General features: G+C 46.0%; 2 protein-coding genes across 2 annotated transcripts; one reads left to right on the top strand and one right to left on the bottom strand.

Moving 5' to 3' along the window:
- Window positions 1-3,097: 3,097 nt before the first annotated feature.
- Window positions 3,098-32,601, bottom strand: LOC137096900 (uncharacterized). Its single transcript, XM_067467216.1, has 5 exons — window positions 32,513-32,601; window positions 30,769-31,057; window positions 10,259-10,353; window positions 8,956-9,244; window positions 3,098-3,495 (listed from the first exon to the last, which is right to left on the bottom strand). Exons 1-5 carry the CDS (start codon window positions 32,589-32,591, stop codon window positions 3,333-3,335), a joined length of 915 nt encoding a protein of 304 aa, XP_067323317.1. The 5' UTR covers window positions 32,592-32,601; the 3' UTR covers window positions 3,098-3,332.
- Window positions 32,602-49,630: 17,029 nt separating this feature from the next.
- On the top strand, window positions 49,631-59,468 carry LOC137096778 (fucolectin-like). The gene is made up of 3 exons (XM_067466999.1): window positions 49,631-49,721; window positions 56,384-56,678; window positions 59,217-59,468. Exons 1-3 carry the CDS (start codon window positions 49,631-49,633, stop codon window positions 59,377-59,379), a joined length of 549 nt encoding a protein of 182 aa, XP_067323100.1. The 3' UTR covers window positions 59,380-59,468.
- Window positions 59,469-63,718: the final 4,250 nt, after the last annotated feature.

Here is a 63,718-nt window from a genome sequence, read left to right as displayed (position 1 = left end):
TACAGCGATCCAAAGAGGACATGTTTGGAAAACTATAACTCATGATCTATCCCACCACGACATTCTATTCCCTCTGAAATCACTTCTCCCAGTTCTTTTAATACCCTTGGATGTCTCACACTTGGCCCTGAGGACTTGAATTCGTTTAGATTAGCCAGATATCCCTGACCTGCCCCTTAACCTACATTGTGCTGTGTTTCCCCAACTGTATTATCTGCTCTGTACTTCCGAAATTGAGCACAGCTGACTTGTTTTAGAGAAGACAGAGGTAATGAAAGTGTTGAGTAGTTCTGCCTTTTTGTCATGTATCATGTTCTGCAGTTGATGGTGGTTGGCGGTGGTAGGCCTAGCAGTTGGTGATGGAAGGGTTAATGTAAGTCTTAGTTCAAAAGGGTTGAGTAATCTGTAAGTAAGAGTTCATGGGTGAAAGCAATTAAGGGTGGAGGTATGCAAGAGATGGGTTGCAGCTGGGTGTTTCTGGATATAATGAGCTAACCTTGGAGACTGATTTTTGGGAGAAAAGTATTTGTTTTATTTTGGTGGTAGATGCTGCTGGTTTTCCCCCAGGTTTGTGGATTTTCAGTATCCTGACCTGTCTCCTGAACCTTTGGAATCCTGAAACCATGAATCTCTAGACTGGCTTTTGACTACGGTGTAGACTCTTGATCCCTGGACTTTGCTTATTGAACTCTTGGTGTTTGACCACAGGACTTGACCTCTTGACTACGGTGTTATCTTGAACCTGCAACAGTGTTTGCTGACCGTTTTGTTTTATATTGTGTGGATAAATGCTACCTTTATGTTTTATGTTTTGGACTATTAAAACAGCCAGCAAGTAAGTGCTATTTTAATTAAACTGTTTGATAAAACTGGGAGTTTGGTTCATTTCTACCTAAATCAGGCAGAGCCCTAACAACGTGACAGAATACTTTTCTCTCGCACGGAACCAATCTCACCCAGTTCTGCTTGTGTTTGTTTTGGGAGACTTGCAAGACAAAATGTTTTGGAAGTGTAATCCAGATGATGAGATGCAGGAAAAACTGCAAAGTGTACTTGATGCTTTGAATAAAAATAGAAGCTAGGCTGGAAAAGCTCCAAGACTCCAACAAGAATCAAGAAGTAGAAAAACCAGCAGCACCCACCACTAAAATATGACAATACTTTTCTCCCGAAGATCATTTCCAAGGCTCGCTCCTTATATCCAGAAACACCCAGCTGCAACCTTTCTCTTGCATCCCTCCACCCTTAATTGCTTTCACTCATGAACTCTTACTTACAGATTACTCAACCCTTTAGAATGAATACTTACATTAACCCTTCCATCACCAAGCACCATCAGCTGCAGAACACATAATATTAACCTTTGGAGAGAAGATGGTATTCGTCTTTTCTCTCCCTCCTGTCAGCATTTTGCTGTGTCTTCTATGGGCACAACCTCTCTAGCAAGTCTATGTTCATACTGCACTTGGGCTTTTCTGACTTTTCCATAAACATGCCAGCTATTTGTTTGAATTCTCCTTTGGTGATTTCTCCCCTTTTACCATTTCATGTACCTATCCCTTTTAAATCTTAATTCCAGAATGGATCACTTTCGCTTTGCAATGATTTACCAGGATCCCTTTCTTGCTAAAGGCCACTGGGTCTGGTCCAAAGCACAAACAAAGTGCTGTTTTAATTACATTTGTTTGGTTCACCTCTGCCGGAATAACGGCAGAGCCCTGGCATCGTGACACATTTCTCTGTCCCCTGTCTGCATGTTCCCTTTCCCCTGGGTGCAGCGGCCCTGCCATTTGCTTTTGTTTTCTCAATGGAAATAAGGAAAAAAGGTCCTTTCGTTGTTTTTAACTTTTCTGGCAAGACTGGTCTCATTCCGTCCTTTGGCTTTTCGAACTTTCTCCCTGTACATGTTGGCTATTCATTTACATTGCTCTTGGTGATTTCTCCTTTTCCTATTTCCTATTGATGTCCCTTTTAAACCATAGCTCTAGAATGAACCCCTTTCCTTCTACGATGAATTCACTAGCATCCAACCCTTGCCAAAGACTGCCGGATCTGGCCCTTACTACAAAATCTGTCCTTGCTCCCTGTTGAGACTCAGCGTTTGTCTCATGCACCTACTACTAGTAGTAGAAGGAAACGTGGTTTAGAGGATGATGAAGCTCAGCAACAGCTGAAAAGGATTAGAGACTTGTTCTTAGAGACTACGGATGAGGAGGATTTTGAGGGTTTTACTCGCGAGGAAATGGAGCTGGAAGATTACAGAGGTGTAAAGAGAGTAGCCAGCAGCTCAAATAGTGATGTGGGATCTGTTGCTAAACGCCTGAGAGATGTAGCTGATTGTGGGGAGTTTGACAGCGAAGAGGAAGAGCTGGACTGGACTAAAGTTCAGGAAGTAATGGATGTGATTAATGCTCCCATGTCTAGCGATGAATTCCAGGGTTTTAATGCTAATTGGGTTTCAGATAATACTTTGCAGGATGGAGCCCGAAGTACTGACTGGCAACAATGGCGCAGCCGGGATTCACCTGTGGAATTAGACGCAGCTGAAAGTAACTCCAGCGATTCTGATGAGATTTAAGCAGCAGTTTGGGGACAGACTGATCGCAGAGTTCAAAGTGTCGCGTTACTGTGTGCCTTGTGTTTAACTCCTGCCCTGAGCTCTTGTTGCAGCTTCGTGTTTCCTGATCGTGTGAACAACCCTGCCGGAACCAGACTCGTGAGTCTTCCTTGCCTTGACCCTCGGACTGCCTGACAACGCCCCTGCTTATCCCTGGAAACTTCGTTGGACCGCTCTTCATGCGGATTGCTGTTTGCTGTTTTGTTTGCCTTTGAAACGAACTAAGTTTTACTGCTGAATCCAAGCTGCCTGCTTTTGTTTAGACTGACTTTCCTTTTGCCAACAAAGACTGACTGAGACCAGTTTGTTTACATTCCTGCTGACCGCAAGCCTTCTTTGTTTACAACTCTGACTTGGAGAGTCTCCTTTTGTTTTGTTAATAGACATTAAACACCTTCCTTTAACTCTTACATTGCCGTTTGCTTTGCTGGTCTGCCTGGGTCTTGACACTCCCACAAACAAACCAGAGAGGCAAACATCTCTTGCTCAAGAAGGGCCTTTATTGGCGAGGTCTCATTGATAGTATCTGCAATCCCGTGTTGAATCCCCTCCATAGAATCATTGAGTTGGAAGAGACCTCATGGGCCATCCAGTCCAACCCCATTCTGCCAAGAAGCAGGAAAATCGCATTCAAATCACCCCCGACAGATGGCCATCCAGTCTCTGCTTAAGAGCCGAAACTGCGAGGCTTGGGGGGATATGTGTACCCCTTCGCTCAGCGGCACACATCCTCCACTTTCATCCCATAGACCTCCACTTCGCACAACGTCAGGAATTCCTGACGGCCAGGGATGTGGGCGCTCACGTAACGCCCCTTGAGCCCTTTGCACTGGAAGATGATGAGGGATCCACTGCTGGTGTCTTTGATGACCCCGCATCTGCAAGAGAGGAAAGTAGGTCAGCCCCAGGAAGGGAGTTGGAGGGCGGAATGGTGTTGAAGTGGGATGAAGGCATCCCTTCACCTGCTCAATACAGTTCTGGACAGACGCCTCTCGTGGGGCAGATTCTGCCCTCAAAGGCTTTGGTGTGACTCGCAGAGACTCCAAGCCTAAGCCTTAGAGCAGGGAGGTCACAATTGTGGGAATCTATAAAAAGACACCATGATGTAATGGGTTGACTGGAAAGACATGCGTCGGCAGCTGATTGGCTGAGTATGCCAGGAGCCAGAATTCTGATTAGCTACTGTCTCTAGCTTGCTGTCGAGAGAAACAGTTTTAACTGCCACTTTCATCTTGGAGAGTGAAGAGAGCGCTGACTGGAAACAGCCAGGAAGGAAACGGGTGCCAACTCTCTGAAGCCTGATCATATTTAAGCCATGAAGCATATATTAAAGACTGTTTACCACTGTTGCTGAACCAAAATATACACTGCAGTATAATAATGTGTCACTCAGATTGGTCTAAGCCGGTCTGAGTCCCTCTACGGAGGTGAGAAAAATGGGATATAAACATTTTAAATAAATAAATAAATTTAAAAGGACTATTTATTCCCTCTGATCTCTGTAAGAATTCAGAGAGACTATTATATATATTGTTGCTCTGTTTGACCTATTGAACTGAAGCAAAGTTACTGTTACACCAATCTGAGTGACACATTATTATACTGCAGGGTATATTTTGGTTCAGATACAGTGGTAAAGCTTCTATTTATTTATATCTACAACCTCCAACAATAATCAGCTCTACAGCAGAGTAGCCATTGGAACCTGCAATTCCCTCATCCAAATGTTTTACCCTGATGCGTTTCCCTTCTCTATGCACCAAAGTTACCAAACTCACCTGTGACAAAGGGGGAACCACCTATAGATCGAGTCCGGATGCTGAAAGAGCTGGTCTCAGTTGGAGACACAGCCTGGAGAGGTGGTTGGACTCATATTGGAGGAATAGGGAACAGGGATGACATTTGAAGGGGCATTGGATCTTCATTCACAGCGGTTGGAATCCCGGGTGTGACGATGTGTAACTTTTATTCTTATGGTTATGTGTTGTTTAAACAGTAGTTAATAAATGGTAAGTATGTAGGATTATATTTTGTTAGAGATGGTGGCTGGTTTGGCTCGAGCTGAGTTGCCATAGCAACGGGGGCGGGGCCAACTGTCACTTCACGGGGCAGCTGTTTGAAAGTGGCAGTCTGTAAGCCGGTGAGCTACAGGGAAGACTGATTTCTCTAGTGGGAGAATCAGAGAAGAGTCTGTGACTATTAGAGTTGCAGAAAGGACTGAAATCTCTAGGTGGGGATTCAGGGAACTAGTCTGTGACCAAAGAGTTACAGGAGAAGGTAGTTGATCCTGTGGTGTGTGGAAAACCATTTAGGAATACTATAGTTAGAGAACTATAGGGAAGACTGGTTCTTTAATATTAAGAATCAGGATTTGGCTGGGAGCCAATTCTGTTAAATAAGCCTTTTAGCTTATTTGTTTTATTAGGACAGTTGTCCAGGAAAGATACATCTGCTTACAGAAACCTCTTAAATTTGGAACCTAAAGTTACTCATGAAACCTTACTAATGTAACCAATCAAGATTTGTGCCTCTTGTGAAGAAACAATTGAATATATTATACTCCTGTTAAATAAATTTGTTACTGTTCTCCTCAAGCCTTGCCTGATACAGTTTCTCCTAAGTCAAACAGCCTGCATAAGAAGTAAAACCAAACCAAGGACAGTAAACGCTACGCTATCAAATAAGTAAATCCTTCTTTGTAAAACAGCTCCTAAGTTGATGCTGAGAATTACTGGGCTTCCTCACAGATTAGGTGGCAGTAATTTTATGCTCCTTTACACCGGGCTCCAAGTGAAGTTAAAATTTGACATTTTAGATGGAGAAGGAAATGGGAAAGAAGAAGGGCCTCAGTTCTCTCCTCTGCTCCTCTTCCTTTCTTAGCCTCTATCATCTCTTTCTCATCTGGTGGCCAAACCACCGATTGTGCACTGTTTGCTTGTCATGGAGAAACATGGCTATGCTGCTCTTCCTTTTCCTTTGCCTCTGGGTTGCCTCTCATCCCCTCCTCCTGATTAGCTACTGTCTCTAGCTTGCTGCTGAGAGAAACGATTTTAACTGCCACTTTCATCTTGGAGAGTGAAGAGAGCGCTGACTGGAAACAGCCAGGAAGGAAACGGCTGCCAAATCTCTGAAGCCCGATCATTTCTAAGGCATGAAGCATATCTTAAGGACTGTTTAAAAGAACTATTTATTCCTTCTGATGGGAAAAACCACCAACTCTCTACTCTCATTGTGCAGGAGAAACGTAGCTTCATGAAATTGTTGTGGGGTCTCTATAGGGAAGCTAAGTTTCTCCCTACTTATGAGGGAAATGAATGGCTGGGAGCTGTAGTCCGGAAGAGAGTGAGGATATGCTATTGTGTGTTTTGTTTGTGGGGGAGGGGGGAAGTTGTTTTTGCGCATGTGCTGTACTGTCTTTTTGCTTTTTTGGCTTTTTAAGTCTCTTCTGTTGTGTTTTTCAGTGTTTTTATGAGTGATGGTCACTCGTTGGCCTGATCGGTGTCTTGTGTCCAAAATTTGGTGTCAATTCGTCCAGTGGTTTTTGAGTTATGTTAATCTCACAAACAAACATTGCATTTTTATTTATATAGACTGGCTGTCCCCTGCCATGTGTTGCTGTGACACAGTCTGTGTATGTGTTTTGTGCATGTATATATGTGCATATGCGTATTTGTGTATATGTGTATTTGTGTATATATGTGGTTATGCGCATGCGTTGTAATGTAATTTTTTATTTTTGGTCTTTTTAAGTCTTTTCTGCTGTGTTTTTCAGTGTTTTTATGAGTAATGGTCACTTGTTGGTCTGAGAAGTGTATTGTGTCCAAATTTGGTGTCGGTTCGTCCAGTGGTTTTTGAGTTCTGTTAATCCCACAAATAAACATTGCATTTACACACACACACACACACACACACACACACACACTAGCCCTTCCCTGCCACACGTTGTTGTGGCCCAGTCTAGTGATCTGGAAAATAAAATAATGAGAAAGTGTTGGTTTCTTATATATATTATTGTATTTCTTGTTGTTTCTTTGTCAGTGTTGATGTGGAGATTTTTTGCCTACTCTGGAACAGGCGACATAAAATTGTCCTTCTTTAGGGGTCCCGTTCAAATCAAGGATACTATATCTCTCAGTGTGTGAATTCTATCTATCTATCTATCTATCTATCTATCTATCTATCTATCTATCTATCTATCTATCTATCTATCTATCTATCTATCTATATCTATGGCTGGATGGCTCTCTGTCAGGAGGGCTTTGATTACGTTTTCTTGCCCTGGTGAAGGGAGCTGGACTAGATGGCATTAAGTATTTTCCGTTGGTCATGGGGGTTCTATGTGGGAAGTTTGCCCCAATTCTATCATTGGTGGGGTTCAGAATGCTCTTTGATTGTAGGTGAACTATAAATCATAGTAACTACAACTCCCAAACGTCAAGGTCTATTTCCCCCCAAACTCCATCTGTGTTCACATTTGGGCATATGGAATATCCGTGCCAAGTTTGGTCCAGATCCATCATTGTTTGAGTCCAAGGTGCTCTCTGGATGTAGAATCATAGAATCCTAGAATCAAAGAGTTGGAAGAGACCTCATGGTGGGCCATCATCCAGTCCAACCCCATTCTGCCAAGAAGCAGGAATATTGCATTCAAATCACTCCTGACAGATGGCCATCCAGCCTCTGCTTAAAAGCTTCCAAAGAAGGAGCCTCCACCACACTCCGGGGCAGAGAGTTCCACTGCTGAACGGTTCTTACAGTCAGGAAGTTCTTCCTCATGTTCAGATGGAATCTCCTCTGTTGAAGTTTGAAGCCATTGTTCCGTATCCTAGTGTCCAAGGAAGCAGAAAACGAGCTTGCTCCCTCCTCCCTATGGTGCGGTTTGGAGGGACCATGGAAAATGGGATATGCAGTACCTTCATGCGATTCACCTCCCATACCCCACTGCGACCCCTACAAATGACGGACCTGGACCAAACTTGGCACACAGACCCCCATGATCCACTATATGGTGCGGTTTGGGGGGAACCATGGAAAATGGGATATGCAGTACCTTCATGCGATTCACCTCCCATACCCCACTGCGACCTTTACAAATGACGGACCTGGACCAAACTTGGCACACAGACCCCCATGACCCACTATATGGTGCGGTTTGGGGGAGAATGGACCGCGGATAATGGGATATGCAGTACCTTCATATGATTCACCTCCCATACCCCACTGCGACCCCTACAAATGACGGACCTGGACCAAACTTGGCACACAGACCCCCATGACCCACTATATCCCCATGGCCCTCTATATGGTGCTGTTTGAGGGAGGATGGACCATGGACAATGGGATATGCAGTACCTTCATGCGATTCACCTCCCATACCCCACTGCGACCCCTACAAATGACGGACCTGGACCAAACTTGGCACACAGACCCCCATGACCCACTATATGGTGCGGTTTGGGGGAGAATGGACCGCGGATAATGGGATATGCAGTACCTTCATATGATTCACCTCCCATACCCCACTGCAACCCCTACAAATGACGGACCTGGACCAAACTTGGCACACAGACCCCCATGATCCACTATATGGTGCGGTTTGGGGGGACCATGGAAAATGGGATATGCAGTACCTTCATGCGATTCACCTCCCATACCCCACTGCGACCCCTACAAATGACGGACCTGGACCAAACTTGGCACACAGACCCCCATGACCCACTATATGGTGCGGTTTGGGGGAGAATGGACCGCGGATAATGGGATATGCAGTACCTTCATATGATTCACCTCCCATACCCCACTGCGACCCCTACAAATGACGGACCTGGACCAAACTTGGCACACAGACTCCCCATGACCCACTATATCCCCATGGCCCTCTATATGGTGCTGTTTGAGGGAGGATGGACCATGGACAATGGGATATGCAGTACCTTGATGCGATTCACCTCCCATACCCCATGTAGGTTTTTTTGGGCTAAATGGCCAGGTTCTAGAGGCATTCTCTCCTTACGTTTCGCCTGCATCTATGGCAAGCATCCAGAAAGATTACCAAACTTCTTAAAACAAACAATGCCTTTCTCAAGTAACTCGGGCATCACCGGGTCCCCAAGCTAGTAGATAGATAGATAGATAGATAGATAGATAGATAGATAGATAGACAGATAGATAGACATATAGAGAGAGAGATAGATAGAGATATAGACAGGTATATATATATATATATATATATATATATATATATACACACACAGAGAGAGAGAGAGAGAGAGAGACTCTTGTTCTTAGCTTCTGCTTGCATACAACACAATGGGTAAAGTAGAAAAATGGGCACTCACAGAGGGTTGAATTTGCCATTTCCATCCAAAGAGTTTCCCACTCGGAGCTCGAGGCCGTTGATTCTCGAGCTGCAGCAGTCCTCCCGGGTCTTCACCACCAAGGAAATGATCGCGTACTCCACCCCCAGATCCACATACCACCAGGGATCCATGTCATATGTTGTGTGGGTGCAGGAGCGGTACTTCATCAGGTCCCCTTGGCAGTTCCCATCCACAGCTTTCTCTTCGCCGAAATCTGGTCCGAAGATAGAGGACTGTGCGGCTGGGCGACCTTTGGCCAAATTGGAAACTGGGGAGACACAAGGATGGAAGGTCAAGGCAAGGTGACATCACTGGTCATGTTATACAGCCCTCCAAGCCATTTCTACATGGCCAAAATAAACTGGATCCCCATCAAACACTCCAAGGAGTCCACATGAGGCAGGGATGGATTCACAGCAGAACCAGACGATCCTAGAATCTTGCAAGAGACCCTCAGGGCCATCTAGTTCAACCTCCTTCTGCCAAAAGATGTGATCCAAGCCCTCTCAAAAGATGGCCATTCAGTCTCTATTTCAAAACCTCTGGAGAAGGAAACCAAAAGAGGAGATGACCAGAAACCTCCAGAAGGAGATGAACATGTGACCATCTTAGACCAGGGATAGGTCTAAGATAATGCTGTGGGCCACCAAAGTCGCTTTCTGAGATCCCCAAGTGCTTGCCTCAAATGCCTTCAGAAAGTAATAGATTTTGAAAATTTAAGAACAAAGGCTCGCTGCGTGGAAGTAGACACAACCTAAAGGAGAATGTTGCCAAAACCCAGAACCCTGGAAGCTTTAGGTGATCAGCAATGAAGTCTACAATAACCTTTTCCTCAGTTTCAGGAAGCCTCACATGCACATCTCAGGGAATGTCCCAACATTTAGTTTAAGAAAAGATATAATCCCCTCACAATGCCCCAACTCCAGTATGCTGATGACAACGTCGTCTGTGCACATTCAGAAGAAGATCTATGAGCCACTCTAAACACCTTCGCAGAAGCATATGAAAAGGTTGGCCCATCATTGAACGTTGAGAAAACCAAGGTTCTCTTCCATCAGGCATCAGCCAATCCCTCTCCAATGCCAGAGATACAGTTTAATGCTGTAACATTAGAAAATGTTGACCATTTCCGCTCCCTTGGTAGCCACCTCTCCACAAAAGTCAACATCCCCTGTTAGCTTTGCACCACTACCTGTACACAGTGGCTCTACAAGTTCCTTGTTTCGCCTATCCGGTCAAGACCATTTTCCTTGCTGCCCGTCTCCCTTCCTGATGTTCTTACCAATGCCATCCAATCCTGCTGTGCAAGCGCTGGCTTCTCCATGCCCAATTAGGGTGGCCAAGGTGGCCAGCAGACCCATCCAGAGCTGCAACATCCTGCCAAAGAGAAGCGGAGTTGATAATCATAGGGGTCAATAGGAGATCTCAGAGCTTCCCCTAAGTCTGGGCATGGGCAAACTTGGGCCATCCTCCAGGTGTTTTGGACTCCAACTCCCAAAATTCGTAACAGCCTACCGGCTGTTACGAATTGTTGGAGTTGGAGTCCAAAACACTTGGAGGAGGGCCCAAGTTTGTCCATGCCTGATCTAGACTAACTCTTAACTCAGTGGAGAATCCCAAGTCAAAGCATTCCCATCCCCAGCCAGGCAAAAAAGGCACCAAATGGGCAGAGTGGACCCTGGCACACACTAAAGAGGGCCTGAACAACTTCTAAAAGTACTAGCACAGGTGCTTTATGGTGCAGAAATCTGAGGTTCAGATACCAACCTTTGCAAAACCCTGGAAATTCTGCAGAACAAGTTCCTACGGAAGCTTTATTCTCTTCCAGCGGGAACTCCTGCTGCGCTTCTGTGCACCGAATCTGGATGGCCATCAGTAAAATCAAGAATAGATTGTACCCAATTAAGGTACTTCAACAAAATTGCTACTCTTCAGGGCGACCGGTTTCCTGTGTTGTGCTACAAGGAAATGAGTGGCCATGGACGATGGAGATCTGGCCTGGAGGACCTCTTACTCAGCTACGATCTTCCTGAACTGAATTCTGCCCTGGACATGACCAAGAGCCTGGCACATACAAAGGAGAGGCTGAACAACTTCAAAAAGGCACCAAATGGTCACCTTAGCCCCTGGCACATACTAAGGAGACCCTAAACAACTTCAAAAAGGCACCAAATGGTCACCTTAGCCCCTGGCACATACTAAGGAGACCCTAAAGAACTTCAAAAAGGCACCAAATGGTCATCTTAGCCCCTGGCACATACTAAGGCGACCCTAAACAACTTCAAAAAGGCACCAAATGGGCACCTTAGCCCCTGGCACATACTAAGGAGACCCTAAACAACATCAAAAAAGCACCAAATGGTCACCTTAGCCCCTGGCACATACTAAGGAGACCCTAAACAACTTCAAAAAGGCACCAAATGGTCACCTTGGACCCTGGCACATACTAAGGAGACCCTAAAAAACTTCAAAAAGGCACCAAATGGGCACCTTAGCCCCTGGCACATACTAAGGAGACCCTAAACAACTTCAAAAAGGCACCAAATGGTCACCTTGGGCCCTGGCACATACTAAGGAGACCCTAAAAAACTTCAAAAAGGCACAAAATGGTCACCTCAGCCCCTGGCACATACTAAGGAGACCCTGAACAACTTCAAAAAGGCACCAAATGGTCACCTTGGGCCCTGGCACATACTAAGGAGACCCTAAACAACTTCAAAAAGGCACCAAATGGTCACCTTAGCCCCTGGCACATACTAAGGAGACCCTAATCAACTTCTAAAAAAACCCCAAATGGGCAGAGTGGACCCTGGCACACACTAAAGAGGTCCTGAACAACGTCTAAAAGTACTAGCACAGGTGCTTTATGGTGCAGAAATCTGGGGTTCAGATACCAACCTTTGCAAAACCCTGGAAATTCTGCAGAACAAGTTCCTACGGAAGCTTTATTCCCTTCCAGCAGGAACTCCTGCTGCGCTTCTGTGCACCGAATCTGGATGGCCATCAGTAAAATCAAGAATACATTGTACCCAATTAAGATAATTCAACCAAATTGCTACTTTTCAGGGCGACCGGTTTCCTGTGTTGTGCTACAAGGAAATGAGTGGCCATGGACGATGGAGATCTGGCCTGGAGGACCTCTTACTCAGCTACAATCTTCCTGAACTGAATTCTGCCCTGAACATGACCAAGAACCTGGCACATACTAAGGAGACCCTAAACAACATCAAAAAGGCACCAAATGGGCACCTTAGCCCCTGGCACATACTAAGGAGACCCTAAACAACATCAAAAAGGCACCAAATGGGCACCTTAGCCCCTGGCACATACTAAGGAGACCCCAAAAAACTTCAAAAAGGCACCAAATGGTAACCTTAGCCCCTGGCACATACTAAGGAGACCCTAAACAACTTCAAAAAGGCACAAAATGGTCATCTTACCACATGGCACATACTAAGGAGACCCTAAACAACATCAAAAAGGCACCAAATGGGCACCTTAGCCCCTGGCACATACTAAGGAGACCCCAAAAAACTTCAAAAAGGCACCAAATGGGCACCTTAGCCCCTGGCACATACTAAGGAGACCCCAAAAACTTCAAAAAGGCACCAAATGGGCACCTTAGCCCCTGGCACATACTAAGGACACCCTAAAAAACTTCAAAAAGGCACCAAATGGTCACCGTAGCCCCTGGCACATACTAAGGAGACCCTAAAAAACTTCAAAAAGTCACCAAATGGTAACCTTAGCCCCTGGCACATACTAAGGAAACTCTAAAAAACTTCAAAAAGGCACAAAATGGGCACCTTAGCCACTGGCACATACTAAGGAGACCCTAAAAAACTTCAAAAGGGCACAAAATGGGCACCTTAGCCACTGGCACATACTAAGGAGACCTTAAAAAACTTCAAAAGGGCACAAAATGGGCACCTGGCACATACTAAGGAGACCGTAAACAACTTCTTAAAAAAAACCCAAATGGGCAGAGTGGACCCTGGCACACACTAAAGAGGGACTGAGCAACTTCTAAAAGTACTAGCACAGGTGCTTTATGGTGCAGAAATCTGGGGTTCAGATACCAACCTTTGCAAAACCCTGGAAATTCTGCAGAACAAGTTCCTACGGAAGCTTTATTCCCTTCCAGCCGGAACTCCTGCTGCGCTTCTGTGCACCGAATCTGGATGGCCATCAGTAAAATCAAGAATACATTGTACCCAATTAAGATAATTCAACCAAATTGCTACTTTTCAGGGCGACCGGTTTCCTGTGTTGTGCTACAAGGAAATGAGTGGCCATGGACGATGGAGATCTGGCCTGGAGGACCTCTTACTCAGCTACAATCTTCCTGAACTGAATTCTGCCCTGAACATGACCAAGAACCTGGCACATACTAAGGAGACCCTAAACAACATCAAAAAGGCACCAAATGGGCACCTTAGCCCCTGGCACATACTAAGGAGACCCTAAACAACATCAAAAAGGCACCAAATGGGCACCTTAGCCCCTGGCACATACTAAGGAGACCCCAAAAAACTTCAAAAAGGCACCAAATGGTAACCTTAGCCCCTGGCACATACTAAGGAGACCCTAAACAACTTCAAAAAGGCACAAAATGGTCATCTTACCACATGGCACATACTAAGGAGACCCTAAACAACATCAAAAAGGCACCAAATGGGCACCTTAGCCCCTGGCACATACTAAGGAGACCCCAAAAAACTTCAAAAAGGCACCAAATGGGCACCTTAGCCCCTGGCACATACTAAGGAGACCCCAAAAACTTCAAAAAGGCACCAAATGGGCACCTTAGCCCCTGGCACATACTAAGGACACCCTAAAAAACTTCAAAAAGGCACCAAATGGTCACCGTAGCCCCTGGCACATACTAAGGAGACCCTAAAAAACTTCAAAAAGTCACCAAATGGTAACCTTAGCCCCTGGCACATACTAAGGAAACTCTAAAAAACTTCAAAAAGGCACAAAATGGGCACCTTAGCCACTGGCACATACTAAGGAGACCCTAAAAAACTTCAAAAGGGCACAAAATGGGCACCTTAGCCACTGGCACATACTAAGGAGACCTTAAAAAACTTCAAAAGGGCACAAAATGGGCACCTGGCACATACTAAGGAGACCGTAAACAACTTCTTAAAAAAAACCCAAATGGGCAGAGTGGACCCTGGCACACACTAAAGAGGGACTGAGCAACTTCTAAAAGTACTAGCACAGGTGCTTTATGGTGCAGAAATCTGGGGTTCAGATACCAACCTTTGCAAAACCCTGGAAATTCTGCAGAACAAGTTCCTACGGAAGCTTTATTCCCTTCCAGCCGGAACTCCTGCTGCGCTTCTGTGCACCGAATCTGGATGGCCATCAGTAAAATCAAGAATAGATTGTACCCAATTAAGGTACTTCAACAAAATTGCTACTCTTCAGGGCGACCGGTTTTCTGTGTTGTGCTACAAGGAAATGAGTGGCCATGGACAATGGAGATCTGGCCTGGAGGACCTCTTACTCAGCTACAATCTTCCTGAACGAAATTCTGCCCTGGACATGACTAAGAGACAACTAAGAGACTGCCTGTTTTGGATTGACTCAAGAAGGACCCTGCAATCAATTAGGAACTCAAAGTTTTCCCCATGGTTTGAAAACTGAACACTTCAGAGCCAGATACCTGATTAAACTCAAGCCTCCTTCCTTGAGAACCGCCTTTACCGAGCTGCGATTTCAAGCGATGCCAACCGCAGTGTTAGATGGTCGCTACCAAAATGTCCCCTGGGAAAACAGACTATGTATTTGTAGTCAATGTCAGGTCGAAGACATTGTGCATTATCTGTTAGTCTGCCCATTTTAAAGTGACTGTGAGAGCCGTTCAACAGTGGAACTCTCTGCCCCGGAGTGTGGTGGAGGCTCCTTCTTTGGAAGCTTTTAAGCAGAGGCTGGATGGCCATCTGTCAGGGGTGATTTGAATGCAATATTCCTGCTTCTTGGCAGAATGGGGTTGGACTGGATGGCCCATGAGGTCTCTTCCAACTCTTTGATTCTATGATTCTATGACCCAAGGGAAAGACACCTGAAACCCTTGTTGACACAAGATGAAGGGAACTCTATTGCAGAAACAGTGTGGTTTCTACTGGGCGATACAATGACTATGTAACTTACAAAGTAGCCCTTTTTGCTCGCTCTGCAAAAAAGATCAGAAAGACAGAGTTAGATGAAATTGCTATCAACTGCTATCAACTAACTGGATCCTCTCCTAAAATGTATTTTAACTTTTATTAACTTTCATTGTTTTGTTGTGGGAGCAAATTATGGTTCTGTTTAGCATCTTTGGTGCCTGTACTCTGAGGGTACTATTGTGTGCGTGTGGTGCTTTTTGTCATGGCCATGGGCCCGTACAATAAACTATTTTGATCATAGAATCATAGAATCAAAGAGTTGGAAGAGACCTCATGGGCCATCCAGTCCAACCCCATTCTGCCAAGAAGCAGGAATGTTGTTCATTCGTTCAGTCGTCTCCGACTCTTCGTGACCTCATGGACCAGCCCACGCCAGAGCTCCCTGTCGGCCGTTACCACCCCCAGCTCCTTCAAGGTCAGTCCAGTCACTTCAAGGATGCCATCCATCCATCTTGCCCTTGGTCGGCCCCTCTTCCTTTTGCCTTCCACTTTCCCCAGCATAATTGTCTTCTCTAGGCTTTCCTGTCTCTTCATGATGTGGCCAAAGGACTTCCACTTTGTCTCTCGTCTCCTTCCCTCCAATGAGCAGCCGGGCTTTCTTTCCTGGAGGACGGACTGGTTGGATCTTCTCGCAGTCCAAGGCACTCTCAGCACTTTCCTCCAACACCACAGCTCAAAAGCATCTCTCTTCCTTTGCTCAGCCTTCCCAAAGGTCCAGCTCTCACATCCGTAGGTGACTACAGGGAAGACCATGGCTTTGACTAGGCAATGGATCTTGGTTGCCAGTCCGATGTCTCTACTCTTGACTATTTTATCTCCTCCCATTGCTCTCCTCCCAAGAAGTAAGCGTCTTCTGATTTCCTGGCCACAGTCTGCATCTGCAGTCATCTTTGCACCTAGATATACAAACCCTGTCATGGCCTCCACGGTTTCTCCCTCTATTTCCCAGTTGTCAATCATTCTTGTTGCCATCATCTTGGTTTTTTTGACGTTTAGCTGCAACCCGGCTTTTGCGCTTTCTTCTTTCACCTTGGTTAGAAGGCTCCTCAGCTCCTCCTCGCTTTGGGCCATCAGAGTGGTGTCATCTGCATATCTGAGGTTGTTAATGTTTCTTCCAGCAATTTTCACCCCAGCTTTGCATTCCTCAAGCCCCGCACATCCTCGCATGATGTGTTCTGCATACACGTTAAAAAGGTTGGGTGAGAGGATGCAGCCTTGCCGGACGCCTTTCCCAATCTTCAATCAGTCCAGCGGATATTGGCAATCTGGTCTCTCGTTCCTCTGCCTTTTCTAAACCCAGCTTGAACATCTGGCAACTCTCGCTCCATGTATTGCTGGAGTCTTCCTTGCAGGATCTTGAGCATTACCTTACTGGCATGATGAGAAATAAGGGCCACTGTACGGAAGTTTGAGCAGTCTTTCGCATTTCCCTTTTTTGGTATGGGGATATAAGTTGAAGCAGGAATATTGCATTCAAATCACCCCTGACAGATGGCCATCCAGCCTCTGCTTAAAAGCTGCCAAAGAAGGAGCCTCCACCACACTCCAGGGCAGAGAGTTCCACTGCTGAACGGCTCTCACAGTCAGGAAGTTCTTCCTCATGTTCAGATGGAATCTCCTCTCTTGTAGTTGAAGCCATTGTTCTCTTGCGTCCTAGTCTCCAAGGAAGCAGAAAGGAAGCTTGCTCCCTCCTCCTCCCTGTGGCTTCCTCTCACATATTTATGCATGGCTATCATATCTCCTCTCAGCCTTCTCTTCTTCAGGCTAAACATGCCCAGCTCCTTAAGCCGCTCCTCATAGGGCTTGTTCTCCAGACCCTTGATCATTTTAGTCGCCCTCCTCTGGACACATTCCAGCTTGTCAATATCTCTCTTGAATTGTGGTGCCCAGAATTAGACACAATACTCCAGATGTAGTCTGACCAAAGCAGAATAGAGGGGTAGCATGACTTCCCTGGACCTAGACACTATGCTCCTATTGATGCAGGCCAAAATCCCATTGGCTTTTTTTGCCACCACATCACATTATTGGCTCATGTTTAACTTGTTGTCCACGAGGACTCCAAGATCTTTTTCACACGTACTGCTCTCGAGCCAGGCATCCCCCATTCTGTCTCTTTGCATTTCGTTTTTCCTGCCAAAATGGAGTATCTTGCATTTGTCCCTGTTGAACTTCATTTTGTTAGTTTTGGCCCTTCATCTCTCTAATCTGTCGAGATCCCTTTGAATCCTGCTCCTGTCCTCTGGAGAATTGGCTATCCCTCCCAATTTGCTGTCATCTGCAAACTTGATGATCATGCCTTCTAGCCCTTCATCTAAGTGATGATGATTGTAGGTGAACTATAAATCCCAGCAACTACAACTCCCATATACCAAGTCTATTTTCCCCAAATTTCACCAGTGGTGACATGTGGGCATAGTTTGGTCCAGATCCATCATTGTTTGAGTCCACAGTGCACTCTGGATGTAGGTAAACTACAATTCCTAAACTCAAGGACAATGCTCACCAAATCCTTCCAGTATTTTCTGTTGGTCATGGGAGTTCTATGTGCCAGGTTTGGTTCAATTCCATCGCTTGTAGAGTTCAGAACGCTCTTTGATTGTAGGTGAACTATAAATCCCAAATGTCAAAATCAATCCCCCCACCCACCCCACCCCACCAGTAGCAACGAAAATAATTCTATGGTTGGGGGTCACCACAGCATGAGGAACTGTATTAACGGGTCGCAGCATTAGGAAGGTTGAGAAACACTGGCCTATAGGAAACATACTGGTGTGTTCCTATACACAGATTGGAAAGCTCTGCTGTCATAAAGGGAAGTGCAACTCTTCTAGGGAAGTCCTGCTCCCCATGCTCTATTCTGCTTTGGTTAGACCACATCTGGAATATTGTGTCCAATTCTGGGCACCACAATTCAAGAGGGAGATTGACAAGCTGGAATGTGTCCAGAGGAGGGCAACTAAAATGATCAAGGGTCTGGAGAACAAGCCCTATGAGGAGAGGCTTAAGGAGCTGGGCATGTTTAGCCTGAAGAAGAGAAGTCTGAGAGGAGATATGATAGCCATGTATAAACATGTGAGAGGAAGCCGCAGGGAGGAGGGAGCAAGCTTGTTTTCTGCTTCCTTGGAGACTAGGACGCAATGGAACCATGGCTTCAAACTACAAGAGAGGAGATTCCATCTGAACACTAGGAAGAACTTCCTGTCTGTGAGAGCCGTTCAGCAGTGGAACTCTCTGCCCTGGAGTGTGGTGGAGGCTCCTTCTTTGGAAGCTTTTAAACAGAGGCTGGATGGCCATTTGTCAGGGGTGATTTGAATGCAATATTCCTGCTTCTTGGCAGAATGGGGTTGGACTGGATGGCCCAAGAGGTCTCTTCCAACTCTTTGATTCTATGATTCTGGCTTCTGGGTTTCCTCGGAGCCTTCATTTCTAAGATCACATCTTCCATTTTTCTCTTGTGAGTATTCCATCTTTGACATTAAGCCTCGGATCTTTCTAACTCTCTCTCTCTCTTTCTCTGGAAGGAAGCCAAGCTTCTTGTTTTCTGCTATAATCCAAACTTTAGATAGTTAGTTAAGTCATTAGTAAGCAAGGAAGGAGTTCGGGTGTAGTAGGTTTTTTTTCGGGCTATATGGCCATGTTCTAGAGGCATTCTCTCCTGACGTTTCGCCTACATCTACGGCAAGCATCCTCAGAGGTAGTGAGGTCTAGCGGATCTAGGAAAATGGGTTTATATATCTGTGGAATGTCCAGGTTGGGACAAAGAACTCTTGTCTGTTGGAGCTAGGTGTGAATGTTTCAACTGACCACCTTGATTAGCATTTGATGGCCTGGAAGTTGTTTGGTGTGGCTTGTTTGTGCCTGGGGCAATCTTTTGTTGAGAGGTGATTAGATGTCCCTGATAGTTTCCTCTCTGTTTTTTGCTGTTGTAATTTTAGAGTTTTTTTAATACTGGTAGCCAGATTCTGTTAATTTTCATGGTTCCTCCTTTCTGTTGAAATTGTCCCAGGCATGAACAAGCCACACCAAACAACTGCCAGGACATCAAATGCTAATCAAGGTGGTCAGTTGAAACATTCACACCCGGCTCCAACAGACAAGAGTTCTTTGTCCCACCTTGGTCATTCCACAGATATATAAACCCATTTTCCTAGTTCCAACAGACCTCACTACCTCTGAGGATGCTTGCCATAGATGCAGGCGAAACGTCAGGAGAGAATGTGTCCAGAACATGGCCATATTGCCTGAAAAAACCTACAACAATCCAGTGATTCCAGCCATGAAAGCCTTCAACAATACAAGGAAGGAGTTCTTATTTATTTTGCATTTAATTTAATTCTTTCAGATTTGTGAAGTTTGGTAGTTGATTAAATGTCCTTTGACCAGTACCTGGTCACTTGGAGTGTCTCTGGTGTTGCCGCAAGAAGGTCCTCCCTTGTGCATCATGTGGCAGGGCTCAGGTTGCATTGCAGCAGATGGTCAGTGGTTTGTTCTTCTCCACACTCGCATGTCAAGGATTCCACTTTGTAGCCCCATTTCTTAAGGTTGGCTCTGCATCTCGTGGTGCTAGAGCGCAGTCTGTTCAGCGCCTTCCAAGTCGCTCAGTCTTCTGTGTGCCCGGGGGGGGGGAGTCTCTCATTTGGTATCAGGTTCTGGGTTTCAGCCTGCCACTTTTGGACTCTCACTTGCTGAGATGTTCCAGCGAGTGTCTCTGTAGATCTTAGAAAACTATTTCTTGATTTAAGTCATTGACGTGCTGGCTGATACCCAAACAAGGGATGAGCTGGAGATGTCTCTGCCTTGGTCCTTTCACTATTGGCTGCTACTTCCCGGCGGATGTCACGTGGGGCGATACCGGCTAAGCAGTGTAATTTCTCCAGTGGTGTAGGGCGCAGACACCCCGTGATAATGTAACATGTCTCATTAAGAGCCATATCTATTGTTTGAGTGTGGTGAGATGTGTTCCACACTGGGCATGCATACTCAGCAGCAGAGTAGCATAGCACAAGGGCAGATGTCTTCACTGTGTCTGGTTGTGATCCCCAGGTTGTGTCTGGTTGTGATCCCCAATTTTAGATAGTTGGTTAAGTCATTAGTGGAGTCCCCGGTAGGGCAGTGGGTTAAAGCGCTGAGCTGCTGAGCTTGTTGACCGAAAGGTCACAGGTTCGATTCTGGGGATCGGCGTGAGCTTCCGCTGTCAGCTCTAGCTTCTGCCAACCTAGCAGTTCGAAAACATGCAAATGTGAGTTGATCAATAGGTACCGCTCCAGCAGGAAGGTAACGGCACTCCATGTAGTCATGCCGGCCACATGACCTTGGAGGTGTCTATGGACAATTCTGGCTCTTTGGTTTAGAAATGGAGATGAGCACCAACCCCCAGAATCAGGCATGACTGGACTTCATGTCAGGAGACAACCTTTACCTTTTTAAGTCATTAGTAAGCAAGGAAGGCGTTCTTATTTATTTTGCATTTAATTCAATTATCCCAGGTTGCGGTTAAAAAGAACCAGTCCTGGTTGCCAGTTCTCCAAGAAGGGCCACCAACATTTCTGTCTCAAGGTGAGCTTCAGAGTCGTTTCCACCAGGCAGGCCATCTTTTGAGAGAACTTGGATTGGGTCTCCCCATATGGCAGAGTGGGGCTGGGCTAGATGGCCTTTGGGGACCCCTCCCCATTCTTGCATTCTCCCATTTGTAGCATCCCCAGGAGGAAGGAAAAAGAGAAGGGACAGAGATTTGCTGGTCACAAACACACCAGGGAGAAGTGCAACAGAGTTCTTGCGACTCTGGAGAAGGTAGGATGTGGTAGACTCCATGGCAGTTCCCCCGGACTTAAGGTCCTGCTTTTAAATGCCAGGTCCGTCAATGGTAAGACCGCTGCCATTCAGGACTTGATCCTGGATGAGAGGGCGGACCTGGCTTGCATCACTGAGACATGTCTAGATCTAAGGAAGTCATGCTCCCCATGCTCTATTCTGCTTTGGTTAGACCACATCTGGAATATTGTGTCCAATTCTGGGCACCACAATTCAAGAGAGATATTGACAAGCTGGAATGTGTCCAGAGGAGGGCGACTAAAATGATCAAGGGTCTGGAGAACAAGCCCTATGAGGAGCGGCTTAGGGAACTGGGCATGTTTAGCCTGAAGAAGAGAAGGCTGAGAGGAGATATGATAGCCATGTATAAATATGTGAGAGGAAGCCACAGGGAGGAGGAGGGAGCAAGCTTGTTTTCTGCTTCCTTGGAGACTAGGACGCAATGGAACAATGGCTTCAAACTACAAGAGAGGAGATTCCATCTGAACATTAGGAAGAACTTCCTGACTGTGAGAGCCGTTCAGCAGTGGAACTCTCTGCCCCGGAGTGTGGTGGAGGCTCCTTCTTTGGAAGCTTTTAAGCAGAGGCTGGATGGCCATTTGTCAGGGGTGATTTGAATGCAATATTCCTGCTTCTTGGCAGAATGGGGTTGGACTGGATGGCCCATGAGGTCTCTTCCAACTCTTTGATTCTATGATTCTATGATTCTGGCTTCTGGGTTTCCTCGGAGCCTTCCATTTCTATGGTTGGACGAGCTTGTGGGGGTGGGGGTAAATCTCTCCCAGTTGTGCCCACCTGGTTTTGGGGTGCACCAGCAGGTCAGGTCCGGGGGATGGGGAGGTGCGGTCACAGTAGTCTTTCGGTAGTCCATCGCTGTGATCAGATGCTCTGTTCCGCAATCTCCCAGGTTTGAGTGTGTTCACCTGAGGGTGGGAAATCGTGACAGCTTGGGGATTCTGCTGGTGTACTGTCCACCCCGCGACTCAGTTGTTTCCCTGCCTGAGTTAGCAGATATGGTCTCCAATTCGGCTCTGGTCTCCCAGCGCTTGATTGTGCTGGGAGACTTCAACATCCATGCTGAGACCTCCTTAACAGGTGCAGCTCAGGACTTCATGGTCACCATGATGACCATGGGGCTATCACAAGTTATATCTGGACCCACCTACCAGGCTGGACACACACTCAACCTGGTTTTTGTGGCGGACAGCGGAATGATCAGAGTGGAAGAGCAAAAGATCCTTCCATTGTCATGGTCTGACCATCATCTGATCAGCTTTAGACTTGCTGCGACCACTAACCTTCACAAGGGTGGAGGATCAACTAAGATGATCCGCCCCAGGAGACTGATGGATCTGGAAGGATTCCTGAGGAATCTTGGGGCTCTTCCTGCCATGGAGCCTGGCGATCATGTCGACACTCTGGTCGATTGCTATAACAGTGAGATGGCCAAGGTGATAGACTTGATCGCTCCCGAGCGCCCCCTCTCGTTGCGTAGAGACACACCGTCTCCTTGGTTCACTGGGGAGTTGGCTGTGATGAAGCGCACGAGAAGGAGGCTAGAGTGAAATTGGAGGAAATCTCAGGATGTATCTGACCAAGCACTGGCTACGGCCTCACTTAGGGCCTATTCCACGGCTATACGGGTAGCCAGAGAGACCTTCACGACTGCCTGTATAGCGTCTGCATCTAATAGATCTTCGTAATTGTTTTGGGTCGTTGGGGAACTTCTTCACCCCTTTGAGGTGGAGGAAACCTTCGATGACTCAATAACTCGGTGCTGCGAATTTGCACAGCACTTTGCAGACAAAGTTGCTCAGATACGTCTTGATTTGGACTACAGTTTGATCGCAGTTCCAAGAGAGGTGACTGAGGCATCTGCTTGTCCGGTTTTGTGGGATTCCTTCCGGCTTGTTTGTCCTGAGGACGTGGAGGTGGCCCTTGGGGCAGTGAGAGCTACTACGTCGGCTCTGTTCCCTTGCCCGTCTTGGCTAATTAAAACGGCCAAGGATGGTCTGATTGATTGATTTATGTTAATCATTTTTGCAGCTTGCCTTTGAGACATTCAGTTCATTGCACAGCAGTCCAGAGAGGACATGTTTGGAAAATTGTAAATCATGATCTATCCCACCTCAACATGCTATTCCCTCTGAAATCACTTCTCCCTGTTCTATTAATACCCTTGGATGTCTCACACTTGGACTTGAATTCGTTTAGATTAGATTCATTTAGATTAGCCAGATATCCCTGCCCTGCCCCTTAACCTACGTTGTGCTACATTTCCCCAACTTTGTTCTCTGCTCTGTACTTCCCAAATTGAGCACAGATGACTTTTTTAGAGAAGACAGAGGCAAAGAAGGTGTTGAGTAGTTCTGTCTTGTTGTCATGTATCATGTTCTGCAGTTGGTGGTGGTTGGTGGTGGTAGGCCTAGCAGTTGGTGATGGAAGGGTTAATGTAAGTCTTAGTTCTAAAGGGTTGAATAATCTGTAAGTAAAAGCAATTAAGGGTGGAGGCATGCAAGAGATGGGTTGCAACTGCATGTTTCTCTATATAATGAGCTAGCCTTGGGGACTGATCTTCAGGAGAAAAGTATTTGTCTTATTTTGGTGGTAGATGCTGCTGGTTTTCCCCCAGGTTTGTGGATTTTCAGTATCCTGACCTGTCTCCTGAACCTTTGGAGTGATGGAACCTTGGATCTTTGGACTGGATTTTGACTACGGTATAGACTGGTTGAAGATTGGGAAAGGCGTATGGCAAGGCTGCATCCTCTCACCCAACCTTTTTAACGTGTATGCAGAACACATCATGCGAGGATGTGCGGGGCTTGAGGAATGCAAAGCTGGGGTAAAAATTGCTGGAAGAAACATTCACAACCTCAGATATGCAGATGACACCACTCTGATGGCCGAAAGCGAGGAGGAGCCGAGGAGCCTTCTAATCAAGGTGAAAGAAGAAAGCACAAAAGCCGGGTTGCAGCTAAACGTCAAAAAAACCAAGATGATGGCAACAAGAATGATTGACAACTGGGAAATAGAGGGAGAAAATGTGGAGGCCGTGACAGACTTTGTATTTCTAGGCGCAAAAATGACTGCAGACGCAGACTGTGGCCAGGAAATCAGAAGACGCTTCCTTCTTGGGAGGAGAGCAATGTCCAGTCTCGATCAAATAGTGAAGAGCAGAGACATCAGACTGGTAACCAAGATCCATTGCCTAGTCCAAGCCATGGTCTTCCCTGTAGTCACCTACGGATGTGAGAGCTGGACCTGAGGGAAGGCTGAGCCAAGGAAGAGAGGCGCTTTTGAGCTGTGGTGCTGGAGGAAAGTGCTGAGAGTGCCTTGGACTGCGAGAAGATCCAACCAGTCCATCCTCCAGGAAAGAAAGCCCGGTTGCTCATTGGAGGGAAGGAGACAGAGACAAAGTTGAAGTCCTTTGGCCACATCATGAGGAGACAGGAAAGCCTAGAGAAGGGAATGATGCTGGGGAAAGTGGAAGGTAAAAGGAAGAGGGGCCGGCCAAGGGCAAGATGGATGGATGGCATCCTTGAAGTGACTGGACTGACCTTGAAGGAGCTGGGGGTGGTGACAGCCGACAGGGAGCTCTGGCCTGGGCTGGTCCATGAGGTCACGAAGAGTCGGAGACGACTGAATGAATGAACAACATAGACTCTTGATCCCTGGACTTTGCTCATTGAACTCTTGGTGTTTGACCACTGGGCTGGACCTTTTGACTACGGTGTTATCTTGAACCTGCAACAGCGTTTGCTGCCAGTTTTGTTTTATATTGTGTGGATGAATGCTATCTTTATGTTTTATGTTTTGGACTATTAAAACAGCCAGAAAGTAAGTGCTGTTTTAATTAAATTTGTTTGGTTCACCTCTGCCAGAATAACGGCAGAGCCCTGGCATTGTGACACTTTTCTCTGTCCCCTGTCTGCATGTTCCCTTTCCCCTGGGTGCAGTGGCCTTGCCATTTGCTTTTTTCCCCAATGGAAATTATTAAAAGGGCTCTTTCATTGTTTTTAACCTTTCTGGCAAACCTGGGCTCGTTCTGTTCTGTGGCTTTTCGAACTTTTTCCCTATGCATGTTGGCTATTCATTTGCATTGCTCCTTAGTGATTTCTCCTTTTCCTATTTCCTATCGATGTGCCTTTTAAACCATAGCTCTAGAATCATAGAATCAAAGAGTTGGAAAAGACCTCCTGGGCCATCATCCAGTCCAACCCCATTCTGCCAAGAAGCAGGAATATTGCATTCAAATCACCCCTGACAGATGGCCATCCAACCCCTGTTTAAAAGCTTCCAAAGAAGGAGCCTCCACCACACTCCGAGGCAGAGAGTTCCACTGCTGAATGGCTCTCACAGTCAGGAAGTTATAGAATCATAGAATCCTAGAGTTGGAAGAGACCTCCTGGGCCAACCAGTCCAACCCCATTCTGCCAAGAAGCAGGAATATTGCATTCAAAGCACCCCTGACAGATGGCCATCCAGCCTCTGTTTAAAAGCTTCCAAAGAAGGAGCCTCCACCACACTCCGGGGCAGAGAGTTCCACTGCTGAACGGCTCTCACAGTCAGGAAGTTCTTCCTCATGTTCAGATGGAATCTCCTCTCTTGTAGTTTGAAGCCATTGTTTCGCGTCCTAGTCTCTAGGGAAGCAGAAAACAATCTTGCTCCCTCCTCCCTGTGGCTTCCTCTCACATATTTATACATGGCTCTCATCATGTCTCCTCTCAGCCTTCTCTTCTTCATGCTAAACATGCCCTGCTCTTTAAGCAGCTCCTCATAGGGCTTGATCTCCAGACCCTTGATCATTTTAGTCGCCCTCCTCTGGACACATTCCAGCTTGTCAATATCTCTCTTGAATTAGAATCATAGAATCATAGAATCAAAGAGTTGGAAGAGACCTCCTGGGCCATCCAGTCCAACCCCATTCTGGCAAGAAGCAGGAATATTGCATTTAAATCACCTCTGACAGATAGCCATCCAGCCCCTGTTTAAAAGCTTCCAAAGAAGGAGCCTCCACCACACTCTGAGGCAGAGAGTTCCACTGCTGAATGGCTCTCTCAGTCAGGAAGTTCTTCCTCATGTTCAGATGGAATCTCCTCTCTTGTAGTTTGAAGCCATTGTTTCGCGTCCTAGTCTCCAGGGAAGCAGAAAACAAGCTTGCTCCCTCCTCCCTGTGGCTTCCTCTCATATATTTATACATGGCTATCATCATGTCTCCTCTCAGCCTTCTCTTCTTCATGCTAAACATGCCCAGCTCTTTAAGCCGCTCCTCATAGGGCTTGTTCTCCAGACCCTTGATCATTTTAGTCGCCCTCCTCTGGACACATTCCAGCTTGTCAATATCTCTCTGGGATTGTGGTGCCCAGAATTGGACACAATATTCCAGATGTGGTCTAACCAAAGCAGAATACAGCATGGGGAGCATGACTTCCCTAGATCCCATTGGCTTTTTTTGCCGCCACATCACATTGTTGGCTCATGTTTAACTTGCTGTCCACGAGGACTCCAAGATCTTTTTCACATGTACTGCTCTCGAGCCAGGCATTGTCCCCCATTCTGTATCTTTGCATTTCGTTTTTCCTGCCAAAGTGGAGTATCTTGCATTTGTCACTGTTGAACTTCATTTTGTTAGTTTTGGCCCATCTCTCTAATCTGTCAAGATCGTTTTGAATGAACCCCTTTCCTTCTACGATGAATTCACCAGCATCCAACCCTTGCCAAAGACTGCCGGATCTGGCCCTTACTACAAAATCTCTCCTTGCTCCCACAAACAAACCAGAGAGGCAAACATCTCTTGCTCAAGAAGGGCCTTTATTGGCGAGGTCTCAATCCCGTGTTGAATCCCCTCCACAGAATCATTGAATTGGAAGACACCTTGTGGTCCATCCAGTCCAATGCCCTGCCAAGAAGCAGGAAAATCTCATTCAAATCACCCCAACAGATGGCCATCCCGTGTCTGCTTAAGAGCCGGAACTGCAAGGCTTGGGGGGATACGTGTACCCCTTCGCGCAGCGGCACACATCCTCCACTTTCACCCCATAGACCTCCACTTCGCACAACGTCAAGTATTCCTTTCGGCCAGGGATGTGGGCACTCACGTAACGCCCAGGGAGCCCTTTGCACTGGATGGTGGTTTGGGACCCACGGCTGGTGTCTTTGACGACCCCGCATCTGCAAGAGAGGAAAGTGGGTCAGCCCCAGGAAGGGAGTTGGAGGGCGGGATGGTGTTGAAGTGGGATGAAGGCATCCCTTCACCTGCTCAATACAGTTCTGGACAGACGCCTCTCATGGGGCAGATGCAGCCCTCAAAGGCTTTGGTGTGACTCACAGAATCTCCGAGCCTAAGCCTTAGAGGGGGGAGGTCACAATTGTGGGAATTTGTAAAAAGACACCATGATGTAATGGGTTGACTGGAAAGACATGCGTCGGCAGCTGATTGGCTGAGTATGCCAGGAGCCAGAATTCTGATTAGCTACTGTCTCTAGCTTGCTGTCGAGAGAAACAGTTTTAACTGCCACTTTCATCTTGGAGAGTGAAGAGAGCGCTGACTGGAAACAGCCAGGAAGGAAACGGCTGCCAACTCTCTGAAGCCTGATCATTTCTAAGGCATGAAGCATATCTTAAAGATTGTTTAAAAGGACTATTTATTCCCTCTGATCTCTGTAATCCCAGCAACTACAACTCCCAAATGTCAAGATTCCATTTTCCCCAAACTCCACCAGTGTTTACATTTGAGCATATTGAGTATTTTTGTAGAGTTTGGTCCAGATCCATCATTGTTTGAGTCCACAGTGTCCAAAACGAAAGGAAACTGCCCACCAAACCCTTCCAGTATTTTCTGTTGGTATTGGGGGAACTGTGTGTCAAGTTTGGTTCAATTCCATGGTTGGTGGGGTTCAGAATGTTCTTTGATTGTAGGTCAATATATATAACTATAAATCCCAGCAACTACAACTCCCAAATGGCAAAACGACTTTTTTAGTGAAGGACATACATTGAGTTGTTAGGTGTCTTGTGTCCAAATTTGGTGTCAGTTCGTCCAGTGGTTTTTGAGTTCTGTTAATCCCACAAACGAACATTACATTTTTATTTAGATAGATATACTAGCCGTCCCCTGCCACACGTTGCTGTGGCCCAGTCTAGTGATCTGGAAAATAAAGTAATGAGAAAATGTTGGTTTCTTATATATATTATAGTATTTCTTGTTGTTTCTTTGTCGGTGTTGATGTGGAGATTTTTTTGCCTACTCTGGGATATGCAAGATATCATTGTCCTTCTTTAGGGGTCCCTTTCAAATCTAGGATACTATATCTCTCAGTGTGTGAATCATATAGATCTATCTATATCTCTGGCTGGATGGCTCTTTGTCAGGAGGGCTTTGATTATGTTTTCTTGCCCTGGTGAAGGGAGTTGGACTCAATGGCCTTAAGTATTTTCTGTTGGTCATGGGGGTTCTGTGTGGGAAGTTTGCTTCGTGGGGTTCAGAATGCTCTTTGAGTTCAAGTGAACTATAAATCCCAGTAACTACAACTCCCAAATGTCAAGGTCTATTTCCCCCCAAACTCCATCTATGTTCACACTGGGCATATGGAATATTTGTGCCAAGTTTGGTCCAGATCCATCATTGTTTGAGTCCAAAGTGCTCTCTGGATGTAGGTGAACTACAACTCCCAAACTCAAGGTCAATGCCTACCAAACCCTTCTAGTATTTTCTGTTGGTCATGGGGGTTCTGTGTGGGAATTTTGCCCTGATTCTGTTGTTTGTGAGGTTCAGAATGCTCTTTGATTGCAAGTGAACTATAAATCCCAGTAACGACAACTCCCAAACGTCAAGGTCTATTTCCCCCCAAACTCCATCTGTGTTCATATTTGGGCCTATTGAGTTCTTGTGCCAAGTTTGTGCCATCATTGTTTTGAGTCCACAGTGCTCTCTGGATGTAGGTGAACTACAACTCCCAAACTCAAGGTCAATGCCTACCAAACCCTTCTAGTATTTTCTGTTGTTCATGAGAGTTCTGTGTGCCAAGTTTGGTTCAATTCCATCGTTGGGGGAGTTCAGAATGCTCTTTGATTGTAGGTGAACTATAAATCCCAGTAACTACAACTCCCAAACGTCAAGGTCTATTTCCCCCCAAACTCCATCTGTGTTCACATTTGGCCATATGGGATATTTGTGCCAAGTTTGGTCCAGATCCATCATTGTTTGAGTCCATAGTGCTCTCTGGATGTAGGTGAACTACAACTCCCAAACTCAAGGCCAATGCCCACCAAACCGTTCTGGTGTTTTCTGTTGGTATGGCCCATTTGGTTCAATTCTATCACGCTATTTGATTGTAGGTGAACTATAAATCCCAGCAACTACAACTACCAAAAGACAAAATCAATTTTTTTGAGTGAAGGACATACATTGGGTTGTGAGGTGTATGCTGTCCAAGGTGCTGAACGTGTCCACTTACACAGACAGTCTCCCATCACCTTCATGCAATTCACCGTCCATACCCCACTGCGACCCCTACAAATGACAGACCTGGACCAAACTTGGCACACGGACTCCCCATGACCCACTATACCCCCATGGCCCACTATATGGTGCAGTTTGGGGGAGAATGGACCATGGATAATGGGATATGCAGTACCTTCACGCTATTCACCTCCCATACCCCACTGCGACCCCTACGAATGACGGACCAGGACCAAACTTGGCACACAGACTCCCCATGACGCATGATACTCCCATGACCCACTATATGGTGCAGTTTGGGGGAGAATGGACCATGGACAATGGGATATGCAGTACCTTCACGCGATTCACCTCCCATACCCCACTGCGACCCCTACGAATGACAGACCAGGACCAAACTTGGCACACAGACTCCCCATGATGCATGATACTCCCATGACCCACTATATGGTGCAGTTTGGGGGAGAATGGACCATGGAAAATGGGATATGCAGTACCTTCACGCGATTCACCTCCCACAGCCCACTGCGACCCCTAGAAATGACGGACCTGGACCAAACTTGGGACACAGACTCCCCATGACCCACTATACCCCCATCGCCCACTATATGATGCAGTTTGGGGGAGGATGAACCATGGACAATGGGATATGCAGTACCTTCATGCGATTCACCTCCCACAGCCCACTGCGACCCCTAGAAATGACGGACCTGGACCAAACTTGGGACACAGACTCCCCATGACCCACTATACCCCCATCGCCCACTATATGATGCAGTTTGGGGGAAAATGGACCATGGACAATGGGATATGCAGTACCTTCACGTGATTCACCTCCCATACCCCACTGCGACCCCTACGAATGACGGACCTGGACCAAACTTGGCACACAGACTCCCCATGACACACGATACCCCATGGCCCACTATATGGTGCTGTTTGAGGGAGGATGGACCATGGACAATGGGATATGCAGTACCTTCACGCGATTCACCTCCCATACCAGATGTAGGTTTTTTCGGGCTATATGGCCATGTTCTAGAGGCATTCTCTCCTGATGTTTCGCCTGCATCTATGGCAAGCATCCAGAGAGATTACCAAACTTCCTAAAACAAACAATGCCTTTCTCAAGTAACTTGAGCATCGCCGGGTCCCCAAGCTGATAGATAGATAGATAGATAGATAGATAGATAGATAGATAGAGAGATAGAGAGATAGAGAGATAGAGAGATAGAGAGATAGAGAGATAGAGATATATATTCAGAGAGAGAGAGAGACTTGTTCTTAGCTTCTGCCTGCATACAACACAATGGGTGAAGTGGAGAAATGGGCACTTACAGAGGGTTGGTTATGCCATTTCCAACCAAAGAGTTTCCCACTCGGAGCTCGAGGCCGTCGATTCTCGAGCTGCAGCAATCCCCCCGGTTCTTCACCACCAAGGAAGTGATCGAGCACTCCACCCCCAGGTCCACATACCACCAGGGATTCATGTCATTCTTTGTGTGGCTGCAGGAGCGGTACTTGATCAGGTCCCCTTGGCAGTTCCCATCCACAGCTTTCCCTGCCCCTAAATCTGCTGCGTAGTCAGAGGACTGTGCGGCTGGGCGACCTTGGGCCAAATTGAAAACTGGAGAGACACAAGGACGAAAGGGCAAGGCAAGGTGAAATCACTGGTCATGTTAGATAGCTTTCCAAGCCATTTCTAGGTAAAGGTAAAGGTCCGACTCTGGGGTGTGTTGCTCATCTCCATTTCTAAGCCGAAGAGCCGGCGTTGCCCGTAGACACCTCCAAGAACAGACAAGCACCCTGAGCTCTGAGGATGACCTGGGAAGGAATCCCACTGGACCATTGCAGCGCACCCAAATCCCTGGGAGTCACTCTGGACTGTGCTCTGATCTACAAGAAGCACTGCCTGAACATCAAGCAAAAAGTGGGCGCTAGAAACAATATCATACAAAAGCTGACTGGCACAACCTGGGGATCACAACCAGACACAGTGAAGACATCTGCCCTTGCGCTATGCTACTCCGCTGCTGAGTACGCATGCCCAGAGTGGAACACATCTCACCACGCTAAAACAGTGGATGTGGCTCTTAATGAGACATGCCGCATTATCACGGGGTGTCTGCACCCGACACCACTGGAGAAATTACACTGCTTAGCTGGTATTGCACCACCTGACATCCGCCGGGAAATAGCAGCAAATAGTGAAAGGACCAAGGCAGAGACATCTCCAGCTCATCCCCTGTTTGGGTATCAGCCAGCACGTCAATGACTCAAATCAAGAAATAGTTTCCTAAGATCTACAGAGACACTCGCTGGAACACCCCAGCAAGCGAGAGTCCAAAAGTGGCAGGCTCAAACCCAGAACCTCAATCCCTGGGTGATACCAGATGAGAGACTCCCCCCTGGGCACACAGAGGACTGGGCAACTTGGAAGGTGCTGAACAGATTGCGCCCTGGCACCACGAGATGCAGAGCCAACCTCAAGAAATGGGGCCACAAAGTGGAATCCTCGATATGCGAGTGTGGAGAAAAGCAAACCACTGACCACCTGCTGCAATGCACCCTGAGCCCTGCCACATGCACAAGGGAGGACCTCCTTGCGGCAACACCAGAGGCACTCCAAGGGGCCAGATACTGGTCAAAGGACATCTAATCATCTACCAAGCTTGCAAACTTTGTGTTTTAATTTGTTTGTTTGTTTGTTTGTTTGTTTGTTAAGAAATGCAATGCAACTGTCTGCTCCTGACATGATAAATAAATACTAGGTTGTTGTAGGGTTTTTTTGGCCTATATGACTATGTTCTTGAGGCATTCTCTCCTGATGTTTTGCCTGCAACTATGGCACGCATCCTCTGAGAATGCTTGCCATAGATGCAAGCGAAACGTCAGGAGAGAATGCCTCTAGAACATGGCCATATAGGCCGAAAAAGCCTACAGCAACTCAGCTCTGGCATTTCTCTGTCCCCTGTTAGCTTTGCACCACTACCTGTACCCAGTGGCTCTACAAGTTCCTTGTTTCGCCTATCAGGTCAAGACCATTTTCCTTGCTGCCCGTCTCCCTTCCTGATGTTCTTACCAATGCCATCCAATGCTGGTTTGCAAGCGCTGGCTTCTCCATGCCCAATTAGGATGGCCAAGGTGGCCAGCAGACCCATCCAGAGCTGCAACATCCTGCCAAAGGGAAGCAGAGTTGATAATCAGAGGGGTCAATAGGAGATCTCAGAGCTTCCCCTAAGTCTGGGCATGGGCAAACTTGGGCCCTCCTCCAGGTGTTTTGGACTCCAACTCTCACAATTCGTAACAGCCTAAGGGATTGGTGCCTTATAGGCAACAAAAGAAAAATAGAATCATATAATCATAGAATCAAAGAGTTGGAAGAGACCTCATGGGCCATCCAGTCCAACCCCATTCTGCCAATAAGCAGGAATGTTGCATTCAAATCACCCCTGACAGATGGCCATCCAGCCTCTGTTTAAAAGCTTCCAAAGAAGGAGCCTCCACCACACTCTGGAGCAGAGAGTTCCACTGCTGAACGGCTCTCACAGTCAGGAAGTTCTTCCTCATGTTCAGATGGAATCTCCTCTCTTGTAGCTTGAAGCCATTGTTCCCTTGCGTCCTAGTCTCCAGGGAAGCAGAAAACAAGCTTGCTTCCTCCTCCCTGTGGCTTCCTCTCACAGATTTATACATGGCTATCATATCTCCTCTCAGCCTTCTCTTTTTCAGGCTAAACATGCCCAGCTCCTTAAGCCGCTCCTCATAGGGCTTGTTCTCCAGACCCTTGATCATTTTAGTCGCCCTCCTCTGGACACATTCCAGCTTGTCAATATCTCTCTTGAATTGTGGTGCCCAGAATTGGACACAATATTCCAGGTGTGGTCTAACCAAAGCAGAATAGAGCATGGGGAGCATGACTTCCCTAGATCTAGACACTATGCTCCTATTGATGCAGGCCAAAATCCCATTGGCTTTTTTTGCCGCCACATCACATTGTTGGCTCATGTTTAACTTGCTGTCCACGAGGACTCCAAGATCTTTTTCACACGTACTGCTCTCGAGCCAGGCATCCCCCATTCTATATCTTTGCATTTCGTTTTTCCTGCCAAAGTGGAGTATCTTACATTTGTCACTGTTGAACTTCATTTTGTGAGTTTTGGCCCATCTCTCTAATCTGTCAAGATTGTTTTGAATCTTGCTCCTGTCCTCGGGAGTATTGGCTCTCCCTCCCCATTTGGTGTCGTCTGCAAACTTGATGATCCTGCCTTCTAGCCCTGCATCTAAGTCATTAATCAAGATGTTGAACAGGACCTAGAGAAAAGTGGCTGACATATAATCAAATACTTAAAATAGATAAGCAAACACCAAAAATGAAATCGCAAGAAGAACTAAAGACAATTGACCAAACTTTGTCATGGTATCAATATTGGTAAATAAAGGAAAGCTTTTTGATTGACATAAAAGTAGGTTTCGAAACAAGGGAGGTATTTTTGGGATAAAATATTAAAGACAGAATCAAAACGAATCAAAAAAACTTACATACAACTGTTGAGATGGGAAACAGAAGAACAACAAGTGAAAGAAGTAATGGTTAATTGGGCTAGAGAGATATAGGCAGAACAATCAGCCTAGCAGAATGGAAAGAGATTTGGATAAAAAAGTTAAAACTAACATACTCCACGGAATTCAGAGAGAACATCCAGGCGTCCCCTTGGCAACGTCCTTGCAGACGGCCAATTCTCTCACACCAGTTGCTCCTGACACAAATAATAATAATAATAAAATTATAATAATAATTGTTGTTGTCCTGAAAGCGACTCTGAAACTCACCTTGACACAGAAGTGTTGGCGGCCCTTCTCAATGAATTGGCAGTTCTTGTCGTTATACTGTGTTGGTGGAGAAGAGATCAATGAATGAATAAAATGGAAAACGCTCCAAAGCAACTCTTCCCGTAATGACCAGTTAACCAATCATCTCAAGCCTGGTGCTTAAGAGCAATCAAAGCTTCCTTTGCTTTAGACCAGGCATGGGCAAACTTGGGCCCTCCAGGTGTTTTGGACTCCAACTCCCACAATTCCTAACAGCTGGTAGTGTCCTGATTTGCCCCTCAAGAACAGCCTTAATACCACGTTGAAAGTAAAGGAAAAATGCTTCAGCAAAACATAAGAGAACGGCACACGCAGTTGGATAATGCAAAAGAAAGCAAAGAAGTCTTAATGCAGACACAATACTTAAGTCTCTGGTAAAGTCCAAAATCAAACAGCAGTCTCACATCAGACAAAGAAACAACGTGCATTGACCAACAAATCCTAGAGGCAGTTTCTCAAACGCAGGCTCGAAGCAGGTACGAATGTGAATGAAGGCACAATTATTTATTATTTAGAGGTTTTCTATACCGGCCTTCTCAACCTCGACGAGGGACTCAGGTCGGTTTACAGCATATACAGGGTTAGTCAAAATGAATAGGCCAATTCGGGTACAATTAATTTTCTTATTGGCCTATTCATTTTGACTAACCCTGTATAAAGTACAATCATATAAAAGAACAACAAGTGCAAATCATTACATATTAAAATAGTACAGTACAGTACAGTAAAAACATCATCATTACAGTCTCCTAAGCCAAATCGTCAATCCAGTCATAGCCATAGTCATGCTCGTAGTCACAGTTCATCATAATTCATCACAGGGAAAAGTTCTAGGTTCAGTCCTCAAATGCCACATTCCAGAGCCAGGTTTTTAGTAATTTCCTGAACGTCAGGAGGGAGGGGGCAGATCTGACCTCTAGTGGGAGTTCCAAAGCCGGGGAGCCACCACCGAGAAGGCCCTGTCTCTCATCCCCACCAACCGTGATTGCGAGGGTGATGGGACCAAGAGCAGCTCCCCCCCCCTGGAAGATCTTAATAGCCTTGATGGTTCATAGGGGAGAATCCGTTCGGACAGGTAAACTGGGCCAGAGCCATTTAGGGCTTTATAGGTCAAAACCAGCACTTTGAATTGTGCTCGGAAGCTAATCGGCAGCCAGTGGAGCTGGCGTAGCAGAGGGGTCGTATGGTCTCTGTACCCCGCCCCTGTTAGCAATCTGGCTGCCGCACGTTGGACTGATTGAAACTTCCGGGCAGTCTTCAGAGGCAGCCCCACGTAGAGAACGTTGCAGTAGTCTAAATGGGATGTAACCAGAGCGTGGACTACCGTGGCCAAGTCAGACTTCCAACCATCAGGGTTGTTTGTTACTAGCCAAAGCTAAGTACTCCTGCTTCTGATTTATAGCCCTGAATTCCCCATGAAGGAGGTGCTAGGGCGGCTCCCAATTACTTTGGCGTTTCTAGCAGCTATTCTACGAGCCTCCGGTGGCACAGTGGGTTAAACCTCTGTGGTGGCAGGACTGAAGACTGACAGGTCGCAGGTTCAAATCCGGGGAGAGCTCGGATGATCTCCCTCTGTCAGCTCCAGCTCCTCATGCGGGGACATGAGAGAAGCCACCCGCAAGGATGATCAAAACATCAAAACATCCTGGTGTCCCCTGGACAAAGTCCTTGCAGACAGCCAATTCTCTCACACTAGAAGCGACTTGCAGTTTCTCAAGTCACTCCTGACACTACCAAAAAAAAAAAAAGCAGCTATTCTAGCTGAACGCCATCTCTGCTCAGTTTCCTTTCGCCTTTCCAGAAATGTAGGCACTTGCAAAAGCCCATCCTCTGATTCTAACTCCCCTTCTGATTCCTAAACACTTTCCTGCTCCCCTTCCTCTTCTGAATAGGCCTGGGTGGTTTCGTTCGTTAATTTTGTAATTCGTTAAATATTCGTTAATTTTAGCAATTACAAAACGATTACAAAACTTATTTTTAAACCCGGAAGTGTTTTTAAATATCGAAACGGCATGCGCCAAAAAGTTTTGTATTTCCGTCCATTTCGGAAATACGTAAGATGGCTTGGCGAGATGCTTGCTGGGAGCTCTCCTCTCTCTCCTCTGCCAGTCAGAGCCTGAAAGAGGAGGAGGAGGAGGAGGAGGAGGAGAGGGCGGGGAAGGCGCCGGCTGAGCAAGCGAGCGAGAGGGCGAGCGACCCTCAGCGGGAAGGTGGCCCGTCCCTCCTTCCTCACCTTTGGGGTGGGTGTGCTTCGTTCTCCCAATTCCTTAGCGGAGGGCTGGGCTAGATGGCCTTTGGGGAGCCCTTCTCCCAATTTCACATTGCTTCGGAGGAGCCGGGCCCGACTCGGCGGCAGCGCTTGAGGGCCCGCCAGAGTGAGTGCCTGCCTTCCCTCCTTAATAATAATTTCTCCTCCCTATTCTACTAAATTAATAATTAAATTAAAAAATATTGAAAAAATATTGAAAAAATATTGAAAAAATATTGAAAAAATATTGAAAAAATATTGAAAAAATATTGAAAAAATATTGGAAAAAAAAGGGCGCCATCTTTACAAAATGTTTTGTAAATATTAACGAAATTTTGTAAATACCGAACTTTTTTAAGGGAAAATTTTGTAATTATTTTAAATATCGAAACAAAAAAAAAACCCCCAAATACAAATCGATTTTAGAAACAAATTTTTGCGTTGTTACTCAGGCCTACTTCTGAAGACGAGGAATCCCAACAGGTAGGCTGTTAGGAATTGTGGGAGTTGGAATCCAAAACTCCTGGAGGGTCCAAGTTTGCACATATCTGCTTTAGACCTTGCATTAGAATCATAAAGACTTTCCAAAGAAAGCGAGACGGAGAGACAGAAAGGCACCCAACGACAGAATACTTACAATATCAAGACAAGAGATGTGCTGCCAGGAACAGGAGGGTCAGAGAAAACCTAAGATGGGACAGATCACTTTGTGAGCAACGCTTTTTAAAGACCTACGGACTCCGTTTCCGAGCATGAAAACAATTTCAGATGAGTTATGCTGTAAGTCAAGTTCTCGATCCAATCTTCCGCATCCTGGTCGTAAAAGAACGACATTGGCCCAGCCACCCAAAATATGTCTTATGGTCAGAGGGGTCAGACCCCCTGCTCTGCTTGCACCGTCCAAGAGCAAGTCCAACAGGTTTCTCTCCCTGGCCCACAAAACCTATTTCCCTTTCATAAACAGTGGGAAGAAACCCCATAACGTCCAATTATGCAAACTCGTCTCTATCACCCAGAGAGCTTGGCCAACCCATCTGTATACTGTCGGGAACCAGTTTGAGCCATCGAGATGTCTATGTTTTACATAAGAAGTTCATAAAAAGGACAAGATCCAGAGAAAATGGCTTTAAAGCACGCATAATGGCCTCACTTTGGTTCAGTGCTCCAAGTACCCAATGCTATAATCAGAGAATTTGCTGTTTCCCTGGTTAGATTCCTCCATTCTAGGAACATATTTCTTCCAACACTTGTCCAAAAAAATATTATTTATTTATTTCGTATCAAAAGCATTACATAAATTAGTATAAAAATGATTAAAAATAGAAGAAGAGCAGGCAGCTAAATATCTTTTGATCAAAAACAGGCAACAGCGACCCCATTGTCTGTAGCCTCCAACAATTATTCCTCTGTACATGAGGCAGGGCACAATGGACAAGCACACAGATGCAGAGTTGTCTGTTCTGCTCCACAGTCACACAAGGTGTGGGATTCTTTTAGGTTGTGCCATTTGGCCAGGTTGTCTTTTGATCTGCCCACTCCACTTCTGAGCCTGTTCAGGGACTTCCAAGTTGCCCGTTCTTGGAGGAAGACCCTCCTTCATGGGGGGCCATCCACTTAAAAATTTAATGGATCACACATTAATGGGACGTCTGTTATGATTATCTCCAAACAGTGAAACTCAATTTACTTTACAGTAAATGGAAAACTGGGGAAAGTGGAAGGTAAAAGGAAGAGGGGCCGACCAAGGGCAAGATGGATGGATGGCATCCTTGAAGTGACTGGACTGACCTTGAAGGAGCTGGGGGTGGTGACGGCCGACAGGGAGCTCTGGTGTGGGCTGGTCCATGAGGTCACAAAGAGTCGGAGACGACTGAACGAATGAACAACAACAACAAATGGAAAACCTTTTTGGAGCTGTTGGTAATTAAACAGACTTTGGATACAGCCCATCATGGCTGGACACAGAGGATTGGCCAAGTATTAGAACAATACTTACTTAAATCAATACTTACTTAAATAGTTTTCTAAGATCTACAGAGACACTCGCTGGAACAACTCAGCAGTGTAATTTCTCCAGTGGTGTAGGGCGCAGACACCCCATGATAATGCGGGGTGTCTTCTGAGAGGGGTAGAAGGTGGTTTGCAAGGATTCTTGTGAGGAGTTTCCCAGCAGAGGTTAGAAGGGAGATACCTCGATAGTTTCCACAGTCTGTTCTTTCCCCTTTTTTGAAGATGATGATGGTGGCATCCTTGAAATCTGCTGGGATTTTCTTGGTCATCGACACTTTTTCTATGAGCTGGTGGAGTTGGTGTGTCAGCTCAAGTCCATCCTTCTTAAAGATTTCAGCAGGGATCCCATCAGGTCCACTGGCTTTGTTATTTTTTTGTTCCCTGATGGCATTGCTGACTTCTTCCAAACTGCGAGGGATCACCCCAAGTAAGTAAGTAAGTAAGTAAGTAAGTAAGTAAGTAATGAGGCATTGAATTCTTGCTTAGATGTATAATGTACGTCACTGAGTCCCCCAAAAGTTGAGAAGAGTGGGATAGAAATGAAGTAAATAATAAGTAATAAACATTCAATGCAGTAATTAACTAAACCAAAACAAATAGACAACCCGACCGAAACCCAGAAATAAGTCTATAACAAAGTAATAACATGGTTGTTGTAGGTTTTTTGGGCTATATGGCCATTTTCTACAGGCGTTCTCTCCTGACGTTTCGCCTACATCTATGGCAAGCATCCTCAGAGGTAGTACCTCACTACCTCTGAGGATGCTTGCCATAGATGTAGGTGAAACGTCAGGAGAGAATGCCTCTAGAACATGGCCATATAGCCCGAAAAAACCTACAACAACCCAGTGATCCCGGCCATGAAAGCCTTCGACAATACAAAGTAATAACATATCATAAGATAACCAATCTACTAGGCTTGGGTAACCACGGAAAAATTTGGTTCTAAACTCGTTTTGTTTTTAGGGGGCCCTTGCGTTTTGTTTTTTTTAAATAATTCCGAAATTTTCCTTTAAAAAATTTCGAAATATACGAAATTTTGTAAAATTACGAATCAATTCGTTAATAACGGACGCGATTGCGCAATATGCTAAAAAAATGGGACAGGGGGAACTTCTGAAGCTTCCCTCTCCCTCTGTTGTTGACTGTTGGTGTGATAATTTATTTTTTATCACTGATAAAACAAACAACAACTATAAAACTTGCACCAGATATGCGAAAATAATTACGAATTAATTACGAATTAATTTCGAAATAATTACGAAATAAATTGAAAAAATTGTTTCAAATCTTTATTACTCCTCACACAATTCCTGCATGGCTCAATATTGGATCGTAAGCTAATTTAAATACGAATTAATAACGAATTACGAAATTAACGAACGAAACCGCCCAAGCCTAGTTTCCACAGTCTGCTCTTTTCCCTTTTTTGAAGATGGTGATGATGGCGGCATCCTTGAAATCTGCTGGGATTTTCTTGGTCATCCACACTTTTTCTATGAGCTGGTGGGGTTGTTGTGTCAGCTCAAGTCCATCCTCCTTAAAGATTTCAGCAGGGATCCCATCAGGTCCACTGGCTTCATTGTTTTTTTGTTGCCTGACTGCATTGCTGACTGCGAGGGATCAACCCAAGTAAGTAAGTAAGTAATGAGGCATTGAATTCTTGCCTAGATGTATAATGTACGCCACTGAGACCCCCAAAAGTTGAGAAGAGTGGGATAGAAATGAAGTAAATAATAAGTAATAAACATTCAACACAGTAATTACGCATTCAGCGAAGTAATGCTACACCTCTATTCCGCTTTGCTTAGACCACACCTGGAATATTGTGTCCAGTTCTGGGCACCACAATTCAAGAGAGATATTGACCAGCTGGAATGTGTCCAGAGGAGGCCGACTAAAATGATCAAGGGTCTGGAGAACAAGCCCTATGAGGAGCGGCTTAAGGAGCTGGGCATGTTTAGCCTGAAGAAGAGAAGGCTGAGAGGAGACATGATAGCCATGTATAAATATGTGAGAGAAAGCCACAGGGAGGAGGAGGGAGCAAGCTTGTTTACTGCTTCCCTGGAGACTAGGACACGAAACAATGGCTTCAAACTACAAGAGAGGAGATGAGGAAGAACTTCCTGACTGTGAGAGCCGTTCAGCAGTGGAACTCTCTGCCCCAGAGTGTGGTGGAGGCTCCTTCTTTGGAAGCTTTTAAACAGAGGCTGGATGGCCATCTGTCAGGGGTGATTTGAATGCAATATTCCTGCTTCTTGGCAGAATGGGGTTGGACTGGATGGCCCAGGAGGTCTCTTCCAACTCTTTGATTCTAGGATTCTATCAATTAACTAAACAAAAACAAGTAGACAACCCAACCGAAACCCAGAAATAAGTCGATAACAAAATAATAACAGATCATAAGATAACCAATCTACCATTACACACCTGACATTAAAACAAAACACAAATCTAACCAGATTTAAAATACATTTGAATTATTTTTTAAAAAATCCAAAATTAGCAGCTAAAGTAGCCAGGGTGCAAAAATAAAATAAATTCATGTTTAATTCATCTCTGTTCATTTGTGTTTAATCCAGAGTGGGGGAATTTCTCAATAACAAGTTATCAATATTTACCAACATTTGCACCCTGGGTTTCCTTTTTCCCACTGACCATGTGGCATCAAGATAACCCTCCACTGTCATCAATCATGATGGTGACCAACATCTCAAAGTGTCAGAGATACTGAACTCTTTTGCATATCGAGGGACATCCCGAATCGTCTTGAGACGGAAACATTTCCAAGAAGGAAAACTAATAAAAAAATCATTGCCAAATATCCAGACAAACTGGCTCCTGATTAGGAATCTCGTGTTAGGGGGAAAGAATGGCCAGATTGTAGTCCCGCCATGTTTCTTTGAGACAGATTACATGCTCTTCCTGCATCTGTTCGTTTATTTGCTTATACAGAGATGCATATCTAGACTGGATGATGGGTGTTGCTATGCTATGGATTTTAAGTATGGATTTTTAAATTCCATTTATATTTAATTCTGCTTTATTGTTTGTATATTTTTTTAGAATTTTAATTATATTGGAATGGTTTTAATGTAAGCTGCTTTGAGCCTCCTTGTCAAGAGAAAAAGCTGGATAATAATAATAATAATAATAATAATAATAATAATAATAATAATAATAATACAGAAGAAGAGAAACACGTCCTGGCAGATTATGTGAAAGGCAGTCAAGAACCAACATTGATGGAAGTCAATAGAATCATAGAATCAAAGAGTTGGAAGAGACCTCATGGGCCATCCAGTCCAACCCCATTCTGCCAAGAAGCAGGAATATTGCATTCAAATCACCCCTGACAGATGGCCATCCAGACTCTGCTTAAAAGCTTCCAAAGAAGGAGCCTCCACCACACTCCGAGGCAGAGAGTTCCACTGCTGAACGGCTCTCACAGTCAGGAAGTTCTTCCTCATGTTCAGATGGAATCTCCTCTCTTGTAGTTTGAAGCCATTGTTCCATTGTGTCCTAGTCTTCAAGGAAGCAAAAAACAAGCTTGCTCCCTCCTCCCTGTGGCTTCCTCTCACATATTTATACATGGCTATCATATCTCCTCTCAGCCTTCTCTTCTTCAGGCTAAACATGCCCAGCTCCTTAAGCCGCTCCTCGTAGGGCTTGTTCTCCAGACCCTGGATCATTTTAATCGCCCTCCTCTGGACACATTCCAGCCTGTCAATATCTCTCTTGAATTGTGGTGCCCAGAATTGGACACAATATTCCAGATAAAGTGGTCTAACCAAAGCAGAATAGAGCATGAGGAGCATGACTTCCCTAGATCTAGACACTCTGCTCCTGTGGATTCAGGCCAAAATCCCATTGGCTTTTTTTGCCGCCACATGACATTCCTGGCTCATGTTTAACTTGTTGTCCACGAGGACTCCAAGATCTTTTTCACACATACTGCTCTCGAGCCAGGGCTCATTGTCCCCCATTCTGTCTCTTTGCATTTCGATTGGCTATGAAATGCAAAGAGGCAGAATGGGGGACAATGAAGCCTGGCTCAAGAGCGGTACGTGTGAAAAAGATCTTGGGAGTCCTCGTGGACAACAAGTTAAACATGAGCCAGGAATGTCATGTAGCGGCAAAAAAAAGCCAATGGGAGTTTGGCCTGCTTCAATAGGAGTCTAGTGTCTAGATCAGTGGTTCTCAACCTGTGGGTCCCCAGGTGTTTTGGCCTACAACTCCCAGAAATCCCAGCCAGTTTACCAGCTGTTGGATTTCTGAGAGTTGAAGGCCAAAACCATCTGGGGATCCCAGGTCGAGAACCACTGGTCTAGATCTAAGGAAGGCATGCTACCCATGCTCTATTCTGCCTTGGTCAGACCACACCTGAAATCACACTGTGTCCAATTCTGGGCACCACAATTGAAGGGAGATGTTGAGAAGCTGGAATGTGCCCAGAGGAGAGCAACCGAAATGATGAAGGGTCTGGAGAACAAGCCCTATAAGTAGCGGCTTAAAGAGCTGGGCATGTTTAGCCTGCAGAAGAAAAGGTTTAGAGGAGACATGATGGCCATGTATAAATATGTGAGAGGAAGCCACAGGGAGGAGGAGGGAGCAAGCTTGTTTTCTGCTGTTCTGGAGACTAGGATGCAAGGGAGCAATGGCTTCAAACTACAAGAAAGGAGATTCCACCTGAACATTAGGAAGAACTTTCTGACTGTGAGAGCTGTATCAGCAGTAGAACTCTCTGCCCCGAAGTGTGGTGGAGCCTCCTTCTATGGAGGTTTTGAAACAGAGGCTAGATGTCCATCTGTTGGGGGTGCTTTGAATGCAATCTTGCTGCTTCTTGGCTGAATGGGGTTGGACTGGATGGCCCACCAGGTCTCTTCTAACTCTAGGATTCTATGATTCTCACATGTAGGAAGTTAAACTGCATCCAGAGCTAAGCCCTTGGACTTTCAGATATCTAGAGACACAAGAACCCAAGAAAGTTGTCACAGATGGTTATCAATCCTTTCAAGAACCAATAAGAAAAGAGGTGTATCGTTGCGATGCCGAATGCAGATTGTGTAGGCAGCTGGTTGGCTCAGAGGGAGGGGACAGCATCATTTTAAAGGGATTGCCCCTGCATCGCGAAGAGTCGTCCGGAGAGTCGTCTGTCCACCTTTGCAACTCAAGCAGAAACACTCGGTTCCAGCCTTTGCCTCTCACACTGACCTTGAGGTGAGATCTATTTTGCAATTGTGCATCATTTCAGACTGTATCTGCCTTTGCGTTGTTTCGGATTCAAACTTACATGTTGGAACACAATTGGAATTTTGCAAATTGGCGTGTTGGTTGTCTGTGCCACGAAGAAAGAGGGTCCAAAAAGATGGGAAACATCACGGGATATAGGGTTGTTGTAGGTTTTAGTGAGGATGCTTGCCATAGATGCAGGCGAAACGTCAGGAGAGAATGCCTCCAGACCATGGCCATATAGCCCGAAAAAACCTACAACAACCCAGTGATTCCGGCCATGAAAACCTTCGATAATACATATCATGGGATATAGTATGTGAGTTACGGAGCCGTATTAGTTAAATAGTTCTAGACATGAGTCTATTGCAAACTTGGGTCTTCTTCCAGGTGTTTTGGACTTCAGCTCCCATCATTAAGCGGAGTGCTGGGCCCATAACCAAAGTTAACCTGAATTCTTGGCCCATAACGAATGGTTAAGCAGCTGAGGGGGGGGGGAATAAGGGGCCTGAGGCTGTTGGGAATGGTGGGAGTTGAAGTCCAAAACACCTGGAGAGAAGACCCAAGTTTGCCCATGCCTGGTCTATTGCAGCATCAGAGATACAAGTCCCATGGATGCTTCAGCTGGGTGCAGGCAATCTATATACATCAAAATGTCATGGTCGTTTGTGGGATTAACATAACTAGAAAACCACTGGACGAATTGACACCAAATTTGGACACAAGACACCTCTCAGGCCAACGAGTGACCATCACTCATGAAAATACTGAAAAACACACCAGAAGGGATTTAAAAAGCCAACCCCCCAAATACATCACAATGCATGTGCAAAACCACATATATAAACACAAACACACACATATATACACATATATGCATATACACACACAAAACACATACACAGAAAGGGGGAATGAAGGAAGGAAGGAAAGGAAGGAGAGAGAGAGAGAGAGAAGAAGGGAAGGAGAGAAAGAAAGAAAGAAAGAAAGAAAGAAAGAAAGAGAAGGAAGCAAGAAGAGAAGGAAATAAAAAAGTGAAAGAGGGAAGAGACAAGGAAGGATGGAACCAAGAGCAAAGGACGTGAGAAAAGAAACAGGTCGAGAAGGAAGAAAGAAGGGAAAGAAAAAGAGGGAGGGAAGGAAAGAGGGAGGGAAGGAAGGAGAGAAAGAAAAAAGGAGAGAAAGAGGGAAGGAAGGTTGGCCACAGTAACACGTGGCAGGGGATGACTAGTCTATATAAATAAAAATGTAACCTTTGTTTGTGAGATTAACATAACTCAAAAACCACTGGACGAATTGATATCAGATTTGGACACTATATCCCTAACAGTCCAATGAGTGTCCTTCACACGTAAATACACACGTACACACACACACAACCCCAAAACATACCCCCCAAAATACACCATATATACATATACACACACACTCATATACATATGCACATGCACACATTCATAAACACACACGTGTATATATATGCACAAATACACACAAATATACACATATACACATACATATACATACACGCCAAAAACAGTGGAAGGAAAGAGAGAAGGAAGGATGGAAGCAAAATACAAAGGATTGAAGGAAAGAGTTAGTGAAGGAAGAAAGGAGAGAAAGAGGGAGGAAAAGGAAAAGGGGGAAGAAAGGAAAGAGGTAGAGAAGGAAGGCAGATGAGAAGGAAAGAAAAAAAGGAAGGAAGGAAAGAGGGAGAGAAGGAAGGAAAGAGGGAGAGAAGGAGAGAAAGGGGGAGACAAGGAGAGTAAGGGGGAGGAAAGGTAAGAAGGAAAGAGAGAAGGAAAGATGGAAGCAAAATACAAAGGAAGGAATGAAAGAGGTAGAGAAGGAAGAAAGGAGAGAAAAGGAAGGAAAAGAAAAGGGGGGAAGAAAAGAAAGAGGTAGAGAAGGAAGGAAGGGGAGAAGGAAAGAAGAAAGGGAAGGAAGGAAGGAAAGAGAGAGCGAAGGAAGGAGGGAAAGGAGAAAAAGAGGGATGGAAGAAAAGAGAGAAGGAAGGATGGAAGCATAATACAAAGGAAGGAAGGAAGGAAAGAGGTAGAGAAGGAAGGAAGGAGAGAAAGAGGGAGGAAATGAAAAAGGGGGAAGAAAGTAAAGAGGTAGAAAAGAAAGGCAGATGGGAAGGAAAGAAAAAGGGAAGGAAGGAAAGAGGGAACAAAGGAAGGAGGGAAAGGAGAGAAAAGGGAGGGAAGGTAAGAAGGAAAGAGAGAAGGATGGAAGCAAAATACAAAGGAAGAAAGGAAAGAGGTAAAGAAGGAAGAAAAGAGAGAAAGAGGTAGGAAAAGAAAAAGGGGAAGAAAAGAAAGATGTAGAGAAGGAAGGAAGGAGAGAAGGAAAGAAGAAAAGGGAAGGAAGGAAAGAGGGAGCAAAGGAGGGAAAGGAGAGAAAGAGGGATAGAAGGAAAGAGAGAAGGAAGGATGGAAGCAAAACACAAAGGAAGGAAGGAAAGATGTAGAGAAGGAAGGAAGGAAGGAGAGAAGGAAAGAAGAAAAGGGAAGCAAGGAAGGAGAGAGGGAGCGAAGGAAGGAGGAAAAGAAGAGAAAGAGGGAGGAAAAGGAAAAGGGGGAAGAAAGGAAAGAGGTAGAGAAGGAAGCAAGGAGAGAAGGAAAGAAGAAAAGGGAAGGAAGGAAAGAGGGAGCGAAGGAAGGAGGGAAAGGAGAGAAAGAGGGAGGGAAGGAAAGAGAGAAGGAAGGAAGCAAAATACAAAGGAAGGAAGGAGAGAGGTAGAGAAGGAAGAAAGGAGAGAAAAAGGAAGGAAAAGAAAAAGGGGGGAGAAAGGAAAGAGGTAGAGAAGGAAGGAAGGAGAGAAGGAAAGAAGAAAAGGGAGGGAAGGAAAGAGGGAGGGAAAGGAGAAAAAGAGGGATAGAAGGAAAGAGAGAAGGAAGGATGGAAGCAAAATACAAAGGAAGAAAAGAGCTAGAGAAGGAAGAAAGGAGCGAAAGAGGAGGGAAAGGAAAAGGGGGGAAGAAAGTAAAGAGGCAGAGAAGGAAGGAGAGAAAGAAAAAAGAAAAGGCAGGGGAGGAAGGAAAGAGAGAGTGAAGGAAGGAGGAAAAGGAGAGAAAGGGAGGAAAAGAAAAGGGGGGAAGAAAGGAAAGAGATAGAAAAGGAAGGAGAGAAGGGAAGGAAGGAAGGAAGGAAGGAAGGAAGGAAGGAAGGAAGGGGAAGGAAGGAAAGAGGGAGTGAAGGAGGAAAAGGAGAGAAAGGGAGGAAAAGAAAAAGGGGCAAGAAAGGAAAGAGGTAGAGAAGGAAGGAGAGAAGGAAAGAAGAAAAGTGAAGAAAGGAAGGCAAGAGGGAGCGAAGGAAGGAGGAAAAGGAGAGAAAGAGGGAGGAAAAGAAAAAGAGGGGAGAAAGGAAAGAGGTAGAGAAGGAAGGAAGGAAGGAGAGAAGGAAAGAAGAAAAGGGAAGAAAGGAAGGAGAGAGGGAGCGAAGGAAAGAGGAAAAGGAGAGCAAGGGAGGAAAAGAAAAAGGGGGAAGAAAGGAAAGAGGTAGAGAAGGAAGAAAGGAGAGAAGGAAAGAAAAAAGGGAAGGAAGGAAAGAGGGAGCGGCGGAAGGAGGGAAAGAAGGGAAAGAGGGAGGGAAAGAAAAAGGGGGAAAGAAAGGAAAGAGGTAGAGAAGGAAGGAAGGAGAGAAGGAAAGAAGAAAAGGGAAGCAAGGAAGGAGAGAGGGAGCGAAGGAAGGAGGAAAAGAAGAGAAAGAGGGAGGAAAAGGAAAAGGGGGAAGAAAGGAAAGAGGTAGAGAAGGAAGCAAGGAGAGAAGGAAAGAAGAAAAGGGAAGGAAGGAAAGAGGGAGCGAAGGAAGGAGGGAAAGGAGAGAAAGAGGGAGGGAAGGAAAGAGAGAAGGAAGGAAGCAAAATACAAAGGAAGGAAGGAGAGAGGTAGAGAAGGAAGAAAGGAGAGAAAAAGGAAGGAAAAGAAAATGGGGGAGAAAGGAAAGAGGTAGAGAAGGAAGGAAGGAGAGAAGGAAAGAAGAAAAGGGAGGGAAGGAAAGAGGGAGTGAAGGAAGGCGGAAAAGGAGAAAAAGAGGGATGGAAGGAAAGAGAGAAGGAAGGATGGAAGCAAAATACAAAGGAAGGAAGAAAAGAACTAGAGAAGGAAGAAAGGAGAGAAAGAGGGAGGAAAAGAAAAAGGGGGAAAAAAGTAAAGAGGCAGAGAAGGAAGGAGAGAAGAAAAAAGAAAAGGGAGGGAAGGAAGGAAAGAGAGAGTGAAGGAAGGAGGAAAAGGAGAGAAAGGGAGGAAAAGAAAGGGGGGAAGAAAGGAAAGAGATATAGAAGGAAGGAGAGAAAGGAAGGAAGGAAGGAAGGAAGGAAGGAAGGAAGGAAGGAAGGAGAGAGGGAGCGAAGGAAGGAGGGAAAGGAGAGAAAGAGGGAGGAAAAGAAAAAGGGGGAAGAAAGGAAAGAGGTAGAGAAGGAAGGCAGATGAGAATGAAAGAAAAAAGGGAAGGAAGGAAAGAGGTAGAGAAGGAAGAAAGGAGAGAAAGAGGGAGGAAAAGAAAAAGGGGAAGAAAGGAAAGAGATAGAGAAGGAATGCAGATGAGAAGGAAAGAAAAAAGGAAAGGAAGGAAAGAGGGAGCGAAGGAAGGAGGAAAAGGAGAGAAAGAGGGAGGAAAAGAAAAAGGGGGAAGAAAGGAAAGAGGTAGAGAAGGAAGGCAGATGAGAATGAAAGAAAAAAGGGAAGGAAGGAAAGAGGTAGAGAAGGAAGAAAGGAGAGAAAGAGGGAGGAAAAGAAAAAGGGGAAGAAAGGAAAGAGGTAGAGAAGTAATGCAGATGAGAAGGAAAGAAAAAAGGAAAGGAAGGAAAGAGGTAGAGAAGGAAGAAAGGAGAGAAAGAGGGAGGAAAAGAAAAAGGGGAGAAGAAAGGAAAGAGGTAGAGAAGGAAGGAAGAAGAGAAGGAAAGAAAAAAGGGAAAGAAGGAAAGTGGGAGCGAAGAGAGGTGGGAAAGGAGAGAAAGAGGGAGAAAAAGAAAAAGGGGGGAGAAAGGAAAGAGGTAGAGAAGGAAGGCAGATGAGAAGGAAAGAAAAAAGGGAAGGAAGGAAAGAGGGAGCGAAGGAAGGAGGAAAAGGAGAGAAAGAGGGAGAAAAAGAAAAAGGGGGAAGAAAGGAAAGAGGTAGAGAAGGAAGGCAGATGAGAATGAAAGAAAAAAGGGAAGGAAGGAAAGAGGTAGAGAAGGAAGAAAGGAGAGAAAGAGGGAGGAAAAGAAAAAGGGGAAGAAAGGAAAGAGGTAGAGAAGGAAGGAAGAAGAGAAGGAAAGAAAAAAGGGAAAGAAGGAAAGTGGGAGCGAAGAAAGGTGGGAAAGGAGAGAAAGAGGGAGAAAAAGAAAAAGGTGGAAGAAAGGAAAGAGGTAGAGAAGGAAGGCAGATGAGAATGAAAGAAAAAAGGGAAGGAAGGAAAGAGGTAGAGAAGGAAGAAAGGAGAGAAAGAGGGAGGAAAAGAAAAAGGGGAAGAAAGGAAAGAGGTAGAGAAGGAAGAAAGAAGAGAAGGAAAGAAAAAAGGGAAGGAAGGAAAGAGGGAGCGAAGGAAGGAGGAAAAGGAGAGAAAGAGGGAGGAAAAGAAAAAGGGGGGAAGAAAGGAAAGAGGTAGAGAAGGAAGGGAGAGAAGGAGAGAAAAGGGGGAAGGAAGGAGAGAGGGAGCAAAGGAAGGAGGGAAAGGAGCGAAAAAGGGAGGGAAGGTTGGCCACAGCAACGTGTGGCGGGTACAGCTAGTGCATAGCAAACTGGTTTTGTATTACAAAACCATAAGGAGTTGTTTCCCAGCATTGCATTCCTCTCTCTCCTTTGATGCCACTTGGAACCACACTCAACTTTGGCTCAATCTCCTCCCTTTTACAGGATGTTACACATCTGGACCGCTCTCCTGGCCTTGGCTCTGCTGTTTGGACATGGAGAAGGAGAGAGCTGCCGGCCGGGGGCCCAAGACGTTGGTAAGAACTGGGAAATGGGGAATGGGGAGTAGGGCTGGTCAATTCGTTTCGTTAATTCGTATTTCGTTAAAAAATTCATTAATTTTTGAATTACGAAACGATTACAAAACTTTTTTTTAAACCTGGAAGTGTTTTTAAATATCGAAACGGCAGGCACCAAAAAATTTTGTATTTCCGTCCATTTCGGAAATACGTAAGATGGCCGCCTGGCTTGCTGGGAGCTCTCCTCTCTCGGCGCCGGCTGAGCAAGCGAGAGGGCGAGCGAGAGGGCGAGTGAGAGGGCGAGCGGCGAGCGAGAGGGCGAGGGTGAGCGGCGAGCGAGAGGGCGAGCGAGAGGGCGAGTGAGAGGGCGAGCGGCGAGCGAGAGGGCGAGCGAGAGGGCGAGTGAGAGGGCGAGCGAGAGGGCGAGCAAGAGGGCGAGTGAGAGGGCGAGCGAGAGGGCGAGCGAGAGGGCGAGCGAGAGGGCGAGTGAGAGGGCGAGCGGCGAGAGAGAGGGCGAGGGTGAGCGGCGAGCGAGAGGGCGAGCGAGAGGGCGAGCGAGAGGGTGAGCGGTGAGCGAGAGGGCGAGCGAGAGGGCAAGGGCGAGCGGCGAGCGAGAGGGCGAGCGAGAGGGCGAGTGAGAGGGCGAGCGGCGAGCGAGAGGGCGAGTGAGAGGGCGAGCGAGAGGGCGAGCGAGAGGGCGAGCGAGAGGGCGAGCGAGAGGGCGAGTGAGAGGGCGAGCGGAGAGAGAGAGGGCGAGGGTGAGCGGCGAGCGAGAGGGCGAGCGAGAGGGCGAGTGAGAGGGTGAGCGGTGAGCGAGAGGGCGAGCGAGAGGGCAAGGGCGAGCGGCGAGCGAGAGGGCGAGCGAGAGGGCGAGTGAGAGGGCGAGCGGCGAGCGAGAGGGCGAGTGAGAGGGCGAGCGAGAGGGCGAGCGAGAGGGTGAGTGAGAGGGCGAGCGAGAGGGCGAGCGAGAGGGCGAGCGAGAGGGCGAGTGAGAGGGCGAGCGGCGAGCGAGAGGGCGAGCGAGAGGGCAAGGGCGAGCGGCGAGCGAGAGGGCGAGCGAGAGGGCGAGTGAGAGGGCGAGCGGCGAGCGAGAGGGCGAGTGAGAGGGCGAGCGAGAGGGCGAGCGAGAGGGTGAGTGAGAGGGCGAGCGAGAGGGCGAGCGAGAGGGCGAGCGAGAGGGCGAGTGAGAGGGCGAGCGGCGAGCGAGAGGGCGAGGGTGAGCAGCGAGCGAGAGGGCGAGCGAGAGGGCGAGTGAGAGGGTGAGCGGTGAGCGAGAGGGCGAGCGAGAGGGCGAGGGCGAGCGGCGAGTGAGAGGGCGAGCGAGAGGGCGAGCGAGAGGGCGAGAGGGAGGTCTCCTTCTCTTTCTTTCATTGGCTCAATGCTGTAGCATCCTGGGAGTTGTAGTTTGGCAGCCTGGGAAAAAGAGCCCCTCCTGGAAGGAACCCATCCTAGCGAGAGGGCGAGAGGGCGAGCGAGAGGGCGAGCGGCAAGCGAGCGGCGAGCGAGAGGGCCCGCCAGAGTGAGTGCCTGCCTTCCCTCAATAATAATTTCTCCTCCCTATTCTACTAAATTAATAATTAAATTTAAAAAATATTTAAAAAATATTGAAAAAAAAGGGCGCCATCTTTACAAAATGTTTTGTAAATATTTACGAAATTTCGTAAATACCGAACTTTTTTTTTGGAAAATTTTGTAATTATTTTAAATATCGAAACAAAAAAACACCCCAATTACAAATCGATTTTAGAAACAAATTTTTGCGTTGTTACCCAGGCCTAATGGGGAGCATTTCCATGGGTTTTCCCACCCCCTTTATCCAGGAACAGCCATGCATAACCCAGGAACAGCAACTTGTTGTTTGATGGCACAAGTACACAACCAAATCTGTCTGTAAGTAGCAGGCATGTGTGTTTGTCTTGCCACATGTTTACCTTGCCTGGATGTTCTTGCTACGATTCTCTTGCATCGCCTCTCACTGTATTGTTGCAGATAGTTGCTGTGAGTATATCTCTGTATATGCAGAGAGCAGATCAAGGGATATAGGCAAAGACTCAAGTAAAATCTCTGCCAACTCCAGATCAAAGACTCTGCAATGTTTGGTTTGATGTAATATTTTGCCCTCAGACAATCAGTCAAGTTGCACAGCATAGGGAGGATGTGATAGAGGAACTGTAAATCATGACCCTCCCACCACCCCCAGCCCCCACAGTTTTGGGGTTTTTTTTACCGACAGAAAATGCTACCGCGCGGAGTGGGGGAGTCTCCTTCTCGGGGGTTTTAAACAGAGGCTGGATGGCCATCTGTCAGGGGTGCTTTGAATGCAATTTTCCTGCTTCTTGGCAGGGGGTTGGACTGGATGGCCCATGAGGTCACTTCCAACTCTAGGATTCTATAATATACGGATAGCAGATCCGGGGATCCCGATGTGTTTATAGCTGTATATAAGCAACAACTCAAGATTGAAGCCTCTAATGTGAGTTTGGATGAAAACCAGAGTGAAAGTGTTTTCTTAAACCAATGAGTGGCAACAAGGTCAGAGGCTGTGCAGTAAAATCTCTGCCAACTCCTGATCAAAGACTCTGCAATGTTTGGTTTGATGTAATATCTTGCCCTCAGACAATCAGTCAAGTTGCACAGCATAGGGAGGATGTGATAGAGGAACTATAAATCACAAACATACCACCACCACCATCCCAGTCCCCACAGTTTTGGGGTTTTTTTACCGACAGAAGATGCTGCCTCGCAGAGTGGGGGAGTCTCCTTCTCTGGGGGGTTTTAAACAGATGGCCATCTGTCAGGCCGTTCTTCTGTTTCCGCCATCTGCTTCTCTGGCCCTGGAACTCAACAAAGAAGCTCCTGTTTTGTAGCAGGTTTCCTATGAGGCGGGTGAGGTGGTCGTCCTTTGTGATATTATACATTTTTCTCAGGAGGAGGCGGTGGTTCACAGTATCATAAGCCGCTGACAGGTCTGTGAAGACAATGAGTGGCAACAAGGTCAGAGGCTGTGCAGTAAAATCTCTGCCAACTCCTGATCATAGACTCTGCAATGTTTGGTTTGATGTAATATCTTTTCCTGAGACGATCAGTCAAGTTGCACAGCATAGGGAGGATGTGATAGAGGAACTATAAATCACAAACCTACCACCACCACCACCCCAGTCCCCACAGTTTTGGGGGTTTTTTACCGACAGAAGATGCTGCCTCGCAGAGTGGGGGAGTCTCCTTCTCTGAGGGGTTTTAAACAGAGGCTGGATGGCCATCTGTCAGGGGTGCTTTGAATGTAATTTTCCTGCTTCTTGGCAGGGGTTTGGACTGAATGGCCGATGAGATCTCTTCCAACGCTATGATTCTATGATTCTATGATATGCAGATAGCAGATCAGGGGATCCTGATGTGTATATAGCTGTATACAAGCAACAACTCAAGATTGAAGCCTCTAATGTGAGTTTGGATGAAAACCAGAGTGAAAGTGTTTTCTTAAACCAATGAGTGGCAACAAGGTCAGAGGCTGTGCAGTAAAATCTCTGCCAACTCCTGATGAAAGACTCTGCAATGTTTGGTTTGATGTAATATCTTGCCCTCAGACAATCAGTCAAGTTGCACAGCATAGGGAGGATGTGATAGAGGAACTATAAATCACAAACATACCACCACCACCATCCCAGTCCCCACAGTTTTGGGGTTTTTTTACCGACAGAAGATGCTGCCTCGCAGAGTGGGGGAGTCTCCTTCTCTGGGGGGTTTTAAACAGATGGCCATCTGTCAGGCCGTTCTTCTGTTTCCGCCATCTGCTTCTCTGGCCCTGGAACTCAACAAAAAAGCTCCTGTTTGGTAGCAGGTTTCCTATGAGGTGGGTGAGGTGGTCGTCCTTTGTGATATTATACATTTTTCTCAGGAGGAGGTGGTGGTTCACAGTATCATAAGCCGCTGACAGGTCTGTGAAGACAATGAGTGGCAACAAGGTCAGAGGCTGTGCAGTAAAATCTCTGCCAACTCCTGATCAAAGACTCTGCAATGTTTGGTTTGATGTAATATCTTTCCCTGAGACGATCAGTCAAGTTGCACAGCACAGGGAGGATATGATAGAGGAACTATAAATCACAAACCTACCACCACCACCACCCCAGTCCCCACAGTTTTGGGGGTTTTTTACCGACAGAAGATGCTGCCTCGCAGAGTGGGGGAGTCTCCTTCTCTGGGGGGTTTTAAACAGATGGCCATCTGTCAGGCCGTTCTTCTGTTTCCGCCATCTGCTTCTCTGGCCCTGGAACTCAACAAAGAAGCTCCTGTTTTGTAGCAGGTTTCCTATGAGGCGGGTGAGGTGGTCGTCCTTTGTGATATTATACATTTTTCTCAGGAGGAGGTGGTGGTTCACAGTATCATAAGCCGCTGACAGGTCTGTGAAGACAATGAGTGGCAACAAGGTCAGAGGCTGTGCAGTAAAATCTCTGCCAACTCCTGATCAAAGACTCTGCAATGTTTGGTTTGATGTAATATCTTTCCCTGAGACGATCAGTCAAGTTGCACAGCACAGGGAGGATATGATAGAGGAACTATAAATCACAAACCTACCACCACCACCACCCCAGTCCCCACAGTTTTGGGGGTTTTTTACCGACAGAAGATGCTGCCTCGCAGAGTGGGGGAGTCTCCTTCTCTGGGGGGTTTTAAACAGATGGCCATCTGTCAGGCCGTTCTTCTGTTTCCGCCATCTGCTTCTCTGGCCCTGGAACTCAACAAAGAAGCTCCTGTTTTGTAGCAGGTTTCCTATGAGGCGGGTGAGGTGGTCGTCCTTTGTGATATTATACATTTTTCTCAGGAGGAGGCGGTGGTTCACAGTATCATAAGCCGCTGACAGGTCTGTGAAGACAATGAGTGGCAACAAGGTCAGACGCTGTGCAGTAAAATCTCTGCCAACTCCTGATCAAAGACTCTGCAATGTTTGGTTTGATGTAATATCTTTCCCTGAGACGATCAGTCAAGTTGCACAGCACAGGGAGGATATGATAGAGGAACTATAAATCACAAACCTACCACCACCACCACCCCAGTCCCCACAGTTTTGGGGGTTTTTTACCGACAGAAGATGCTGCCTCGCAGAGTGGGGGAGTCTCCTTCTCTGGGGGGTTTTAAACAGATGGCCATCTGTCAGGCCGTTCTTCTGTTTCCGCCATCTGCTTCTCTGGCCCTGGAACTCAACAAAGAAGCTCCTGTTTTGTAGCAGGTTTCCTATGAGGCGGGTGAGGTGGTCGTCCTTTGTGATATTATACATTTTTCTCAGGAGGAGGTGGTGGTTCACAGTCTCATAAGCCGCTGACAGGTCTGTGAAGACAATGAGTGGCAACAAGGTCAGAGGCTGTGCAGTAAAATCTCTGCCAACTCCTGATCAAAGACTCTGCAATGTTTGGTTTGATGTAATATCTTTCCCTGAGACGATCAGTCAAGTTGCACAGCACAGGGAGGATATGATAGAGGAACTATAAATCACAAACCTACCACCACCACCACCCCAGTCCCCACAGTTTTGGGGGTTTTTTACCGACAGAAGATGCTGCCTCGCAGAGTGGGGGAGTCTCCTTCTCTGGGGGGTTTTAAACAGATGGCCATCTGTCAGGCCGTTCTTCTGTTTCCGCCATCTGCTTCTCTGGCCCTGGAACTCAACAAAGAAGCTCCTGTTTTGTAGCAGGTTTCCTATGAGGCGGGTGAGGTGGTCGTCCTTTGTGATATTATACATTTTTCTCAGGAGGAGGCGGTGGTTCACAGTATCATAAGCCGCTGACAGGTCTGTGAAGACAATGAGTGGCAACAAGGTCAGACGCTGTGCAGTAAAATCTCTGCCAACTCCTGATCAAAGACTCTGCAATGTTTGGTTTGATGTAATATCTTTCCCTGAGACGATCAGTCAAGTTGCACAGCATAGGGAGGATATGATAGAGGAACTATAAATCACAAACCTACCACCACCACCACCCCAGTCCCCACAGTTTTGGGGGTTTTTTACCGACAGAAGATGCTGCCTCGCAGAGTGGGGGAGTCTCCTTCTCTGAGGGGTTTTAAACAGAGGCTGGATGGCCATCTGTCAGGGGTGCTTTGAATGCAATTTTCCTGCTTCTTGGCAGGGGGTTGGACTGAATGGCCGATGAGATCTCTTCCAACTCTATGATTCTATGATTCTATGATATGCAGATAGCAGATCAGGAGATCCCGGTGTGTATATAGCTGTATACAAGCAACGATTCAAGATTAAAGCCTCCAATGTGAGTTTGGATGAAAACCAGAATGAAAGTGTTTTCTTAAAACAATGAGCGGCAACAAGGTCAGAGGCTGTGCAGTAAAATCTCTGCCAACTCCTGATCAAAGACTCTGCAATGTTTGGTTTGATGTAATATATTGTCCTGAGACAATCAGTCAAGTTGCACAGTATAGGGAGGATGTGATAGAGGAACTTCAGGGTTGTTAGGAATTGTGGGAGTTGAAGTCCAAAACACCTGGAGGGAAGGCCGGAGTTGGCTCATGCCTGGTTAAGTTGTATGACTCCTGGGGTCTCCTTTATGATTCTATGACTTGCCTCAGCATCTGAGTGGGGAATGCACTCTGAATGTATTCTGGCCTTCAAAACATGCAACGTAGCCATCGATTTCTCCTTGCCTTCCTGTCTTCCCGTCCTTGTGTCCTTCCAGTTCGCAACGTTGCCAAAGGATGCTCTGCTTACCAGTCCTCCACGTATCAGCACCCAAAAAACCTGATAGCCGAGAAGGCTGTGGATGGGGACTGCAGTGGGAACCTGCCCCGAGATGGCTCCTGCTCCCACACGAACGCGGACCTGGATCCCTGGTGGTACGTGGATCTGGGGGAGAACTACACCGTCTCCGCCGTCCTTGTGAAAAATCGTCAGGACTGCTGTCCAGAGAGGCTCGATAAAGCACAAGTCCGCGTGGGATACTCCGTGGCTGCAAACAGCAAATTCAACCCCCTGTGAGTCCCCATTTTTATTTATTTATTCCTTTATTACTAGCCATCCCCTGCCATGTTTTGCTGTGGCCCAGTCTTTGTATATGTGTTTTGGGGGTGTGTTGCAACCCAGAGCAGAAAACGAGGCCCTAAGATAACTATCCACCACACTTGACTGTGAAAAACAATCCTTTTTTATTGAAGAAAAATGGTTACAAAATAAAGGAAAAATGCAAAGTTAAAAGCCACAGCAAAATCAGCAAACATGAATGTCCATGGACAAGATCAAAACCCCAAAGCCACACTGTAAAATACTGGAACCTGTTAGCAATCCACTAACCGTACTTGGTGTCCTAGAAATCTTTCAAGACGATGGCCAAGGAAACCGGGAGAACTGCCAAGGTACTCATCAATCTAAAACGATGCCTGAACTGAGAAAGTCAGCCCGGCAGAAGGCACTTAAAGCCGAGGAATTGGTTTCGTGATACACCTCCCTGCTTTGAAGCCCTTGTTTGTTTTTCCTTTAATCTTGAAGACCTTCGCAAGCTGAGTGATTTACTCCTGTCTTGCCAGATCTGGCCCCTTCTATTCTCATTAAGGCTCCCAGGTGCAGAAGGGAGTGAAAGGTCATCGCTTCCCTCTGAAACATTATCATGAACACTGGTACTTTCATTTTCCAAATCTACAGAAGTTTCTTCCTCACTAATTTCAGGAGCATTGTCACTAATTTCACGATCATTGACATCAAGAAGTACATTTTCATTAGCATCAGTAAATATATTTTCATTAGCATCAGGAGGTACAAACAGAGAATCAGGTTCAAACTCAGGCTGAACCCCAACAGTGTGTATATATACATGTGGGTATATATTTGTGTATATGTGTATATTAGGCATGTGGAATCCATGGTTCTAAATGTTTCTAAAGTACTTACAAAACTAAAGTTCTGGTGGTGAAAAGTAGGTGGCACTGATGCTTTGCTTCTACAGTGTTGCTAAAATTCTGGTGGTGAAAATTTCAGAACTCTAACACAACTTGCAAAATTTCATTATAAATGGCAGATCCTAATAGGTTCTGTCATAAAAATCACCAATAATGAAATAATAATGACATTTTGAAAGTTGTGTTAGAGTTCTGACAGTTCCGCTAGTTTCTTCAATACTCTTGGGTGAAGTTGATCTGGGCCTGGGGACTTGAACTCATTTTGAGCGGTCAGGTATTCCTGGACGACTTGTTTCCCAATTTGGGGTTGGATGTCCTCTAATCCCTCATCCATTCCATCTTGCTGAGGTTGAAGATGACTTTTTTTTTGTGAGAAGGCTGAGGCAAAGGAGACATTAAGGAGTTCTGCCTTTTCCCCAGCATTGCCCCGTCTTCTCCTCAAAGAGGCCCTATCGCCTCCTTGTTCTTCCTTTTTCTACTGACATAAGAAAAGAAGCCCCTTTTTATTGTTTTTAATGTCCCTGGCAAGCCTGAGTTTTGTGCTTTAGCCTTGTGAACCTTTTCCCTACAGGAGTTGGCTATTTGTTTGAATTCTTCTTTGGTGATTTCTCCCTTTTTCCACTTCTTGTGCTTGTCTCTTTTGAGTCTTAGCCCAGTTAGAAGTTCTTTGGACATCCATTCTGGCTTCTTTGCACTTGACCAATTTTTTCTCTTTGTTGGCACTGCTTGCAATCATCATCATCATCATCATCATTTAATAACTTATTAATCGCCCTCCATCCAAGAATGCTCTAGGCGATTTACAGCTAAATTATAAAAGATAAAATACATACATACAAAAATTAAAAATTAACAGAGATCGAATGCTCTAGTAAAAAGCCAGGTCTTAAGTGCGAGAGTAAAAGGCCCTAAGTCATGCATGGCTCTCAAGTAGGGCGGCAAGGAATCCCACAAGGCAAGGGCAGAAATAGAGAAAACCCGTCTGCGCCTGGTCCTTTTCAAGGGCACTTCTCTAGCACCCGGTATATGGAGTAAGTCACGCTGGGCTGGTCGTTGCGACCTCCGATGATGGGAGAAGGAGAGGTGGTCCCTAAGGTATGATGGACCCTGGCCGTAAAGAGTTTTAAATTATGCCTTGAGTATTTCATTCTTGATAATAATAATAATAATAATAATAATAATAATAATCCTTATTTATATCCCGCCACCATCTCCCCAATGGGACTTGGGGCGGCTTACATGGAGCCAACAGTACAGCAAAGCAAATATACAACATAAAATACAAACAGCAAAATATAATAAATAAATAAATAAATAAATAAATAAGTAAATAAATAAATACAAAAACAGTATAAATAAACACACCAACCAGTATAATGTACCACGTGTAAAACATCTTAAACCAATTTTCTTTAATCTCTTCAACATATGCATATTTTAGTTTCTTTGTCAAATTTCTTCCCATTTTGCCATACTAATTGTATGACCCACTGTTGTGTTTTGACTCTACTCATGTTATGCTAATGAAAGGTCAAACTTTTTCAAATACCCTCACAGCCTGAGACCTTTCACATTTTAGCATAAGCACCCAATAATTTCCCATTTTTCCACTCTCTGTAGCTGTGGGACCGTCAAAGACAGCAGTGCAGGCTCCACCAGCACCATCCAATGCAACCATCTCATAGGGCGCATTGTGAGCATCAACATCCCCAATGAGAAGGAATACCTGACATTGTGCGAAGTGGAAGTCTATGCCATGAAAGTGGCGGAGGTGTGCCCCTGACCCCCACCCTAGCGCTTGCAGGGCTCCGACAAGGGTTGTGGGAGTGGGTGAAGGAGGCCTTGCCAATAAACATCCTTCCTGGAATAAGAGTCCTTTCGATTGTTTCTTTGTTGGCTTCCTGGAAGAAGAGATGTATGTTAAGATCCAGACCCAACGATCTTTTGCAAATTATGGAACCAAAAGCAGCTCGTTCTTATTCAGAGAAGAGGGGAAAATGAATAATCTCCAACTTTAGACTCCAGGCTTGAAAGAATATTCCAAATATCTGGGTTTAAACGCCATGTATGTAACTTTTATTCAGCATTTAAAATCATACAGCAATTTGGTACCATTCTTTTATCCATCCATCCATGTATAAGGCCCCTCTCGAAGAATCGTAGAATCCTTGAGTTGGAAGAGACCTGATGGGCCATCATCCAGTCCAACCCCATTCTGCCAAGAAGCAGGAAAATCACGTTCACGGGGGGGATGGGCTTGGGCTGCAGAGACTTGAATGGAAATGGAGGAGGGTGTTGGGCAGGCGTGGAAGGGAAGGGAAGTAAAGGAGGGAGGAGGGCGTCCATCCCGTCTAGCCACCTGTTGCCTTTGGGCTTTGCCACAGACTTCTTTGAATTGTGAGCTTTAAGTCATAGTTTTGAAGTCAATACGGACTTTAGGAGGGTCTCCCCAGTAAGAGAGACCACACCACACCAAAGAGGGCCCATGACCTTGGCAAGCCGTCAGAGAAGCCTGATTCCAGCAATTTTATTAATATTAATAATTGAAATGAGACTCTTGCCAAGGCGAAGAAGTGGCACCGAGGTTTATTAGCGATTCAGCTGAAGCAGATGCAATTGGAGTGATCATTCACATGCAAGCATAAAGAAATACATTTGATACAGCCATTTATATAGAGTTTTCAAAGTTGCAGAGTTCAAACTTCCCGCCCCAGCCTTCCTGCCGCCTTCCACTGTAATTGGACAATGGGCGAACAGCTGGGAGGTGGCCCTCCCACCCCTGGCGCCTCCGGACCAATCAGGAAGCTCCAGTGGTCCGCAGGGTCCAATGGGGAGGCTTCTGCCATCTAGCGGCGATAGCAAATCAGAAAAGAGGGAGGCGGGATGAAAGGACACAAAGGAATCTATGAATGAATGTGGAAAAAAATAATGCCATGTGGCCAGCGAGACAAAGGGGAAATCTCAAGCCAGCCTGATCTATTGTGCTTTGGGTGGAATGAATCAACATGTGTAGACTGGGGTGATTGTTTCTTGGTGGAGATAGCCAAGTTAATCAGAGGGAAGGCAAAAGGTTTTTCGAGGACCTTTTGTCCTTCAGGAGGAAATATGATTAAGATTTTTGCCAAAGGGGCAAGCTGAGGGCTGGGCCATTCCTCCGAGGGCCACCAGCTGCCCAGGCTATTGTTCATGCAAAAGGAAGTTGTGGATAAAAAAAATCCTGGAATGTTTGGGGCTTTGTAGTCGCTTTGGTGGAGTTTCTTCATGTATATAGGGGAAACAAAGGTCAGAGGAAAAGGGGAAAGGCTTCTGCCACACAAAGAAATCAGAAAACACATTTCATATCTCTAAAGTTCATAAAAGGCAAGATTTCATAAGGTTTGTCCATGTGGGGTGAAAGAGCGTCCATAGGGGATGGCTAAAACGCAAGGGTGTTGCACAAAGGTCCTGGCAGGAGTTCTTGAGTGGCCCAAATGGACCTGGTGTCTCTGGAAACAAACTTTGCTCCCCATCCTTGGAGAACTACAGCTCCCGAGAGAGGCAGAGACCCCAAGGTCTAGCTATTCCCAAAGTTTCATGAGGTCCTCATTGTTGTTAAGGCCTTGGCAAATTGACCAAGACTTAACCCCTATTGTGCAGTCTGGTACCTTTGTCCTTTGCAGAACTATAAGTCACCATCCCTTGTTAGTGGGGGAGAGCATACTCAACGTCAGTTTTGGCTCCACTGCTGAAGGAGTGGAGGGAGCAATGCTGGGGTCAGTTCAGGAGCATTCAGGCTTGCCAAGGAGAGCCATAGGAAGCTCCGCCAGCCTCATACACAGGTTCGAAGCTGGGTTCAAACTGCCGCGACCACTCAACAAACTCCCACAAAAAGCAACCTCTTCGTGTGTATCAGGACTCGAGTTGGTGCAGTCACACCAGGCCTCCAACTGGTTCCAGGATTTCCTCTGTCAGACTCATTGCCTCAACAGCCGAGGGCGCCTCAAGAGCACCCCTCGGGGATCCGCGCTATACGCAAATGCGTAACTTGCCTATTGCTTCAGCCACCCCTGCTCGTGGCAGCGAGTCCCTTCAAGGCATACTGTATGGGAAGTATGGCCCAATTCTATTGTTGGTGGGAATGCTCTTTGATTGTAGGTGAACTATAAATCCCAGCAACTACAACTCCCAAGGTCTATTTTCCCCAAACTCCACCAGTGTTTACATTTGAGCATATTGAGTGTCCGTGCCAAGTTTGGTCCAGTTCCATACTTTTTTGATTTCACGGCGCTCTCTAGATCAGTGTTTCTCAACCTTCCTAATGCCGTGACCCCTTAATACATTTCCTCCTGTTGCGGTGACCCCCAACCATAACATTATTTTGCTACTTCATAACTGTAATTTTGCTCCTGTTATTAATTGTAATGCGATTATCTGATAAGCAGGATGTATTTCCATTCACTGGACCAAATTTGGCACAAATACCCAATATGCCCAAAATTGGATTGGGGTGGGGTTGGGGGGTGGGTGGGTGGGTTGATTGATTTTGTCATTTGGGAGTTGTTGTTGCTGGGATTTATAGTTCACCTACAATCAAAGAGCATTCTGAACTCCAGCAATGACGGAATTGAACCAAACTTGCCACGCAAAACTACCATGGCCAACAGAAAACACGGGAAGGGTTTGGTGGGTATTGGCCTTGAGTTTGGAGTTGTAGTTCACCTACATCCAGAGAGCACTATAGACTCAAACACTGATGGATCCGGACCAAACTTGACATGAATACTCAATATTCCCAAATATGAACACTGGTGGAGTTTGGGGAAAATAGAGCTTGACATTTGAGTTGTAGTTGCTGGGATTTATAGTTCACCTACACTCAAAAGAGCATTCTGAACCCCTCTAACAATTGAATTGGACCAAACTTTCCACACAGTACCCCCATGACCAGCAGAAAATACTGTGTTTTCTGATGGTCCTTGGCGACCCCTCTGACACTCCCTGGCGACCCCCGCAGGGGTCCCGACCCCCAGGTTGAGAACCACTGCTCTAGATGTTAGTGAACTACAACTCCAAAACTTAAGGTCAATGCCCACCAAACCCTTTCAGTATTTTCTGTTGGTCATGGGAGTTCTGTGTGCCAAGCTTGGTTCAATTCCATAATTGGCTGGAAACTATAAATCCCAGCAACTACAATTCCCAAATGACAAAATAAATCCTCCCCAACCCCACCAGTATTCAAATTTGGACATACCAGGTATTTGTATCAAAAAACATTTAAACAATACTAGCAGTCCTCTTTGCAGATTCAATAATGTATTGGAACTCTGCCTGTTGCTACAAAAGTTTGTTGTGATTGTTGTTGTTATAAAACACATAAGCAAAGAAATGAACAGATACACAAATACAATACAATGTGCCTCAAAGAAACATGGCAGGAGTTAGGGGAGGGTTTCCATCTCACCAAGTATGGCAATGTCCCTCAACAAGCACAAGAGTCCAGTATCTCTGCTGCTTCCAAATGTTGATCATCGTCAGTCATAATCAGTGGAGGGTTGTTGTGATGCTCCAGGTAAGGTAAATATTGGACAGTATTCATTCAGCACTGACTTCATTCAACAGCCCCACATACTTTGGTGTGCTGGGATGCTCCAGTGGGATTCCTTCCCAGGTAATCATCCTCAGAGCTCGAGATGCTTATCATTGAATCCTAGAATCAAAGAGTTGGAAGAGACCTCCTGGGCCATCCAGTCCAACCCCATTCTGCCAAGAAGCAGGAATATTGCATTCAAATCACCCCTGACAGATGGCCATCCAGCCCCTGTTTAAAAGCTTCCAAAGAAGGAGCCTCCACCACACTCCGGGGCAGAGAGTTCCACTGCTGAACGGCTCTCACAGTCAGGAAGTTCTTCCTCATGTTCAGATGGAATCTCCTCTCTTGTAGTTTGAAGCCATTGTTCCGCGTCCTAGTCTCCAAGGAAGCAGAAAACAAGCTTGCTCCCTCCTCCTCCCTGTGGCTTCCTCTCACATATTTATACATGGCTATCATATCTCCTCTCAGCCTTCTCTTCTTCAGGCTAAACATGCCCAGTTCCCTAAGCCGCTCCTCATAGGGCTTGTTCTCCAGACCCGTGATCATTTGAGTC

This window comes from Anolis sagrei, chromosome 4 (assembly GCF_037176765.1).
Source record: "Anolis sagrei isolate rAnoSag1 chromosome 4, rAnoSag1.mat, whole genome shotgun sequence".
NCBI lineage: Eukaryota > Metazoa > Chordata > Lepidosauria > Squamata > Dactyloidae > Anolis > Anolis sagrei.
This window is presented reverse-complemented; position numbering and strand designations above follow the sequence as displayed.

Excerpts from the sequence above, each read along its gene's own strand:
- LOC137096900 (XM_067467216.1), bottom strand. The coding sequence starts at position 32,591 with ATGGGTCTGCTGGCCACCTTGGCCATCCTAATTGGGCATGGAGAAGCC. Across the intron at positions 10,354-30,768 it reads AATGGCATAACCAACCCTCT|GATGTTGCAGCTCTGGATGG; the intron begins GTAAGTGCCCAT and ends TCTCTTTGGCAG. Across the intron at positions 9,245-10,258 it reads AGCAGGATTGGATGGCATTG|TTTCCAATTTGGCCAAAGGT; the intron begins GTAAGAACATCA and ends GTGTCTCCCCAG.
- LOC137096778 (XM_067466999.1), top strand. The coding sequence starts at position 49,631 with ATGTTACACATCTGGACCGCTCTCCTGGCCTTGGCTCTGCTGTTTGGA. Across the intron at positions 49,722-56,383 it reads GCCGGGGGCCCAAGACGTTG|TTCGCAACGTTGCCAAAGGA; the intron begins GTAAGAACTGGG and ends GTGTCCTTCCAG. Across the intron at positions 56,679-59,216 it reads AACAGCAAATTCAACCCCCT|CTGTGGGACCGTCAAAGACA; the intron begins GTGAGTCCCCAT and ends CACTCTCTGTAG.